The sequence below is a fragment of the Amblyomma americanum genome, chromosome 10 (assembly GCF_052857255.1).
Source record: "Amblyomma americanum isolate KBUSLIRL-KWMA chromosome 10, ASM5285725v1, whole genome shotgun sequence".
In the NCBI taxonomy this organism is placed as follows: Eukaryota; Metazoa; Arthropoda; class Arachnida; order Ixodida; family Ixodidae; genus Amblyomma; species Amblyomma americanum.
Genome location: NC_135506.1, coordinates 107807467 through 107868414, shown reverse-complemented (window position 1 = coordinate 107868414; position 60948 = coordinate 107807467). Strand labels below are relative to the sequence as shown.

General features: G+C 48.6%; 2 protein-coding genes and 1 long non-coding RNA gene across 5 annotated transcripts; all 3 read left to right on the top strand.

Moving 5' to 3' along the window:
- Positions 1 to 5322: 5322 nt before the first annotated feature.
- Positions 5323 to 37073, top strand: LOC144107173 (uncharacterized). 3 transcript variants are annotated; one of them, XM_077640169.1, is made up of 7 exons: positions 5323 to 5443; positions 8484 to 8763; positions 19969 to 20136; positions 22531 to 22680; positions 31781 to 31937; positions 34164 to 34218; positions 36826 to 36900. In XM_077640169.1, the coding sequence occupies exons 2-7, from the start codon at positions 8664 to 8666 to the stop codon at positions 36838 to 36840; spliced, it is 645 nt and encodes a 214-aa protein (XP_077496295.1). In that variant the 5' UTR covers positions 5323 to 5443; positions 8484 to 8663; the 3' UTR covers positions 36841 to 36900. The 3 variants fall into 3 exon arrangements, with proteins under 3 accessions (XP_077496295.1, XP_077496294.1, XP_077496296.1); XM_077640168.1 differs by lacking the exon at positions 5323 to 5443 and adding an exon at positions 15306 to 15488 and having other exon boundaries at positions 8690 to 8763; positions 36826 to 37073; XM_077640170.1 differs by lacking the exons at positions 5323 to 5443; positions 8484 to 8763 and adding an exon at positions 15314 to 15488.
- Positions 37074 to 43452: 6379 nt separating this feature from the next.
- On the top strand, positions 43453 to 48865 carry LOC144107657 (uncharacterized). Its single transcript, XR_013309350.1, has 4 exons — positions 43453 to 43650; positions 44683 to 44794; positions 46127 to 46268; positions 48639 to 48865. It is a non-coding gene; the product is annotated as an uncharacterized LOC144107657 (long non-coding RNA).
- A 6933-nt stretch (positions 48866 to 55798) lies between these two features.
- On the top strand, positions 55799 to 57378 carry LOC144106255 (uncharacterized). Its single transcript, XM_077639014.1, has 4 exons — positions 55799 to 56587; positions 56653 to 56826; positions 56899 to 57058; positions 57119 to 57378. The coding sequence occupies exons 1-3, from the start codon at positions 56334 to 56336 to the stop codon at positions 57011 to 57013; spliced, it is 543 nt and encodes a 180-aa protein (XP_077495140.1). The 5' UTR covers positions 55799 to 56333; the 3' UTR covers positions 57014 to 57058; positions 57119 to 57378.
- Positions 57379 to 60948: the final 3570 nt, after the last annotated feature.

Here is a 60948-nt window from a genome sequence, read left to right as displayed (position 1 = left end):
TTAAAGATCCCCAGGTGGTCTAAATTATATCGGAGTCCTCCACTACGGCACCTCTTCCTTTTTTCATTCACTTCCTCCTTTATCCCTTCTCTTATATTCAGGCGCCGCGGTGGCTGAGTGGTTATGGCGCTCGCCTGCCGGCCCGAAATACGCGGGTTCGATCCCGGCCGCGGCGGTTGAATTTCGATGAAGGCGAAATTCTAGAGGCCCGTGTACTGTGCGATGTCAGTGCACGCTAAAGAACCCCAGGTGGTCGAAATCTCCGGGGCCCTTCACTACGGCGTCCCTCATAGCCTGAGTCGCTTTGGGACGTTAAACCCCTATAAACCCATAAAAAACCTTCTCTTACGGCGCGGTTCAGGTGTCCGCCGATATGTGAGACAGATACTGCGCCATTTCCTTTCCCCAAAAACCAATATCCATTTTCAGTTTTTGTTAATTTTTCATCTGCATAGAAATGCGGCTGCCGCGGCCGCGTTCGTACGCGGGTATTCCCGCTCTCTAGCTGAGCGCCCAACCATTCAGCCATCGAGCCATCACACATGGAGATGTTAGAATGTGTTTAAAAATTTTTTTCAACACATTCGAACATCTCCATGTTGCATGTCGGCGTCTAATGCTGAGACGCCATACAGGTGGCGTTGGAGAGTGCGCGTGCGGGACCTTAGAGCACGTGCTGCTGCCTCCTGTGCCGTGATTCTTCAACACTAGACTGTCTCCGCCAATGAAAGGCTGCCACGTGGATTGCAAAGAGAATTCGCTGTGCCAGGTTGACGTTGGCCGCACTTCGTTAGTTTCTGGAAGAGTTCGACCTCAGTGCACATGACTTGCAAACGTGAGATCACAGGGATTTATCTACGGAACAGACGGCGTCAGTGTTAGTGTTCCTGCCGAAGAATACGTCGTTAACAAGCTTCCCGAGGTGAGTACCCGCCACTGTGGCTTTGTATTTTCGGCGTTCGGCGCATGAGTCAGGCTCCCGGAAACGAACCTCGAATCCGGCGAGCCAGCTTTCGCGATTTATCTCTAGCCAACGCTGCTTCGTGACGCTCTCGGTCGTAAGGATCGCCAGAAGGAGCCCTGCGCCTCCAGTGCACCGCCGAAGACATGGAGCCAGAACCGGGGCAAGTCTTCGACTGAGCTTTGGAGGCGCCCGGCTCCTTCTAGCGATCCCTGCGGTGCGCAGCGCGTTCGCTTTGTCGGTGGACTCCTCAAGCGCACCACGAACGCTCACAAACAGCTTGATAACTGTTTCAGTCGGCGTTCGTGGAGTTATTCGGGCGTGCACAAAGTGAACCCGCCATGCACCTTTTCTATGGGGAGCCTCAATTTAGAGGTGAAATCTAAGCCTCATTCGGCCGTCAGCTTTGCATGCGAAAAGTGGAGCTTTCTGGTTCGAAAATCTCGTGAGCAACGCTTTATAAGCGCATGCGATGAACAGCCTTAAGGGTACGACGCGATAGCGTACATAGTGGGTTAGGCTTACAATTTCAACAACGCTCTCTTATGCTTACCATTCTGAGCATACCTTTGAACTCATTTTTCATTCTTTCAATTGTTTCATATATTTTATCAATGACTCGCTCTAAATTTCCTTAATTAGCAACATCAAGTAGTTGCTTTTAATTCTCAGCGATTTTACTTTTGAACACCTCTTTTTCGCATTTTTTTTCATTTCTTTATTACAATTTCATCAACTCGCCATCACCTATCACACAGCAGTCATCACTCACTAGAACAATAAATTACCATGATACGATTTTTTTCCACGCAGCCCTCGATTATTTCCGACACGGGGTTCTAACTACTATGCCGAGGGCATTTCGACCAAACGAGCTGTATACGCTCTCGCGTAAAAGCACATCACTACGGCGGCCGTGGTAGCGCACAGGCCACATCAGAATCGTATTTCAATGAAATTTGAACCAACGGTTACAGTGATTTTTTCCGCGAGGCGTTGAGGCTGGAAGCGAAGCGTTTCTTTCGACGTGAAGGACTTTTCATGAAATTTGAACCAGCGCCTAAACTAATATGGACCGCGAAACGTTGAGGCCGGCGGCGAAGCGTTCCTTTTCAACGTGAACGAGACTTTTCATGAAATCTGAACCAGGGATTACAGATTTGGTCCGCGAAACGCTGAGACCAGAGGCGAAGCGTTTTTTTTTTCGAAGTGAAGGGCTTTTTATGAAATATGAACCAACGCTCACAGTAATTTCGACCACGAGACGTTGAGGCCAGCGACGAAGCGTTCCTTTTCTACACGAAGGAGGTTTTTCAAGAAATTTGAACAAACGCTTACAGTGATTTGGTCCCCGAGACGTTGAGGCCGGTGGCGAAGCTTTCCTATTCGACGTGAAGGGAACCCTCAGGGCGTGAGCACGTGGAGGCGATATCCCGGCGTCGTTGTGTGGCCCACACTCTGTGACGAGGCGTCCCCCAAACTGTCGCACTAGTGCTTTGCTGATAGCGTTTCAATATGCGTGAGGTCGAGCGCTGAACTGCTAGTCGGAAGTTACGCTAGCCATTGGTCGGGCCTCGAGCCTTCAATTAGCACATGCATTGGTGCCAATGGGAGCGGGTGTCTAGGGCGGGCGACTATGTTATCGCTTTGTCCCATGTAATCAGCGAATAAGTGTCCCCCTTTTGGGGGCAAGATTTCTTAGCAGGAAGAACTCAGCAGCTGGAATAAAATTTTGCACAAAAGGGTTTTACAGGGAAATGCAAGTCTTCACAATAGAGTAGTCAAGGGCTTCCAACCATACTGCACTTTGCCACTGGATTAACGAAAAGAAAAGTACACGGGCATGTAAATTGGTTAGTTGTAAACGGCATAGGATGTGGTTTGCTGCTCGCCCGTCGCTGTGGCCGAATAGTTAGCGCCCTCCGCTACTGAGCCAGAGTATCCCGTTTCGAACACGACCGCGACAGCCGCGTTTCGGCTCAGGTGAAACGCAAAAGGCTCTCGTGTGCTGTGCGATGCCAATGCATGTTAAAGATCTCCAGGTGGTCGAAATTATCCCGGAGCCTTCATCTATTACACCTCTTTTTTTCTTCAATGAAAGCTGTAACACCCCATCCGTAGGTTTTTAGCCGCGTACGCGGGTTTGACATCGAACCCACCTTGAACCACTTGGCAGCTATGACGTCACTACCCGCCGCCGCCGAAACCGAGCGCGCGTATGTTTCTATAGGCCGTCGGCGTTCGTTGTGTTCGTGGGCGTCGGCAACGTTCTAGACTCCTATGATTTTGAGGAAAGAAAGGGCGTATATCTTGCTCCTTGGGTCGGTGGACGTCTCAAACGCGCTTTGATGTACCTGGCGGTGGTGAGAGAGATGTAGGCTTCATGCATTAGCGCTGACAACGTTGTAGCATACAGGCGGCACTGCACGAATTGGCCGCAGCGTTCATTGGGTGACGAGACTCTCGCAGTACACCTTTAATTTAACTTCCACCTACCAGTGTGGCAGGGCGAACACGCTGCCTATCCAGTGTGCGGAGCGCACTCAAGGTAACAGACGCCAAGCCGCGTCTACTTGCCCGATACACCACAGATTTCGCTCTCTAACCAGGTTCAGCAGTAAAGTCGCAGCTAAAATTCTTCTTCCGCTCCCACCTCCCTTTTTTCGTTGACAGCGCTGTGGAGGTGTCTACCAAGAAGAAAACCAGCTACTGCTCCATATGCTTTTCAAAATTCGCAAAATGTCTCTTATTTCTCTCTGTATTTTTCTCTCCCACTTTCTACCCTTCCCTCACGGCGCGGATGACGTATCCACTGGGAAGTCGGACATTTACTGCGCCTTCCATTTCTCAAAACCAATAATCAGGTTCGAAGCAGACCACGGCGGCCGGGTTTCGATGGAAGCGAAACCGTGCGCTGTCCATTGTCAGTGCACGTTAAAGATCCCCAGGCGGTCGAAATTATTCCGGAACCCTCCATTACGGCACCTATTTCATCCTTCTCTTTGTCCCGACCAGCCGCGGTGGCTCAATGGTTAGGGCGCTCGGCAACTGATCCGGAGTTCCCAGGTTCCAACCCGACCACGGTCGCTGTTTTTATGGAGGCAAAACGTTAAGGCGCCTATGTGCAGTGTGATGTCAGTGCATGTTAAAGATCCCCAGGTGGTCGAAATTATTCCGAAGCCCTCCACTTCGGCACGTCTTTCTTCTTATCTTCTTTTACTCCCTCCTTTATCCCTTCCCTTACTGCGCGGTTCAGATGTCCAACGATTTATGAGACAGATACAGCGTCATTTCGTTTCCCCAAAAACCAATTTTCAATTTTATTTGCTGAAATGTTTAGCTCGAACTGTCGGTTCTACGGCTAAAAAGCCACTGGACCACATAACACGGGACTGTAGAGCGCATCCTCCACAGCACATCTTCCACCCCCCGCTCTCATGACTGCTCCCTTATTTGACGCGTGGCTTTCAGCAAAGGCCAGCGATGCCCGAGATACTCAAATCAAGGCCGTGGAATGGGACTATACCGCCCGAGACCCCTAACCAACGCTCTACTCTTTCGACCAATGAAGCTTTTACTCACTCACTCGTGGTTTGGAACATGCCTGTGTGTAATGATTTGGGGTGCGCATAGAACTGCCGTATATTTTTCGCCTCGTGGGGCACTGCGATGGGTGAACTGATGTGCTTAGTTGGGATTCAAGAAGGTGGATGGTAGAAGCTGTGGGCAGGCGGTAGCGCCTGCTTTAAATAGGGAATTCTGTTCAGCTTTGCAGCTGGCTAAACAACGTTAACATGCTCAGTTGCTCCTTGTTTTAGCTCCTCGACAGTCTTGCGGACGATGTTTACACTGCATTCCTTACTGCATCAGTAGGCTTCATCGGAGCGAAGCACTTTTTAGAGAAGTATGTTATTGGTTTGGTGCAGCGATATAGCCCTGCATTTTATCTTGAACCTGCAGCGCCTGCCATATGGTCATAACTACTTGGTGAACAGGTCAGCCCAATCATGGGATTATATATTTTATTTAAAATTTATTGCCATCTGCGAACCGTAGCAAGTACCAAAGAGAAGGACATGGTCCTCTCCACGATTATGAGAGGAAGGATAGGGAGGAGAGAGAGGGTGACAGGCGGCGATTGGAGGAATGCGAAACCAGAAGGTGTCCACCACGCCAGAATGCAGCGCTATATATGGCTAAACCAAAGCTAAAACTGCCTTCGCTCATTGGCGTGCTTATTGGAGCTTAGCTCTCTTTTAATTGCACGGTGGAAAGATACTTCGTCAACGCAGATTCCGGCGTGATCATTGCGGCGTGTCTCCTCGCTGCAGGCTGCGTCTTTCTTCGAGAAGAGACGTGTTTCCTCGGCGTCGAGAACCGACCTGTCCAGAGCATCAAAGGCGAAACTATACGGCGTCCGGCCGTAGCGTGAAAGCAGGTGCCACCGTTCCATCGAAAGTGGCGGCCATCACGCTTGACTCCGTAAGTTCGATTGTGCTGTTATGTGAGATAATTGAAAGCTTTGTAAAGCCATGAGAGGCTTTCTGTAGAGCACAGCAAGAACTGCCTGTAGCATGGCTCCACTGTAGAGTTTGCAGCCTGGTTGCAAAACCTAGTCGAGCTTTGCTAGACGCAGTTATTGTAGTGGACTACTGTCTGCAAAATCTACAGTGTAGTAAGACAAACTTTGAGGGCTCATACAGGGAACCCGGACTCAGTCTCCGGGCACCCTCTGGAGCGGAATCATAGAGCCGAACAGCTTTCGGGGAGGCGAAACGCAAAAGGGCGTCAGTGTGCTTTGCAATGTCAGCGCGCGTAAAAGATCCCCAGATAGTCGAAATTATTCCGGAGCCCTACATGGCACCATTTTCTTCCCTTCTTCTTTCACTCTATCATTGATTCCTTGGCTTACAGCGCTGTTCAGTTGTCCACCAAGGCGTGAGAGATACTGCGCCATTTCATTTAATCATATGCCGAATTTAATTATTACAAATTTTTCTCTTCTTTCTGCTGCTGCCTAATTGAATAATTGAAGAAAAATGAAATGTGGCGTCATGTGGCACCACCGCCGCGGTGGCTCAGTGGTTAGGGCGCTCGACTACTGATCCGGAGTTCCCGGGTTCGAACCCGACCGCGGCGGCTGCGTTTTTATGGAGGAAACACGCTAAGGCGCCCGTGTGCTGTGCGATGTCAGTGCACGTTAAAGATCCCCAGTTGGTCGAAATTATTCCGGAGCCCTCCACTACGGCACCTCTTCTTCCTTTCTTCTTTCACTCCCTCCTTTATCCCTTTCCTTACGGCGCGGTTCAGGTGTCCAACGACATGAGACAGATACTACGCATTTCCTTTCCCCCAAAACCAATTATTATTATTATTATTATATCATGTGGCACGAGGTGCCCGTTTCTTCTCTAAATGCTCTTTGAAGAGAAGTTAGTCATCTCGAGGCTTGTTGTTTTAGTACGCCGGCGCACTTTGCATTGCGAGAGTAGACTTGACTCATGTGAGCAACCCCCACCCGTCATCAGAAACATGTGGCCGGATCGGGACACGCACATGGCATCGTCGCCCCTCCTGCAGCCATGGAGTCCCGGCGCCCTCACCACCACGTAGATTAAAGCGCTAATGAGGTGTCCACTCTCTCACTAATGAGGTGTCCACCCACCCGGGGAGCCAGTTAGGTGTCTTTCCTTTCCTCAAAATAGAGTCGTATGCAATTAAGCTGGTTTCGAGAAAAGGAAAGGCTCATAACTGCCTCAATTTGTAGACGCACGCGACCGCCCGCTCACAGCGCGACTGAGTTGTCCATTGACCCAGGGAGCCAGTTACACTTGTTTCCGCATTTACATGTAAGAAATGCGTAGGTGTCCCCATGAAAATGAAAATTGGTTTTTGGGGAAAAGAATTGCCGCAGTGTCTGTCTCACATATCGGCGGACACCTGAACCGCGCCGTAAGGTAAGGAATAAAGGAGGGACTAGAGAAGAAAGGAAGAGGTGCCGTAGTAGAGGGCTCCGAAATAAGTTCGACCACCTGGGGATCTTTAATGTGCACTGACATCGCGCAGCGCACAGGAGCCTTTGCGTTTCGCCTCCATCGAAACGCGGCCGCTGTGGTCGGGTTCGAACCTGGGTACACCGTGTCAGTAGCCGAGCGCCGTAAACACTGATCACCTAGGCGTGTCCTGAGTACTACGCGTCGCGGGCTTTGAGGCGTGCCGGCCGTCCATATTAAGGGTGCGCACGTAGTGCCGCAGAGCGTTTCGCATTGCTCGGTCGCGTCTAAACGTTTCCTTCCAAGAAATTGTGCCGCGTGGCCTGCGGAATAGCCTGCAGCCAAGAGGGGCGAGACGCGCCATGCGCATTGACCGTATGAGAGGACTCGCTGTCAAATCGAGACGCTGACTACTCTAAGTTGAGGACACCAGTTCACTAGCATGGTTACATCGCGTACCTCGCAGTACAGTAACAATTCTTCCGGGTGGGCAGCTTCAGCATCACTAAAAATACCACGCTTCTCGGCTAAAAAATGAGAGCGGCGCAGAGGTGAGTTCGAGCCATAAGTAACAGGATCTGTGCAGTGTGCCGCGTCTGCTTATTCAGTACTGGTCTGCCTGTGGGAGTGAAGACACATGGGACAGGTTCTCTGCTGCTTGGTAGCCATTGAATATGATGATGAGTGTTGATTTTCGTTCTGCCCATCCACTCGTTTATATATTTTAAGAAGCACGTTTATCGCCTTAAGGCTGTCCCCGCACAGCGATTATTTTGAAGAAATTGTAGCAGGTCTGGTACCACAACATCTCCATGCAATATCAATAAACTCTTTAACAGCCGCGTGCTATGTCGTAGATCATAATTTCTCTCTTCAGGAGAGCAAAGCCGCAGTAATAGTGTGACTTCTCAGTGCACACTTCATCGAGGGAGAAAGAATGTTGGCAGTGAAAAAGAGATGCGACTTGGGCGGCGTAATGAAATGTTTCGGATTAATTGCACCCCCCCCCCCTGTGGCTCGGTGATTAGTGCGTTCAGCTAAGCGCCGTTGTGAAACACTTGCGATTAATGGTTATCGTTCCGATTAATGGTTCTGGTTAAGGAATGGCGCGTCCACCAACCCTTAGAACTTAGGCCCTGGATGCAAAGTGCGCAGGACATGTTTGACTGTGCGCTGCGCCTTCCTTGAGAGAATGTTGCAAAGGATCTGTGTTGGAAAGTTCCCAGTCGATCACAGTGCCGCAACACACACGCTCATGAGCGGAGGTCAGAGCTTATAATACTAGCTTTGAGCGTGTGTGTACCGTGCTTCTGCGCAATTTCAACAGTCGGGAGCACCAAAAGAACGCCATGAGTCGGCCTCGCGTCTTTGTAGAACGGGGTCACAGTTTGGTCGCCTTTGTGCAAATAGACTCCTAAATAATCTAAAGTGGCGTTCGACAGCAGTTTTTTTTTGTTCCGCCATGCAAAGATGATAGCGTCCAAAAATCGTAGGTCTCAGGGTGATCTCCACCGCGTCTTCGTTTTCAGGCGGATTCCTTGGCTGGAAGAAACGCGCTTACACCGCGTCCAACTTGATTGCAATCGTTGCACCCAAGGCGGCACCAATACGCCAAGCCTTAGCAAGAAAGCCGGTCTCACTGCAGAATCGCGGAGGGTTACCCTGTCGCCAAGCCATGATGTGAAAGCAGGTCCGACTGCAGAATCGAAATGGTTGCCTGGTCGCCAAGCCGTGACGTGAAAGCAGATGGAGTCAGCCGCAGGCGCACACCTCCTAAGCCGGAAGAAGCAGGCATGGCCCCTTCAACAGGTAAGTTGAATTGGCAGACTTGGGTGAGATAAGGTGCATGTTTAAGGGAACTTGTGGAATCACCTCACAGGTTAGGTGCAGCAAGAATTCTCTAGTAACCGACAGACCTCTAAGCGCTCGTTTCGCTATTGTTGAAGCAAACGTTAACCTCACAGTACAGCTAGTGTTACGTAGTTCGCAGCAGAACCAGACGATAGGATGGCTGCACAGAATACCGGCAAGCTCTCTCAGGAATGAAAGGTCTGGTTAAGGATAAGTTACCACATCAACGTTATTAGATTGTATTCCGCAGCTACTGTGTACCCTTACGGAAAGGTTACAAACTGGTAGGAACTATGGCAATGCTACTTGTAGACTAGTCTGTGAACATCGAAGTGGGTGCTGATCGTTATTCGAACAGAGTTTATCTTTTGTGACGCGGCGCCGTGGAAGCAGACTCAATGGTCACTTCCAGGTACAGTTTTATACAGTTGAAGACAGAAACGGCAAATGCCCTCAACGGGCAAATGGAGGCCCTCCAGCCAACAGCATCGACCGCCTGTCACGTTGTGGTTTTAATCTCCTTGCACATTCAAGCGTGGCATCTCAAGGCGGCTGGTAGCTGCAAGGAGACTAAGCAAGGATTAACCGCATTAACCACGACATCAATACAGTGGGCTTAGAGGGCCTCCTTTCATGGAGATACGTCGCTTCGTTCTTGAGTTGCGAGCTACTATGTCGTTGCTCAGGCTTGCTCGACCAACGTCTTCAGTCTTGCTGTGCACTCTCATTTCTGCCTTTTGCAAATGCTTGCACACTGCAACCTAGCCGAGCAGCGTTGTAGATTCTGACAGGGACCCTTTTAAACCATGTCTCAGTGCCAAGCTGCACTGTTCCCCAGTCGACTTGCGACTGCCAACTGGGTTTTTTAGTCAGCAGTTACTATTTTTGAGCTTTTAAGACGAACATTTCTGGTTATAAGTCTTCTAGGTGCCGTTAAGGATTCGGTGCTAGTTAAAACTATTCCGGGGACCACCACTACTGTGTCCTTGATGGGCCATGTGTACCGAAAGAGGCGTCGTAGCGGAGCGCTCCGGATATATCTCGAAATACGACATACGACCACCTGGAGCTCTTTAATTTGCACCGACACCGCACAGCGCACGGGCGTCTTTTTATTTTAAAGCGAAAGCTTCACTGGCCCCGAACTTGCGATTTTGACGTGGCCGTGCTCCAACGAGGCACATAAAGTCACAGCGCGCGCCTCACCGCAGATATTTCTCTCTCTCTCGCTACCTAGTCAATATTGCACATGCGCCACTAATTGCACCGAGCCACAAGTGTTCCGCCGCTGCGCAGCGCCGTGTCTTTCCTCAGAATGCAACTTTCAATTTTCAGTTATGCCTTTCTCCTTACACTCCCTCCTTTATCCCTTTCTTTAGGGCGCGGTTCAAATGTCCACCGAAATATGTGAGACGGTTACTGTCCTTCGCGCGCTCGCCATCTGGCATGACGGCACACCGCGCGGCTCGTCGCCGCCGCCGTTTGGTATGACATCACACCGCGTTCGGGCATATTCTCACAGCCGGCCTCCTCTACGCCGTGGCGGCGACGGAGCCGAAAACCGCGGCAGCAATGGAGCGGCGCGGGGTTCTAATCTAAGCAAAAGTTCCCAGGACGTCCAAGCACCTGTTGAATCGATCCCACACATGATGTTATTAGTACTGAGGGGTCCATATAAAAGCATCTGCTCTACTTTTTTTGGACCCTAGTTAGGAAACGACCCCAACAACTGAATCATCAAAGTGGATACTCTCCTGCCGTATGCCGCTATTCTGATAGGGTGTTGACAACACAATTTAGATCAGCAACATTTCACTCTCTTTATTTCAACAGCAGCACTTCTTCCATCGAACCGAAAAAATAGAACACCTCTCCATGGATGCTTTCATACGACCGCACCTCTCTATAGGGAAGTGGTTAACTGGCAGGTGATATAGCACTGCATTTCAGCTAGATCTTGCGTTCTCTGGGCACTTTTGTCTCCGACAGAACATACAGGACCACAGCTGCTAGAGCTGCATGGGTGGAGTATAAAACTCATTGATGGCCAGACTCTCCACCACACCATTAGCCAATGCCAGCTGGGTCCCTCACGTACTGACATTTTTCCCATGAATCGGGCATCAATAGCAGCTGACAACTTAAACCATTCACCTATTCAATGTGAACCAGAACATAACCTTTCTTTGAATTGGTTTCATTGAGTCAATTAAAATGGTCCACACTCCCAACACTGTTGGCATCACATAAAAACTTTAAAGGGACTAGAAACCCAAATATTAAGTCAGCATAGATTATTAGTAGGTCAATGTTCCAAAAAATGTCAGTCAAATTTCACCAGCGTAGAGATTTTTCTTAATGAATGAAATAGTAGAAACAGCATACAGTTTTATTGCTACTGGTGACGATGTTGATGATAACATTGCAATGAACAAACCACTGGCTGAGCTTTGTAGATTGAAAAAAAACGACAAGTATACAGATTGACAAAACTAGTATTTCTCGACCGAGGTTTGCATATTAAAATGTAAAGCGTAAAAGGCATAACAAACAAAGAACAAGACTCCTCCAGTGTAGTCACAAGGGTTGTAGTCTTGGGCCTTATCCCTGCATGGTTAGAGAATGATTCCAATAGTTACATGTTTCTTTCCGGTAAAGCCATTACAGAACAAGTGTAGAGGTGTGCGAATACCGAATAGTACCTCTTGAATCGAATATCGAATAGTAACAAATTTACTCAAACATGTGCTGAAGTGCTTGTAATTTATAAGTTCTCATGCAAAAAAAAGCCGCTGCTGCACGTGGTCCGGCAACAGGTTTTCTTGCCTGGACGTGGCAATGTTGCCAGCTGTACAAAACAGTTTTTCACTTGGAACTTGCGTTGCTGATATTGCCAGGTATTTCTGGCCATTCTGTACAGCTGACCTTAAAATTTCTGCTTGCCTGTTTTCCTCCAGTACGTAAAAGGGTCTTCATCCTTGCTGCAAACTGGCTCTCGAAGATGCCGCTGAAGTTCATCAATGTTGCCTGGTTCACGGTTGTATCTCTTCCCAGATGACATTGCAAGTTTGTCAATATTGTCCCATATGCTGGCACTGCACTGCTTTTGTGGTGTAGATGTTGAGGGCTCCGCACAGTCAGTGGGTGGTGGGATTGGCGAGCTCTGCAGCTCAGCTTATCGTTCCAGAAGCCTTGTTTCTTGTAAAGCTTCAGTACAGAAGTTGTTTTTGAATCATGGGCCGCATGCCGTTGCCATGATGTACTCTTTTTGCTCATTGTGGTTAGGAGATCTTGCCTTCACAGTTTTTTGTATTTTTTTGCGAACAGTGACTTGTCTTCATCCGCTGCAGTACAGTCGTTCAGCACTATGTGCGTTCCGTATTTCTGCCCACTCATGTCTTTTGTTCTGATGCAATTGGCTCAAGGACCTTGACCAGTCCAGCCACTGTTTTCCATTCCTGTGGTGTCAGGTTGGATACCACTGTCTCCGACGTAGCGTGTTCAAGGCAGACTGCTTCTTTAAGCTGAAGGAGACGTGATAGCATGTCATGCTCGCTATTCCGCCTCGTGTCTACATTCTGGACGAGCTCCAGGAGGGGTAGCTCCATCCGCTGCTGCCAGTCCTTTAGTCTTGCTGCAGCTTGGGCACTGTGCTTGTAAGAGCCTACTATTGCACGGCCTTTTTTAAGAATGGCTGGTACTCCTGCAGTTTCTTCATTGGCATACTTGATGACCAACTGCAATGTATGGCCCGAACACTGCACTGAAAGTCCCGGAGAGCTGCGCGGAAATTTGGAGCATTGTCAGACACAACAAAAATAGCTACCTCTTCCAGTGGCAGATCCTATTCACTCGTCGTTGCTTCCAGGAGAGCTAAGATGTGGCATGGAGTGTGACTGTCAATCACGTGCGGGCCAACAGTTTTGACAACAGTTACCAGAAGTCTACTATCGATTACAGGACGCGCACGCAATGAGCAGGAAATGCTAGTGGGACCCTGACTGCCGCACAATACTTCAGGCAATCTGCAGGTGTCGTCACTGTCGCTTGTGGATAACAAATAAAGTAGTTTCAGTTAAAACAAATGGTCACCGAACGTATTTCTGGATAAAGTGATTTAAAATTATGTATTCAAAAAATCAGAGAAAATATGGACAGTTAGCAAGAAGCACCTATGCTGTGATGGCAACCTGGCTACCAAGTGTTTCCCAGGCATATGATGGCATCGGCACTTCTTACAATGTTGCCACACTGCGTAAACGAGCAAGGATACAACCGGTACAAAATTGAGATTATTTAAGATATCTAAAGCACAGCTTGCATTTTATGTAGGGGTGCGCGAATGCAGTCGAGCCCACTTATAACTGCTGGAGTTATAACGAACACTCGTTTATTACGAACAAAGGCAGACCTACTATCAAATCATGTATTAGGGCAATGGCGTTGCATCTCAGATACAGTGAACAAGTGTGGCTGCTCAACTCAGCTACAGCGATTGAGGAGGCACTGTGAACTCGGTCCTGAAGTAGAAAACCTCAGTTTCTCTTTGGAGCACAGAGCGACGAGCACCTCAAAGTCCGCATGACAACACCTGCCCTATTTCTAAAGAAAGAGCGCAACCCCCGGAAAGCAAAAATAAAAGAATAAATTACGGTCTGTATGGAGCGCCAACAATGCTTTTCTTAAGATGCGGCCATCGAAAACGCATGGTTTCAAAGAGGGTGATGAAAAGTGCAGTAAGCTTTGAGTTACCGTCCTTGAATGGCTGAGCATGGAAGAGAGTGACCAGCGGACACCATGTGTCTTTGCGGAGAGTAGCAAGGCTGCAGTGCTTTAAAATCTACATACTCGTGCGACGACTGGGCAATGCATGAGAGTTTAATCAATGAGTACGCCACTAAACATAAATTTGCGACTTGTTTGCCGAGTGGCTTGTAAAAAAAATTTGAGTATCCCGTTCGTTCTCGACAACCGTCGGTGCGCACCATGTGCTACCTTTTCTGACTGTGCCAACCACATTTTTCTGCCAACAAACACGACGAGCCAGACGTGCCTCTTGACATTGGCGTAATTCACATGCTCCAGGTGTTTTGTCGGAGCCCCGACTCCTGTGCATACTAAGAGCAATGATCGCAATTGACTGATAAGGTGCCGAAGTCTCTGTCCGGGTGACTCTGTTCCCCACCATGGAATAAGTTCGCGTGGATAGAACTGCCTGCAGCGTGCATCAGGAGTTGTTTCCGTAAGGCAGACATTGTGATGCAAAAAATGACGGAGGACGCTGTCGAACACCCACAATATGGAGCGCGTGCTTATTTTTGGCAACGCGTCTTTAATACGCAGCTAGCCCAGCCTGATGTCGCCTGGGATGAATTTGCTTTGAAACGGACTATTAGTGTGGTCATAGTTCGCATTTTTCCTAAGGCCACCTCTGTATGAAATTTCCGGCCAAATACCTTGTCCCATTCCATACTGTCCCGTTTCTTTAGCGCTGTGTTTCTTCCTAATGTTCGTTCACCAACTTGCCCTACAATGCACCTTAATACTTTTTTTGCAACTTTGGAATATTATGTTTATTGAATGTTATTCAGTTTTATTGTAAGCATTATTACCAAGTAGTACATGTTTTTGCAGCTGATTAAAGCTTTTATATTCCTCATTAATGCCACATAGAGGTTTTTAAAGTAAGAAATTATGCGCTTAGGGTTCAAAGAAACGAAATAAAGAACACAAAACTTCCTACTGGCAATTTGTTCATGCATGATACGAGAGTAAAAATCATATACATTGTTTATAAAAAACGTTTGAGCGGAAAAAGGAGATAATTTTTCTAAATTTTTTACAGGCTGTTTTGCACTAGTTAGCAAAATTGAAAGGACTATCACAAGACAGGAAAATTTTTTCCAAGCGGATATTAAGAGAAATTGCTTTGGAGAGTTCAGTAAAATGCTACAGATTTTGTGTGAAAAAGCAGAGAGGGTCGAGCGCAAACTCTGCTGCATTTGGCATGGAATGACCCAAATACTGGTGAAGTAGCATAGGAACCTGACACTGAGACTTTTGTTCTCTTGTCAGCTCTGCTAGGATGCTTTGAACTAGTCAGACAGGTTCTATGCAACACGGGGAATGCACACAACCATTGGCCATTTTCGTGTGGTTGAGCTGTTTTTGGTCTTTTTTTCTTAACCTTGGAATAGGCTCCCATATCTTTCTAAAGAAAAAAACGCAGCCATTGGTCGAACATTATTTTATGTGATTAAAGGCAAATAATTGGCTCTCCTTTCTTAGTTTGGAGGCCGTTTTTCGGAACAGGTTAATTCGCCCATTCTACTATATGAATTACAGAGGTCATCTTGGCACCTTTGCGTGTCGCAAGTGTGGTGATTAATTAACTGAAACCCAATGATTGTCCAGTAAGACTTCTGTAGTATAATGTGGGTCCTTACTTGTATGTATTCTCTCATGTGTTGTATGAAATGTGCTTCATGTTGTCCGAGCAGTTTGGCCACAAGGCGTCTGCTACTGGAGCCACAGCACTTGATGCTGGTGGCCCTTATTCCCCTGGCGCCCTGGGAGCAGACGGGGGCCCAAGCCTGTTGTGCAAGCTCTGCAACGTGGCCGATCATCGTCTCTACAAGATTGTTAAATGGTGAAAGAGCCTGCCTCTTTTCAGGGATATCCAGGTGGGGGTCTTTACTGTTTCTCATGAGCACATTATTTTTGCAATTACATAAATTTTCTGAGGAGCCAGCGATGGCGTAGAGGTAGAGCGGCCGCCTCGCGTGCAAGAGGACCGGGGCTCTAATCCAGGTGCCGCACAATTCTCCACCGGGTTTAAAAAAAAAACGTGTGTCGATGGAATTGCATAACGAGGCCTGGGGTGCGGCCTGATCTCGGTGACCAGAACCGATAACGCACTCCCTCAACAGAACAGGACTCCGCCACCCTGGTGTAGTACTTGGCCCCAACCTTCTACGAACAAACCAATTAACCCTCGGCCCTTAGTTCCCAGCGGCTGCGGAGCAACTGACCGCGGTGACGGTCAGACCTGTTACGCAGCGGAGGGTGCTAAGAAATTCTGGCTCCGGAAAGGCCACCATTGGAATCTGAACTTGGCAACGTTTTACGTTAGAACTTTATCTAGTGAGGCAAGCCTAGCAGCGTTGATCGAGGAGCTAGCGGGAACTAAATGGGATGTGATAGGACTTAGCGAAGCTAGGAGGACAGGTGAGGCGTATACAGTACTAAAGGACGGACACATACTGTGCTATCGCGGATTAGAGGATAGATAACAACCAGGTGCTGGATTCCTCATTAATCAAGATACAGCTGGCAGCATAGAGGAGTTCTGTAGTATTAACGAGAGGGTAGCAGCTATTGCAATTAGGCTGAATAAGAGGTACAAGCTGAAAGTGGTGCAGGCCTACGCGCCTGCATCCAGCCGTGATGACCAGACCGTTGAAAGTTTCTATGAGGACGTAGAATCGGCAGTGAATAAAGTAAAATCACAGTACACTGTACTGATTGCCGACTTCAATGCGAAGGTGGGCAAGAAGCAGGCTGACGACCACGCGATAGTTGACTATGGTCTAGGTTCTAGTAATATCAGGGGAGAGTTATTAGTCGAATTCGCCGATAAAAATAATTTACAGATCATGAATGCTTTCTCTCGCAAACGAGAAGAGAGGAAATGGACCGGGAAGAGCCCCAATGTTGAGGCTTAAAAAGAAATCGACTTCATACTCTGCGCTATACCTGGCATCGTTCAGGATGTGGCCGTCCTCGGAAAGATGCGCTGTAGCAACCGCAGAATGGTAAGGTCTCGAATTAGCTTATACGTGAAGAGGGAACGGAAGAAGCTAGTGATGAAAAACTTCATTAACAAGTTAGCCGTAGGAGGGAAAGTACAGGAATTTAGGAAGGCGTTGCAGAATAGATATTCGGCTTTAACTGAGAAAGGCGATCGTGATGTTCATACAATGAACGATAATCTTACAGCCATCATTACGGAGTGCGCAGTATAATTAGGCGGTAGGACAATTCGACAGAATACCGAAAAGCTATCTCAGGTGATGAAAGATCCGATTAAGAAACACCAAAGCATGAGAGAGTCTAACCCTACCGTTAGAATAGAAGGGATAGAGCTATCGAAGTTAATAAATAAGCGCAAGGAAACCGACATAAGGAAGTTTAATATGGAGAAAATAGAGCACGCTCTAAAGAACGGAGGTAGCCTAAATGCGGTGAAGAGGAAACTAGGCATAGGTAAAAACCAGATGTATGCGTTGAGAGACAAGCAGGGCAATGTCATTAGCAATATGGATAAGATAGCCAACGTAGCCGAAGGGTTCTACACTAACCTGTACAGTAGCCAATGTAATCAGAGTGTTAATGAGAAAGACAGTAGTCCACAGCAGTGGGTCATCTCGAAAGTAACGTAAGAGGAAGTAAAGAAAGCCTTAGAAGCAATGCAAAGGGGAAAAGCAGCTGTGGAGGATCAGGTAACAGCAGTTCTCTTGAAGGACGGAGTGGAGATCTTGCTCGAAAAACTAGCCACCCTGCATACGCAATGCCTTATGACCTCGACTGTATGGGAAGCTTGGAAAAATGCAAACATTATCCTAATTCATAAGAAGGGAGACGCCAAGGACTTGAAAAATTACAGACCGATCAGCTTACTGTCCGTTGTCGACAAAGTATTTAGTAAGGTAATCGCTAATAGAGTCAGGGCTACCTTAGACTTTAATCAAGCGAATGATCACACAGGCTTTCGTAAAGGATATTCCACAGTAGATCATATTCACACTATCAGTCAGGTGATAGAGAAATGCGCAGACTATAACCAACCTCTATATATAGCCTTCATTGATTGCGAGAAAGCATTCGACTCAGTGGAAACCTCAGCAGTCATACAGGCATTGCGTAATCAAGGGGTAGAAGAGCCTTATGTCAAAATTCTGGAGGATATATATAGCAACTGCACAGCAAATATATTCCTCCATAAAGTCAGCAATAAATTCTAATAAGGAAGGGCGTCCGGCAAGGGGACACGAACTCGCCATTGCTATTCACCGCCTGTTTACAGGAGGTATTCATAGGCATGAATTGGGAACAGTTGGGAATAAAAGTAAATGGAGATTACCTAAATAATCTTTGGTTCGCTGATGGCATTGCCTTGCTGAGTCACTCAGGAGGTGAACTGCAAATCATGATCAATGAGTTAGACAGGGAGAGCAGAACGCTGGGTCTAAAATTTAACATCCAGAGAACCAAGGTAATGTTCAAAAGTCGAGCAAGGGAACAGCAGTTCACAATTGGCAGCGAGGGCGCCCTCGCCGCGGCATTGCAAATACTTGGGAGTGCGCCGACAAAGCACACCCTCCCCCGGAAGGGACTGGGTGCTCCCGGAGGGGGGGGGGGGGGGGGGACAGGTTGCATAAACACCTGCGCTTTGTGTCAACCACATGCATACCATTCCCCTTCTTCCCAGCGGGAAGGCTTTCTTCACATAAATTCTCGGGATGGCGCTTTTCGCCTGTTTCTCGTTTTGATGCGTAGAAAGCAGATTATGCGGTTTCTAGCGAAAGCAGCCTTTGTATTAAAGTGCACATACCATATAAACGCCTTATAAGGCTCAGCTTGAATATCGTCAGGACATAGCTTGAGCGAATCACGCGTTATTCTTGTGCAAAACATATAAACCACTTAGCAAACAAGTGTTCCTCCTCATTTTAAGATGAAATTATTCCTTTTCACCCAATTTTTCTGTAAGAAGGCTCACTTGTAAAGTGCTTGTATTAACAGACTATGGAATTCTAACAGCAAAGAGAAAACTCTCACAGAAAACAGATCGCTTATAACGAAGAAAAGAGAAGAAAGCAAATACGAGTGTCTCCATCATCGGCCGATTTCGCAAGCAAAATGCAGGGGTCGATATCGAACTTCAAACGCTGATCCCGCAGGGCAGGCTGCACCGCCATTCACTTGAAACGGCGCGAACCGGTCGTTCTCGGTGTAGACGTCAAGAATTTGAAACTAATGGCGGCAAAATTTGTAATTTGGCCGCTATTTCTTTTCTTGGCCTTGTTGTCCGATATATAAACGCGAGGAGATTGAAGCCTACATTCGTCACTTACTGTGGGACTGCCAAGCACTCAAGCCTACAACGATCCGGCACCTGAAGGTAGCGGGTCTTTCACCAAGCAACCCTGCTTCATATATTTCCAGGACGCAGAGACCGTACCATCGCTCTCTACTGGACTTTATCAAATCAGCTAGCCTTTTTCATTAATTTAATCATTACTAAATCGTTCATCACACCTTCCCCCATCACTGATGCCCTTAGACAATAAATCTGGCTTTAAAATATCAGTTTTCTCAGCTGTGAATATGGGCTTTGTTGCCTGGCATACTTTAACGTACGTAGAAAGAGCCAGAGATTCACTTTATACTGAAAACAGTAATTCAGTGGATTTGTCTTCTGTGTCCCCTTTAGAGTTTTAACGTTTACGGCAAATGTATTTAACATTTCTGAACGTTAAACTTTTATCCACCCAAAATGTCCCGTTCCCCCTTCCCCAGTGTGAATTAGCAGGCCACGGTCACCGCGCCGCAGGCCGACCACTCAACCTTTTCTTTATTTAAATTGTTTGTCTCTCTCTCTAAGGACCACTGCCTGAAGCTGAAACAGATTTTTTCCGCAGATTACTCTTTACTGAAGAGCGTTAGAGCGCATGAAATAGATTAAGAAGATAGTTCAACGCACGCTAATACTGCCGCATAAGAATATGAGTACCGAAGAGACATTAGTCACGAACAGGACAGAGCCTACCTTTTGTAACCTAGCCAAGCAATTACATGTTTTGATATAATTTCTTCTGAATCATTATTGTGACTTGTAAATCTCAAAGGAGCGCGTTGCCAGGAATTTTATGCCGGGTTCATAGCGTTGTTTCAGCCTTTGACGAATGGTCAGAAATAAAACCAAATCGAAACAGAACCATTAAATCCTTATGACCCATGGCTCGTGTGGGCAAAGCGACCTCCGCGCCGACCGAACGTTATTTTCCGAGCGAATAATTTCGGGCGAATGATCTGAAGGCTCGTTGCACACGCCGCCATTTTCTTTAACCAACTATACGAGACTTTCTCTTTTATTTGCAGCGTTGTCTCGTTCCTTAAGGAGAGACTTGCGTTTCCACTGCCTCCCGCGACTGAAGCACGTCAAGACTGGAAAACTAGCGACTGCACCTTCAACGACCGCAGCGAGAAAGCAGGTGGACGTGGTGATAACCGGACTATTACGTTCAGCCGCCACACTGAGGATTACCGGTAGGCATGGGATCAAGTTTCGGCGCAATGCCTGCCTTTGCTCTGCGCCACTAAATCGCAGCCGTTGACATTAAAGTGAAATCCCGTTAATGCTAACGTGATTAACGGAAACTTAAGGTTTAGCGTTGTTGATAACCTGTGTATTCGAATCTTGCATAATTCGACGCCTTCGTCTGTTTCTCTCCAGCTTCGGATATTAGCCTTGAGACTGTACCACAGAAATAGAGACAATCTAATGTTACGGGTTTGATCCCGTTGCTGCAGCTCGCTCTGAGATGAAAATGAGATTTTAAATTTGTAGCGAGTCGAAAGTGCCTAGTTGCTGGAACTTGGCAAAGCCGGCAATAAATTATAGCAGACTTTCAGAGCTGTTAGCAGAACGATTATGTACAGTACTCACGGATTGAAATAGGACATTCGGAGCGCGTGGCCGTCGCTTCATGGAGCGCCGCCCGTAGACGCTCATGGAACCAAGGTGGTGCATTGTGGTATGGCGTGAGAGGGAGAACATCTACAAAGCAGAATTGTTCCTTCCAGTAGCCAATCAGCCGGCCTGTGGTTTACCACATGCCTGCGTGGCACTGCAAGGCTAGCGCTCCGAATGTCCTATTTCAATCCGTGAGTACTGTACATTGGAATAGCAATGCGGTGGGATTAGAGTACGTATCGCGGGCGCCACTGCAGCTATGTTGCACAGCAAGAGCTGCAAACAACCTCCGCATTTAACGGTGGCACCAGTGTTTCGAGTTCCAAAGATTAAAATGGAATTTGAATTCATTTTTTCTCTCTCATCTCGTGGCAGTCGGCTGTCAGCTGCCTTGAAAGCACGCCGGTGCAGGCGCCTTGAGATCAAGAAGTATTTTGCAGATTTGTACGTCGTGAATTCCGAGGTCAAAATTCGCGAGTTCTAAGCAGGAAGTTCAGCCCATAGGTGTATTTTTCTTTGTAATTCTTAGGATGCCGAGCCTTCTGTGACATCCTGTTTGGGAGTCTTCTGAATACACGTAGTAGCCGACCTTGGAAAGATCCTTGTGTTTCCTCCAAATAGAACGCAGTAACCCAAGGCTACGCAGCATAAAGCAGCAGGGCCTGTGCAAATCCGGCCCTTACTCCACGCAGTCGGCTATGGTTACCTCGGGGTCCGGTTGGAACACCCTCCCACTGCAGAGCCCCCGGCAGCTTACATTAAACCGGAACTCTCCACTCTGGCTTCTGTTATCCATACCATATCGCATGATACCATACGATACCATAGCACGTCATACCGCATCATACCATACTTCTTTCCCACCTGGAATTATACACGTCCCTTCATTCTCTTTTCTACCTGTTATGAATTTTCTTCGTCCTCTTCCATGACACGTGACTCATGACTTTCTCCTACGTCTGTAGAAGAGTACCTTGTGGAGCTCGCACTTCTGGAAAGCCTCGCAAGTTCGGGAACATTTCGCATTGGTTCAGCTCGCGTTTAGTTTAATGCTTTTCCGTTTTCTTACTTTGTGCTCGGGACAACGCAGTCTGCTAATGCTTTTCCGTTTTCTTACTTTGTGCTCGGGACAACGCAGTCTGCCTCGTGCATTCTATATGCCTGGGTGTCCTGGGCCGGAACCGTGGCCAAACGTTTCGTGGTGGCGTTTATACTGGAACAAAAATTTCAAGCCGTCGAAGCGCTTAATACAGGGCAGTCACGCGTCTCTGATTTTTCACCCATCACCCGCGTTGGACGCAGGGCGCGTTCGGCGTGCCTCGGCGATCGACGGGCGTTGGAAGAACTCCTTTACGTGATCGATTGGCAAAACTAGCTTCATTTAATATGGCTCTATTGCCTACTGCTACGAAGAGGTGTAGGCTATGGTGTCATGGCCACTGTTATGCCGACAACAATAAATCTTGTTAAGAGTCTCTCCTTCTTTTTCCTAAACCCATAGTGTCTAGGGTCCATACCCATAACGCACTGCGGTTTTCTTTGCATGTCTTATGTGCAAGAGTGAGTCCTGGTGATAGCCTACTTCCGGCGGTCTCAGTCGCAGGAACAGTCAGATGGGGCACTGCACGGCGGCAGTAAAGCATAATGCGCCAGCTTTAGCAAAAAACAAACACTATTCTTTGAATGAAATTAATATTGTTTTTCTGCGGCCAAATGGTAAAGCTTCGCGTAATAAACCCGTCGACCAGTATTTAGTGCTCTTGCAAGTAATATTGAGCAAGGTGTATTCCAGGACGGAACTGGCATGAAAAGAATTTGTGACAGTACACATTCAATACCCGCAGTGGAATAATCGTACGGCCAGCTGTACAGCGCAGATTCCAGTGTGATTTGTGCGATATGTCTACCTGTCACAGGTGTTGCCACATCCCAAAAGAAGAGACTTGGCATTTTCTGCATATTCGCAGTCTTCCTCCTTATGGGCAGACAGGGCGAGGCAGCCGCAGCATCAAAGCTGGTGAGCAGCTTTCCGTCCAATTTGGCCGCCCAGTCACCAAGCCGTATCCTGGAAGCAGGCAAATCACCGACGTGGCTGTCCAGTGTGGTCGACGGTCTGGGTGAGTGAGCATGGCCTCGTGTGGTTAGTCTGAGTGCAATGAGCTGCACAGTTGGCAGTTGTATGTAATGCAACTTCAGCAGAAGAAACAGGGGCTGAAAGAAGGGAACATTGAGGGTGTGCTTTTCTTATATCCTACTCGCCGCTACGGCTTATATTATATGACGTTCGCTGCAGATCTCGAGTTCATGGTTTTGTTGCCATCTCCGAAAGCCAGATGGAGACGCTTGTTCAGTAGGGCACATTGATTCAGGCACCCAAAACAGGTTTCTAAAAAAAACGCGCAGTGACCCCACGTCTTACTGGCCTGATAAAATAAAAAGCGTTAATATCACTAAAGACGTCTGGCTTCAAGGCTGTCTGGAACTTAAAATGGCCGCGGTGGTGTTCTACGAAGGTGTTCGCCGTGCAGAAGCGAAGGAAAGCAAGTATCAGCCATGGTGACTCATTCAGTCGGCCGCTGAGCCCGATGATGCGGTATCAAATGCAAGCCGCGGTTCGGTGAAGGTGATAGGTATAAAACTGCCGTGCGCTCTGCGATGCCAGTGCAGGAAGAACACAAGGCAGTCGAATCTAATCCGGAGTCATCCGCTGCACCATCTATTTTTCCCTTCTTTTTTTCTATCCCTCCTCCATACCGTCCGTCACGGTGCAGTTCAGGTGTCTACCGAGTGCGATGCCGTTACTGCTTCCTTAATTTCGGCATCGCCAAATATTTGTTACTGTCGCAGTGGCCGTATTTCGATGCAGGCGAAACACAGAAGGCACCCGTTTGGTTTGCGATTTCATTGCACGTTAAAGATCCTCAGGCAGGCGAAACCTAAGCACCACAGGTAATCGGCTGAGTATTGGAAATGACTGGTTTCACTCTGGTCCTACGTTGGACTGGCCTTTGCCAATATATTTCCAATATTGGGCCGATCAGTTGTGCTGCCGGGGAATTATTCGTAAACAAAGACAGGAAGAGTTTGAATGGACACAGAAGTTCCACAGGACTGGCAGTGTTCACGACAGGAATTTGTACTAAAAGACCAAAGTAAATGTTTGTGATGACCCCCATAATGCGCAGGTCCACACGGGACGGAGAGGCAAAGAGACACCGTATGGCTCAGTTTAAACAAACAGGTATATTCAATAATTACACATGATTAAGGTTATACATCAGAGGCGGGGGCGTCCGAGCTTACGTGCCGACGACTTCATGGGGGCGATGGAGTGGCTCCGGAGTTGGGCTCGAGCGGTTGCTGGCAGAAGCTGCACGCCGTCGGGCTTCGGCGCTGAAGGCCCTCTTGGCGAACGATGTCGTCCTGAGCGTTCTTCTTCCGTTTCTTCGAGGATGGTTCACAAACCCTTCCTCTAGTGTCGTTCGGCTTGGAAGATGAACAGGAGGCGAGCTTGTAGATGATGACAGCAGAGCATAATTTTACAACAGAACAAACTTTGCACTACTTTACTCATCGACCGGGCAGGTTAGTGCCTAAGTAGCATCACATTACATGCTAAGCATGGAGCCCCAGCTCAGACTGAACTGCATCCGTTTACATGCGCTTTTAAGCACTTGATTAACAAAGGGCTAAGGGCGGTCATTTCCAGTGGCCCGCCCAAAGCATCAATTCTCCAATCCAAAATAACATGCGAGATGGGGACCACCCCTTGGGCTGGGCTTAGCCTCGACCCCAGTCTGTTAACAATACAAACAAAATAAACAACAAAAACGCCACCACTCTCTCTCAAGTGAGAGTATACACAGGCTCTCTCTTCGGAGCTAATTCACTAGCGCCTGTCTTTCCACATTCTTGGCGAGTACTGCCTGTCCGCCATGACAGGTGTCCGTCGCGGCCCTTCTGGGAAGCTGTGGGTGCCTTCCCGGCAATAGCCCACGACAAAGGGGGGGGAGGGAAAGAATGTCGATTTCGCGGTATCGCATAGCGTCGGCTGTAATACGGCGCGCTCTGGCCCGCTGACAGCTCCCTTGTCCTGGAATGTAACCGGAAATTGGGGAGGATAAAGCCTGTTTCCCCGGGGCGGCGGCGGGTCCGGTTTTTCTGGTCGTCACTCAAAGAGCATGGCTGGGTAATTGATGATGCCGCTGTCACGGGTCTCCGTCTACGCCGCGCCGTCGAACGTGGATCCTCGTAGCACACACGGAATGTCACACTCGCTCACCCTCCAGAAGAATGTTCTCCGAACATTTGAGTCCACGCAGCTCCCCTTGTCTTTCTGAATCGCCTCGCACAGTGCGTCCGACAAAACACTTTTCGCTGCACTCAACACCACTGCACAACACCATATGCCTCCGCTGTCAATACTGGCGTCTCCAGGGGCAGCACTGATCTTCTTTTACAGATAAACATGAAACTCAGCACCCAAGCCTCTCCTTTCTAGTCCAAACTGGACGAAAATAAATTTACCACAGTTACAAAGGAGCTCCCACTTCTAGCACGAACACGGCACAGACAAAAATATAGATAACGAAAGGAAGTAGGGCAGGTTCAGCATGCGCTCCGCATGCTCTCCTGTGAAGGTGTTACTTAATGACAGAAAGGTTTTACTACCAACTCCGATAACTTAACACATAAGCACATAGCAATGTTATGAGCTGTGGCATTACACAATTCTTACCAGTTCAAAACTCCGCTCTGTTTACGCCATTAGTCCGACTTAGCTTTCCGATTTCGCAGCGGATATCGGCCTTCATGAGTCATACTAAGTAAGTCTGTACCCCTTTGTCTGCTTTGGGACTCGCGAGGGCTCGTGGCAGGAGCCTCTCCTGGCGTTATCTGCGCGGCAACCTCGCGCGCTTCTTCTTCTAGCAATGCATGAAGTAAATCCGGTGGCATTCCGGCCGTCACCTCTGGCGCCTGCCGAACAGATGCAGGAGAGGGCGTTTCTTCCGAACTATCTGCGCGCTCCGCTTCGCTTCTGTCCCCATCAAAATCCGCGCTTTCCCTTTCCTCATTTCGTGAATACTGAACCGGTGCCGACTTGAGGCGATTTGCGTGTATCCTTATCAAACGCCGGTTCACGTCTCGGACTCTGAAGTTTACCGGAGAAAGCTTCTCGACAACCTCGCACGGTCCTCTCCACTTCGTCTGGAACTTACGAGCTAGCCCAATCTGCCTTTGGCAGTTTTCAATGTACACGCTGTCCCCCACATCAAACGGCGCGTCTCTAGCACTGCGATCGTGCACCTCCTTCCTACGCTTCGCCGCTTTCTTTAAGGACTCCTTTGCGATGTCCCTCGCCACTTGCAAGCGCGATTCTAGCTCAACCTTATAGTCGTCCAGTGAAGCGTATGGGACACGACGGGGGCCCTCTGGCACTTCACTAGGCTGGTCCGGGTCTCGGCCGTAGAGAAGAAAGAATGTCGATTCGCCCGTGCTCTCGTGTGCTGCGGAATTGTAGGCAAACATTGCATACGGGAGCCACAAGTCCCAGTCCCGCTGGTCGCGCGAAACAAAATGCGACAGGAACCCGGCCACGGTTTGGTTCAGTCGCTCCACCGCGCCGTTGCAAGCCGGATGGTACGGTGTTGTCTGCTTCTTAGCGATCTTAAGCAGCTCGCAAACTCTCCTCATTAGCTGCGACACGAAGTTCGTTCCCCGATCTGTCAAGAGTTGCCTCGGGGGTCCATGTCGGAGCACGATCTGTTCGACAAATGCTCTTGCAACCGTGTCTGCCTTCTGATCTGGGAGTGCTACCGCTTCCGCGTATTTTGAAAGGTGGTCGACAAATACTAAAATGTACTTGTTTCCGGAAGTGGTCGTGGGCAATGGGCCCATTATGTCCATACCTGTCCGCTCGAAGGGAGCCGAAACCTCAGGGAACGGCTGAATTGGAGCTGGTCTTCGTCCCTTGGGTGTTTTTCTTTCGAGACAGGAATGACACTTCGCACAGTAGTCTCTAACATCCTGTCGCATGCCACTCCAAAAGTACAAACGCTCCACACGCCTGCGTGTCTTCGCTACGCCAAAATGACCGGCGCATGGCGCATCGTGAAACGCGCGAAGAACCCTTTCTGTCCACGACCGAGGTATGACGACTCTCTCCCAAGCGGTTTTCTCTGGTCTCCCTTTCCTGGTTGGCCTCGTGCGCCGACACAGGGTGCCGTCTTTGCCAATGAAATAACCTAGCTGTTCGGGGTGAGACGGTGCGCCCTCTAAGCTTTCGATTATTCGCTTCAGGTCAGGATCTTTGCACTGCTCTGTGCGTAATTCGGCGGGGTCGACTACGGGGACAAACTCATCTATAGCTGCCACGGCAGCTGTGCGGCTGAGTGCATCAGCATTCAGATGTGTCTTTCCTGACTTGTGCTCAACTTCAAAGCAGTATTCCTGCAGGTGTAGATTCCATCTAGCGAGTCGCGAGCTAGGGTCCCTGACACTCATCACCCATTTCAGAGGATGGCAGTCTGTGACTAGCTTGAATTTGCGGCCGTAAAGGTAGCATCTGAAGTGCTTTACTGCCCAGACAACGGCGAGGCACTCCCTTTCCGTAGCTCCGTACTTTTGCTCTGTGGGGCTCAACTGTCGGCTAGCAAAAGCAACGGGATGTTCTTTGCCCTCGATAACCTGAGATAGCACGGCACCAACTGCGAACTTTGACGCATCTGTGGCCATAACGAAGGGCAAACTAAAATCCGGGTGGCGTAACAGCGGTGCACTCATCACCTTCCTTTTCAGGGCCCCAAAAGCATTCTCCGCGTTTTCGTCCCAACGAAAGGCGACATTTTTGGCTGTTAAGGCGGTGAGCGGCTTAGCGAGCTTGGCGAACTCCTCTATGTGCCTTCGGTAGTAACCGATCAGGCCGAGAAACTGCCGGACCTGGCGGACGCTAGTCGGGGATGGAAAATCCGAGGCACACCTTAGTTTCTCAGGGTCCGGTCGCACGCCGTCAGCTGAAACAACGTGCCCGAGGTATTTCACCTCGTTTTTGAGGAATTGGCACTTAGAGGGCTTCAGTTTGAGACCCGCTGCTCTTAGTCGCACCAAAACCTGCTCAATATCGCGCAAATGGTTATCAAAACTGCCACTGTATATGATAATGTCATCCATATACACGAAGCACAGCCTCCCCAGAAGACCTGCCAGGATAACATCAGCGGTTCTCTGCCAGACAGCAGGGCTGTTGGCCAGACCGATCGGCATTCTTTTCCATTCATAGTGCCCTGAGGGCGTGTTGAATGCCGTTTTCTCGGCATCTGCCGGATCCATTGCTATCTGCCAGAATCCCGCCGCCATGTCCACTACCGTGAAGTACCTGGCAGAGCCCAGCTGAGAAAGCGTCTCCTGTATATTGGGGATGGGGTATGGATCGATGCGAGTTACGGCATTTAGTTTGCGGTAGTCCACTACCAATCGATACGAGCCATCTGGCTTTTCCACCAATAGTGCTGGTGCTCCCCAGGGTGACTTTGAGTGTTCGACAATGCCGCGATCAATCAGGTCCTGCACCTGCCGCTCCATCTCCTCACGTTGGGAGTAAGGAATCCTGTACGCACGCTGGTAAACGGGCGATGAAGTGCCGGTTTCTATCCTGTGCTTTATAACGCCACAGCGGCCCAAATCCAGGTTGGACGCGGCGAATACCTCCGAGTAGTCGTTCAGCAAACCAGCCAGAGCCTCCCTCTCCCTGGATTTTACGTGAGAAAGATCGAACGACACCTTTGGAGCAGCCGAAGGACTAGCATGCTCTACAGTTGCGAGTACCGTATCGGTGGGCTCACGTTGCTCTATCGCAGAGGTGAAGAAAGCCAATGTTTTGTTCTTGGGAAGGCTCAGTGGCTGCTGGCTACAGTTAACCACCCGTAGGGGCACTCTGTGGGCGTCATTAACTGTCACGAGGCACGCGGCTGCCTTCAGGCCATTGCTGAGAGAGTCGACCGGCTCAAGCACTCCCACGGCGCCGCTCTCTACATCTGAAGGCACAAACGCGTACAAAATGTGCTCCGACCAAGGAAGGACGACCGCCTCCTCGACCAGCCGGACGGCAACCCACGAATATACCTTCTCCAATGATCCCACTGTTTGACGGGTGTCAATATCGGTAATGCGAATCTCAGCCCCTCTCCTGTTCAAAAACGGAACTTTTGAGCCGCCCGCATTAACCTCTTCCTCAGAGAATGAGACTACTACCTTCCCTTTTCTCAAAAAATCCTGCCCTAATATACCTGACACTCCGTTTGGCAGAGACACCGTGTCCGGGCATACGTAGCAGGGGTGCTCCAATGCAATTCCGCCGAGAGAGAAGTGTAACCGGTAGAGTCCACTTATGCCAAGAGGATCCCCCGTTATGCCTACAAATTTGGTTGCCATACCACCAGACGCTTCCAACACCTCGCGGTCCCCCTTCCTTCGAAGCGTGTTAAAACTGCTCTCCTTAAGCAATGTCACCTTTGACCCCGTATCTATCAACAATTCCATGCAACAACCATTTAACTTGCAACGCACAACAGGGCATGCCTCGTCGGCCACACAAACTACCACCACCTCATCATCTACTGCTTCCTCCCCACGCTCCTCAGGCTGGGGAGGGCTAACTAGTTTTTTGACTCGGTATCTGGAGCCCCGCTGTAGGCTTGCTTAGGGCGTGTCTCGCCTGCTTCTCTTTGTGGCTCCCCACGGCGCACGTTTTGGCAGAACCTGGCGATGTGTCCGCGACCCTGGCAAGCGAAGCATACGATTTCTTCAAAATCTCGCATACCGCGCCTGTAGCTTTGTGGCGGTCTCCGGTTTCCAGCGAATGGGCGCTGTTGAGCGCGCGCTTCAACCTGGCGTTCTACCTGCTGAGTTAGCAGCTGTTCCAAGCGATCTAACCGCTCTGTCAAGAGAGCAACCTCAGGCTTGAGCACCGCTCTCTCTATGACGCGTACTCTCGCTGCGGCTGTCGTTAACGCCTCATTTTGTTCCTCATCCAATGCGGCCTCCACGGCTTGGTCGAAATTGCTCGGCTTGCGCGAGAGCACGAACCGGCGCACGGGGTCTTGCAGACCAGCCACGAACAAAGCGGTCATTTCCTCTTTAAGTATATCCTCCGCGTATTTCTTCTTAAGCTGGTCTCCTTCCTCCTCCCTGCTTAACGTATCGCGCGCTAAGCGCTGAAGCCGCGACGCAAACGTTCGCACGTCCTCCTCTACCATCTGTCCGGCGTCACGGAACCTCTGTACTCGCACGTGACGTGGTTCAGTGTCAAAATGCTCAAACGCGAGCTTCTTAAATTCCGCAAATGATTTTGTGGATTTTACTTTTTCGTCTCGCCATGCAAAATCATGAGCAGCTCCTGCCATCTTACACCTCGCCATTCCCAGCATTTGAGCATCGGACCATCCCCCCATTTTCCCAATCTCTTCTAGCATGGAAAAGAAATCGCAGATTGGAACCCCTGTCTTATCTCCCGTAAACGTCGGAATGACGCTTCCTAATGCCAGCATGCTTGCTCCGAGCGACGGCTGTGGAGTGGGAGCTCCCTCAGATACAGTCATTTTTTTTTTTAAGCCCTCCAGTGCCTCAAGCCTCTCAAATGGGGGTAAAAGTCCCACAATCAGTCCCGTGATTCCCTTTTGATTACAATTTTGAAGTCATGAATGTCACAGCATTCAGAGGACATTTGCTTTTGAGACCCCACTTCTGACACCAGTGTGATGACCCCCATAATGCGCAGGTCCACACGGGACGGAGAGGCAAAGAGACACCGTATGGCTCAGTTTAAACAAACAGGTATATTCAATAATTACACATGATTAAGGTTATACATCAGAGGCTGGGGCGTCCGAGCTTACGTGCCGACGACTTCATGGGGGCGATGGAGTGGCTCCGGAGTTGGGCTCGAGCGGTTGCTGGCAGAAGCTGCACGCCGTCGGGCTTCGGCGCTGAAGGCCCTCTTGGCGAACGATGTCGTCCTGAGCGTTCTTCTTCCGTTTCTTCGAGGATGGTTCACAAACCCTTCCTCTAGTGTCGTTCGGCTTGGAAGATGAACAGGAGGCGAGCTTGTAGATGATGACAGCAGAGCATAATTTTACAACAGAACAAACTTTGCACTACTTTACTCATCGACCGGACAGGTTAGTGCCTAAGTAGCATCACATTACATGCTAAGCATGGAGCCCCAGCTCAGACTGAACTGCATCCGTTTACATGCGCTTTTAAGCACTTGATTAACAAAGGGCTAAGGGCGGTCATTTCCAGTGGCCCGCCCAAAGCATCAATTCTCCAATCCAAAATAACATGCGAGATGGGGACCACCCCTTGGGCTGGGCTTAGCCTCGACCCCAGAGTCTGTTAACAATACAAACAAAATAAACAACAAAAACGCCACCACTCTCTCTCAAGTGAGAGTATACACAGGCTCTCTCTTCGGAGCTAATTCACTAGCGCCTGTCTTTCCACATTCTTGGCGAGTACTGCCTGTCCGCCATGACAGGTGTCCGTCGCGGCCCTTCTGGGAAGCTGTGGGTGCCTTCCCGGCGATAGCCCACGACAAAGGGGGGGGAGGGAAAGAATGTCGACTTCGCGGTATCGCATAGCGTCGGCTGTAATACGGCGCGCTCTGGCCCGCTGACAGCTCCCTTGTCCTGGAATGTAACCGGAAATTGGGGAGGATAAAGCCTGTTTCCCCGGGGCGGCGGCGGGTCCGGTTTTTCTGGTCGTCACTCAAAGAGCATGGCTGGGTAATTGATGATGCCGCTGTCACGGGTCTCCGTCTACGCCGCGCCGTCGAACGTGGATCCTCGTAGCACACACGGAATGTCACATGTTTCATTTGGTTTTGACTCAATAGCAATAACGCACCATGAGGCCAAAATGCTTCGGCGGTCTTAAAATTCTCCAACTAGATAAAGGGCACACACCTCATAAGACGGAAGCATTCTCTTTGACTGGAGTGGATTGACATAAAAAATCCGGAGGTCAAGCTACATCTGGTAAAAGCATCAAAAGCCGCCAACATATAATGGCGTTTTGCGCCATCTCTTTGCTATGGCGTCGCTTGTGGCGTCATCCTTTACTTCACCACGCTTTTGCACGTCGCACATTGGTTTAAGCGAGTTAAGCCCCAGCTAATTTTTTTTCGACCTGCTATATGAGGCATCCTTTTATTCTTGCCAGGCCTGCTTGCTCGAGCAGAATCCTGCGTTTCCTTTCCTGTCACGGGAAAAGTTCACAGTGCCTGCAGGACCTCACCCAACGTCCGAAGCCCCAAGGCCGAAGCGTGGAAGCCGGTGGTGCATGGCCAGCCTCCGGAATTATTGGATTGCGTGCCTCGGTGAGTCACGATATACCTCGGTTCATAGTTAGCTTTAACGGTAAAGTGCCGAACTACTGCGGTAGAATCTGAGTACTAATTCCCGTAATTCGAATTGGCGTTTTACACGAAGTCACTTTTTGGCATTACCAGTCTTGCTGGAAGAGGAAAGTGCAACTGTGGATATTTCGCGGGTCGTTATTGAGTTCACTTTCCCCTGTCGGCCAATCAAATAATGCGTCCTGTCATATAGTTGAGCATCCGCATCGTGTGCAGACGCTTCAGGTGTTCCTGTTACGTAATCGTCGGAAACCGGGTTACTGATACGAACAACTCCGTCCGTCCAAGGGCAGAAACACCTAAAACAGTCCTCACGCGAAGTCAGATTTCAGTCAGATATACTGAACAGTGATGTCGCTCCCCGTGAATGAACTTAACGCTTAGTCACGCTGTGTACTACACAGTTTTGTACGAAGCGATCTTGGAGTTGTTTCTGAGAGTGGGCTGCACTAAGCAGTGATTCGTTTCAGATCAATTTTGCATCCGTCATCTTCGCAAATGAGCTGGATTTTGTCTTATAGGGAACGCAGAAAACAAAAACTTCGGGCCTTCTTACCCACATTCTTAAAGCAGAAGTGCATTCCAAAGTGAGAATCGCGCGCACACAAGTAACGCACAAGTACTTGCTTTTGGGAGGTAAGACGCCTAAATGCGGGAAATGATTCATGTCCGTTTACACTGTCAATTTCTGGAAACGCATCACCATACTTGTTTATTCAAAATTTACGAATAACCTGGGAGGGCGGGTCGAGGCTGATCCTTCGTGCCACCCGCAAAGTTCTCGTGTGAGTAAAGGAATTCACGGTTCTGTTTGTTTGTTACCTGAACGAAACAATTCTAACGACGATTACGATATTCAATGCGAAATTTGAGCGCAGCTCTGTCGGTGTTTCGATTTTGCAGTGTATTCGGCGGAGAGAGAGAGAGAGAGAAAAAAACTTTATTTGGGTGCTTTCAAGAGCTTGGCGTCTCGAGGCCTCCGTCGTCTTCACTGCGCTGGCGACTTGAGGCCTCTTCTTAAGCAAGGTTGGGCCCCTATTCCAGGGCTCCACTAAGCTCAGCTACCTAACTTGCGTGCTGCACTAAAGCCCTTTTGGACGTGAGCTCGCAGCTCGTGAGCCGACTCTCCCATTGCTCCGCACTCGGGTTATTGCGTTGGCGGAATGTTTGGTTGCGTTTACATTCCCATGTGATGTGGTAGAGTGTGAGTGTGGCCCCGCGCCAGGGGCAGGTATCTCTGTACTGCGTCGGGTACATTTTGTTTAGGATGTATAAATTTGGGATGAAGTTTGCTTGCAGTCTGCGAGAAAACGTTGCTTCCTCTTTCGTCAGGGCTTTATGCGGTGGGGGTATTTAGCTCTCGTCCCCCTGTGTAGGTTTAGGATGTCTGTATATCCTCTCTCACACGCGTGTGGGCGATACTCCGGTGCATGCGACTGCCCCCCGACTTAAGGATCATAGTGTTTACATCGGCGTGCTCAGCAAACGTGAAGACGAAATCCAAACATCCGAGGATGTTTCCTTGCCTTAGAAGGATGTTTCCCTTCCGGAAACATTCCGGAAACATCTCTTTTACGACACAAGATACGCCATCTACCACATGAATTTTGCACTATTATTGCGGTTTACAGCTACCTTTGCTCCATCGAAGAATGTTATATACAACGCTCTCCGACTCAACCGTAAGCTTTAACCCAACTCTCACCCTAGTCTTTCTGAGCGGGAGGCTCACATTCTTCGACAGATACAACTCGACACACTTGTCACAACTGCACGACTTTACCTGTACAAATTCCGTCGCGATCCTTCATATAACAACTGCTCTTCCCCTTATGCCAACCTCTCCAGCTGTTTATTCTCCCGTCCGGTTTCTCTGCAATCGTATTTATTTCGAACCCCCTTACACGCACTGTCGGGAGCTGGCTGGACTGGCTTGAAGCTGAAGGTGAACACGAACAGCGTTTTCTCGTGCAGCAGGCCATCGTCGTCTTAGGGGTCTAAGTGTTGTGCCTAAATAAAGTCTCACATTAAAGTCTCACATTACTGCCACTAATATCGTATAACATTTCGCCCTCCTCTACGGGTGATGTCCCTATGATATACCACTTCACCCCATTTTTGATTATCAGATGGCACTGACATCTTTATTATCATTGAAAGTTTCTATCTTTTTTTTTTCTTTTTCAGGGACATGCCTGGAGCACTCGGCTTATGCTCGATTACCATGGAGGCACTTGGTCAGGTAAGCTTGGCTTCCCTGTTTGTCCAACATGCAGGTGTCCAAGAAGTTCTCGAGACACTAAAATAAAGACGACGGTCAATTTTCTGGCTGATTAGAGACGGGGCCACGTATTTAGGGATGCAAGGTGCTGTTGACGGCGGGGCAGTGCAGACCATCCCCTTCGGTTTGTAGCTGCATGTTTAGGCTGGAAAGGAATTAATTGCTTTTCTGAAACATTTTGACCCACACGTGTCCCATTCCACAAAGGTGTGTCAGCTGATGAAAAATCCGACTAGGACGTGCTGGTTGGTGGCCCCTCATTCGTGCTGGAGGCTGTGAGGCGGTTATGGCCTCTGTTCCGTGTCCAGTAGCTACGTCGATAGTCCCACGGGGGCCTACCATGTAGTGTGTTGTGAATCCCCAGGAGGACTGTCAGGGCACTCTCCGTGGCCATGTGAGTGGGCTGCGGCCCACAATGCCCCTTGTCAGTGTATGGTAGCAGGTGTGGAGGGGTGTTTGAATGGGTACTGGCCGACGTGGCTTCAAAGGGCGACCAAAATGTCCAAAACGACTATGCCGCATGCACTCCCTTTTGGTGAAAAGAGCGCGGCACCCAGCCGCTTCGTGTTTGTTTCCGATATCGAAGTGGAATCTTCGAGGGGGCTTCCGGCCAGACAAACGAAGTCTGGGCTGTGGAGAATTTGCAACCGACTCGCATTCCATGTCAGAGTCAAAGAGTTTATTCAGGCAACGTGTGGTACATTTGCCTAGGGCGCAGACCAAAAGGCAAATGGATGCCTGACAAAGAGTCTGTGCCCTTCTTGCTCCCAATCGAGAGCACAAGACATTCAGCATATAAAATAAACACTAAACGAGGAATTACAGAGTGGATTGGTTAACATTGAAACTTGAGTTATTTCATATTGAACATTTATGTACAACAGTAGGGCAAAAACTGCGAGAAACGACAGAATAAAAACAAAAATAGTGGTCATGCCTGCAGTGACAACAGATACATAGTGATGCTATTTTTGAAAGCTTTCAATGATTGACTTTCCTGGATAATGCTTACAGCAGGATGGTGATCATTTAAAAAACTGGATTTGTACGTATTTTTTCCTTATTATAACATATGTTTTGGGTGTTGTAGGATTGTGTTTTCGTTAGATACTGATGACAAAAAGCGGTTGGGGATGTCGCGGATGAACACCATGAAAAGCTTCCTGCCTGTGTGCAAATACTTGGGACTGCGCCGATGCTCCCCCGCCCCCCACCCCCCCCCCCTCCCACAGGGGATTCAGGCGGCAGCACGGCAACAGGGGGCAGCTTGCTGGAACAGCAGCACCTTGGTCGCACCCACTTCCATCACCCCCCCCCCCCTCAGCGACCGGTAAGGCTGACCATACTGTAGCCAGTTAGTTGCCTGTCAGCGATAGTTTGGTTAACCAGCTTGCTACTCAAGACAATTCACCAGCTTTCCGATGTACGCCAACATGGTAATATTACGCTGCAAAACCCGTACTTTCACCCCGGAAGGCCTATTTTCGAACATTTTTGAAAATATTTCGTGGTCGTGTGTGAGTGCATGTTTCTCCCTTCCGCCCTGTGTTAATCTGCGCAAAGTTTTCGTGAATATGTCGCTACACCAACAGGCCCAACATTTTGCTCTACGTATCTTCCCGGAAACACGTGGCATTAATATCAACACTGGCGGAATTGAATACATTTTCAACAAGAAGGAAAACTGGAAGAGTAAAACCCTGCACATACGTTGGCTACGCGAACAGAAGCATGACAATCAATTAGCAAGAACCCTGTGGTGGTTTTGCATTTGTTGAAGCCCCTGTCAGCCCAACCACTCTTCTTAAGATGTGATTTAATGCCTACCAACAAGGTACATTAGTCTAAACTGCCTCAAGTATTCCACACAAAAGGCTTTAAAGAAGTCAATATTATATCTCCTCAATATCGCTTTAGAACTTACGCACACAAAGCAAGAAGCGTAAGAACTAATTATTGAAAACAGGATCTTACTTATCAAGCAATAAAGTTGCGTTGCCATCACGAGCGCTATTTTGACCTTACGCTGCCATTTAAGCCACTCGAATTACAGTATACACGTCTTAATGGCCACTGAACATTTTATACATACAACAGACACTCATATGTATTATCAGACCTCATAACTTTGTTGTCAGGTTTCTTCCATGTTAACTATTTCAAATTATTTCCACTTCGAGATTTCCGATCAGTTTTCTGACCAGTGCGTTGTCGCGATCATGTTTGTTTCAAAGCGTAAGTTGTATTAATCTACAGCCTGCACTGAGTATTCGCATGTGTCGACGTTTTATGTCTTAAGTTGAATATATTGCCGCCAGGTGTCCCCGGGCGGCGCCTTGAAATATTGAAGTTGAATATTAAAGTTGAAAAATTTTCCCTGCTATTAATTTTCAAAGGTGAGACAAGGCCTCGACAGATTCATGCCTTTTATTATTTATTTATTTACAGAATACCTGCATCACCTCCAAGGCATTATCGCATTCTATTTTTTTTAATTAAAATGAAGTGTACTGAATTGAACTACCTATTCATTTTGTGGCATTCTCATTTGACGTCCTCTCAATGCAGCCGGTCTTGGAGTAAAGATTGTCATCCCAGCCGGTCTTGGAGAGGAGACACGTGTTTCCACTTATTCCTGCGGAGAAAGCACCCACAGGCCGGTTCCACCCCCGAAGCCGCAACGGGGAAGCAGGTGGAGCCATCGGTGCTGATTGTGCTGCAACTGAGGGCTGAGCCCTCCGGTTAGTCCCGAGTACTTGGCTCATGGTATCAACCGTCCCTGCGCCAGTAAAGCACCAATTCATTAATTCGTATGCCAAAACCAAGTGTATTGAGGAAGCTCCCTTAACGCGAACCCCGCTCAGTTCGAATTTTCGGTCCCTTTCGAGAACGAATGACCGAGATTCGACTATAATGGAATCGTGTTAGCGTGAAATCGGTTGTTTCGAACTTTCGGTTGTTTCGAATTGGCACTTTCATTTTCTCAACACCAAGTGTACAGAGAATGCTCTCCTTAATTCAGACTTGGCGCAGTTGTAATACTGTAAAGCAAAAGCCTTTAATGGCTCATAATCGCGGTGACCGTCCGTCCGGTCAGGTGACCTCCTCTCGGTGACCGTCCGTCCGTTACATCGCCACCTAGGTCACGTTACCTAGGTCAGGTGGCGCCACAATCGCGCAAGATTCTCTTTTCCTCTAACCTGAAATGAATGCAAGCGCGTCAAATTTAAATTAGTGGAATATAATCAATATAGACCCAAAATAATCCCAGTATATTAGTACCACTATAGTCCCAATATAATCTGTCCCTGCTCCCCAGGAACAACCAAGGCGGCTTCAGCGTTAGCGAGAAAGCAGGTGGCCGTGGCGTGGACACCCTCTGCCCCACCAGTGACTTCAAGGCATCACTGTCCCCTTCTGGTCGGCTGAGCCTGTGGATAATTTTTGCGATGAAGGGAAGGGTTGGGGTACTTGGCACACCATTTTATCTGTCTCCTGCACAATCTATGTCCCTGATCCCCAGGAACATCGTAGGCGGCGGAAACCTTAGCGAAAAAGCAGGTCGCCGCGGCGTGGACACCCTCTGCCCGACCGGCGGCCTAAAGGCGTCACTGTCACCTTCTGGTCGGGTGAGCCTGTGGATACTTTTTGTGTTGAATGGAGGGATTGAGGTAGTTGGCACACAATTTTATATGTCTCCTATATAATCTATGTCTCCATTCCCTAGGAAAATCCTAGGCGGCAGCAGCCTTAAGAAGAAAGCAGGTGGCCTCGGTCTGGACACCCTCTGCCCGACCGGCGGCCTAAAGGCGCCACTGTCTTCTTCTGGTCGGGTGAGCCTGTGGATACTTTTTCTTATGAAGGGAAGGGTTGGGGTAGTTGGTACACCATTTTATTTGTCCCCTGTATAATCTATGTTCCTGTTACCCAGGAACATCCTAGGCGGTGGCAGCCTTAGCAAGATAGCAGGTGGGCGCGGCGTGGGTACCCTCTGCCCGATCTCCAATACGATTTCATGTTTGCTCAAGTAGCGCACCACGACTCTGCCGGACTAACCTCTGTGCAGATTAGAATGCAATCCACGCTTCGGTGGCGCCATAACATGTACTACATTTCGTTGTTCCTCAGATTTTCTGAAATATGTCTAATTCAGACACCACATTGGCTCCAACAAGGTTTTTCGGAAGTCCGCCAACAACTGCAGGTAAATTACATGCGTAAATTACAGATAAACCACATGTCTGTGTGCGTGGGCGTGCATGTATACGTGGACAAGGCGTAGTTGACATCACTGGTGTAAAAACGAGGCAGCTGTGAGATAACGTGATATTGCTTTGGCTTGCAAAAAATACAACGCAGTGCAAATTCTTCGTGCCAACAGCACGCTGCAGTTGCATTTAAAGCTGAAAGTACCTAGTCTGGAACAAAGTTTCTGCTGCGTTCTGTAATCTGCTGTGTTGCTACGGACGATTCAGGAAGTGTGGTAGTTTATAGTTTAAACAAAAGTAAAGCAAAATGCAAGAGAAATGTGTGTGTAGACCACTGAGACTGCTATCTAGGTGGCAGTAAGCGAATCACATTCCAACTAAACATAGCCGTAACTTAGGTTGTGAGAGAAATTGACACTTGCATTCAACATCTGTAAGCTTTAAGTGTAGCTTCGATGCGGCGGTAGATGCAAAATCGGCGACAATTACAAAATATTCTTCGGCGCTGTAAAGCGGCACCCCGTCAAGGCGGGAGCAAAGAGAACTGTTCGGGCAGAAATTTTCTAACGCATGAGAATATTTGCCAAACACGTTTTCCTCTCACCAAAGATATGGGGCTCAAGTCAGTGAGAAGAGTGCGTCGCATATGCTGAATGAACGCCTAGCTATAAAAGAGTAAAGAGCGCTCTTGATTTGAAGTCGTGCCGAAAAAAGGAGATATATCCGCATAAGTCATGTGATTCAGGATGTTGTTACTCTTCCTTCGCGATCTTTTTTATTTACATCGGGAATTTTGTGTTTGCCGTTTGGGCTCTCCTGAACAACCATCTTCCTAACGTCTCAATGTGTACGTTTTCCACTGCAGCATTACTGCAAAGGAAATGAACTTCCTTTTTTCTACTCAGGTCGTTGATTAGTTACGATCAATAGGATTTTGTATATCATGTTCAATGTGCTCCCTGTCACCGGCTTCTTCGAGTAATGATACTGTATAATAGACAGGGATGTACGTCCCCCGAATGCTTTTAATGGCTCAGCGGCCTATACTAATTACCAGCCGATACGAAGAGGGAGTGCTTTTGATTTCTCCAGACAAAGGGCTAGCCACGGATACATCTCACAATAAAAAAAAGTTCGTAGAAGGGTTAATGAAAAATGTGCAGTGAGTATACAGTCTGGCATGTCTGACAAAATATATGAAAAACTTCATGGATACAGTACATAGATATGCAAGGCAGACTTCTAGGGAAGCTGATGGTGCCCGCCAAAGACGGCGGAGCATATACGGAAAAAGCTGACCATTATATCTAAAAATCTTGTTTTAATACCGATATTGCTCAATACATCGCGTTTCCAAGCAGTGCAAGAAAACACTGCCCTTTCCAAGCCTGCTCGAGGTAGAAATTCCAAAGTTCTGAGCACCTGAACAAAACCAAGATCGTCCCTTGCATGATAACTTCTTTGTGAGTTTCTTGCGAGAAACGGGTGTCTCCGTTACGGCGCCAACGCTTAGGGTTGTCCATGTTCCGCCAGGAGGCACCATTTTCTTTCCTGGCTTCATGTCGGGCAGGAAGCTCCTAAATTCCGTTCCAAACCAAGACTTCTATGCCTGGCCAAGCAGCCGAAACTGCGGCATTTAGAAATAATATAGGCGGAGTTTTATATGGCTCTGACTGAAAATGGCACGGTTGTCAACGCCATAATCGGCTAAAAAGATAATCGAGGCATAATGAAGGAATCTGAAAATATTTAGGCTGTCATATGGATGTTTTTATTGCAGGTGTCGTCGAAAAGAAATTTGGGTTTCCTCTGTGGCTATGCACAGCGAGCCAACAGCCGGACATTCGTTCAAGCCGCAGCGTGAATGCAGGTGGGGCCGACGAGCAGCTTGTCGCCTCAACAAGAACCACCCGGCTGCAAATGGGAAGCACGTGCCGGCCGCTCCTGAGAACGTCCGAGCAGGCCTCTAGGTAATTTGAGCGACGAGTTGTACGCACGACCTCTTCTAAGGTTGGGTGCACCGAGGAGACCCGGCAGGTCTCAGTGTTCTTTCACGGGATGGCAAGGTCTCCGATCTTTAACATGGCAATATTCTTTGGTGATGGCCCTTGCCGTGCGAGTAATATATGAGTACATGTTTCGGTATATGCGTGGCCCCGACCGAGCGCACTTTACATTTCGCCGCATCATTCGTCTATCTGCTATATACATGAGACTTCCATTCATTCCAGTATGCTCAGCTTCGAGAGGAAAGCCCTGCGCTTCGAATACCTCATCGAGGGAAGAACACGTCGAGCCTGGACGTGAGGCTTCACTCCAGCGACAGCAGCGAGGAAGCAGGTGGCGCTTTGGACGACGCCACACCGACTACACCGGCCGACCGCTGCGCTGAGAGCCACCGGTAGGCATGGGTTCAATGTCCTGCGCGTGGAATGTGTAGCCTGTCTACCCTACTAAAACAGAGACGCTACAAAAAGGGCGGAATCTCGGTAATTCGCTTAATTCGAATTAGAGTTGATTCGAACTGCACGTTTGGTTTGCGAGTATCTCCTGTTTTGGTGCTCTTCGTAATTCGAATACCTTTACCTTAGACTTAGACCAATACCTTTCCCTTAGGCCACCGCGGTGGCTGAGTGGTTATGGCGCTCGGCTGCTGGCCCGAAAGACGCGGGTTCAATCCCTGGCGCGGCGGTCGAATTTCGATGGAGGCGATATTCTACGGGCCCGTGTACTGTGCGATGTCAGTGCACGTTAAAGAACCCCAGGCGGTCGAAATTTCCGGAGCACTTAACTACTTGATTTAGAGAAAACCTAGCGCAAAAACATGCAACCACAAAGACAGAACAGAAGAGACCCAAGCGCTATTTTTTTTTTAACTCACAACTGGCGTTTTATTGAAGCAGGAAGCAGTTTATATACGGTGAAGCTTCAAGGGGAGAGAAGGGTGACAAGGAGGAGAAGGTGAACAAAGAGAACATCGCTTCGCAAAAAACAGGCAGGCAGCCAAAAAATCATACAAGAAAAAGAAAAAGTTACATGATAACTGAATCTAAAAATTCATACTCTGAATCAAAAAGAGATAAAGAAGGGGTACTGATGCACCTACTGCCATATTTCTTGATGTAGAAAGCCTCCAGACTAACACGCGCCGTCTTATCTGTGCTCTTGCCAAGAATCTTCGTCTCATTCAAAATCGCCTCGCACCCGTCGCAGCTCATTACGTGCGCAACCAACTACGGCGTCTTTCATAGCCTCAGTCGCTTTGGTACGTGAAACCCGCATAGACCAAACCAAACCGAATGATGGACACTCTAGTGGGCTCCAAAAGAGAAAAAAAAAAACGAACTACAGAACGGCTGCCACTACGTAACGCGAGATTCAGCGAGAGTCTGCTTACGCGACTGCTACTACTACAATACGCCGCTGAGCCACGTGAATTGATCTTTAATAGCAGTCGCTGTATAACTGTATTTGCAACCTATATTTGCAAGGTTCGATCCCGTGGCTTCACGCAACTGTTATGAGCAAATGCTTTTCTATGCAGAAATATTGGAAGCGAGATGTAATTCTTGCAAAAACGGAGCCCGCGAGAAACGAAGACAATTATAACCCTGTATTTGGCGCATGAAAGCGCCGCTTAAGGTAGATTCACATGACGGACCATTGCCAGAGGAGAAATGGGACATCACGTAACAACTGGACCGCAGTCTCATATTGCGTAGCCTGAATTCAGGTTTATGGGAAATAAAACGGAACAACGAGGCACATACATGACTACCTTTTAAAACTTGATGCGCCAAATGTATACAACCGTCTTGTTGAAACTTAAGCGTACCACTCCGCTACATCATGTATGATACGGAAGTAGTAGATTCGATGAGTCAGAATTTGTTGTGTACGGAATGATAAAAATTCAGTGCGTAAAGGGGTCACTATCTCTGACTCAGCCTCCGGCTGCTTGGTACATGAAGACAGTGTATACGACAATCCCGCCTAGAATGGTGGATTATGGCGTTAAAATAAATCCCGGTGCCCAGAACTACTGTGCACAGGTATTCTGGTAAATGGGTTATATCATTTATACCTTTCCCATGCTTGGCCAGGCATCGCTCCTTTGATGCGAGGACAGGAGTTCAGGATCATTTGTTCGAAAAGTGTAACGCCATCGCCAATGAACAGAATGAACGCCGACAGCCTATACTAATAATTATAGAAACAGGCGAGCGCTCGGTTTCTGGGCTGGCGGGTGAGTGATGTCATAGCTGTCACGTGGTCTCCCCTCGGTTCAGTCAAAGTCGCGCACACGGCGCACATGGCGAAGAAGCTGCATAGGGAAGTAGTAAAGCTTTTGCTTTAAAAATAGTAATAAGGTTGTACAAACGTTTTATGTATTCATGTCACATGTAGACATTTTATTAACAGCTAAGATTAGCACAGTTTTCCCTTCTTATTGATCGAGTTGCCCGCTTTTCCAGCTTTCTTTTTTCTTGTTCTCGACTAGCCTTTGAGTAAGTACCAGATTTGTACTGCACATTTTTATCTACGTCATAAAGGCAGTGACTGCCATTCGTGCAACAGCGATCGGTACAGGTCCTAGGAAGCTTTTTTGAAATATCACTACGTTGTGCCTCGAGACAGACCAGATCTCTTAATCAGTGTCGACTTGGATAATATAGAACAACCAGCAAAAGTGTGTCCGTAACATCAGAAGCACTAGCATGCAAATGTATGTTTGAAATGTACTGCACAAAACAAGACATCGGAAATGTTTATCGCTGTCATTTCTGCGCTTTCTTATCTGATATGTGTCACCATTACAAACAACTTTGTTACTACGTGCAGCACTTTAGCCCGTGGGATTCGTGATAGTCGCAAGGTGAGTCTAAGGATTTGCCAAACTCTTGTGTCCCGTCCTTTTCTCTTTGCGCGGCGAAAGATCATTCCACTTGTATGTTCATTTCGTCGTCTCGCAGGTAAGCGGCGCTGGTGGAGTCCGGCCTAACCTCTTCAACGACGTCAAGCCACTCAGCGCATCCGAGACAGAGGAGCTCCTCGTCATAAGGGAAAGCTGCTCCAGGATAACGCAGCCCGGTTGGTTCGAGACTTCGGGGCTTTCGCACTGGCCAACGAGCGATAAACACTAGGCTCGTACACTACGAACAGCCCTGGCGACCGACAAAGGAAGGTATGTCTGCAAGTGGCCGTCACAGAAGTGCGCGTACGGTATAATTAGTTCTCGTCGACCCTTCGCATGGGTGTCCACCGATATATGCGAGACAGTTATACGCCATATCCTTTCCTCAAACCTGGTTCGGGTGTCCACCTACATGTGTGAGACAGTTACAGCTCCATTTCCTTCGTCAATTTTGTTGGGGCAGTGGGGTACATTGTGGGGAGGAGGAGGAGGAGGAGGAGGAGGAGGGATTTTTCGCTCACGGCCGACGCCGACGACCCCGGCTTTTCTGCGACGCGAGCTCTTTAACGTTGTCGCGTTAAAGCTTTAATGCGTCGCTTGTCCACATATAAATAAGAAGGCGAGACATCAGCATCTTATTTTATTGCGAACGACTTGATCTCCGCGCAGAGCTGACGCTGTAAAAAGCGGTTGGTTGCTGTACTCGGATGCAACTCAAGAATAAGGCGGCCAGTGCCCCTCAAAGGAGCCCTTCCAGCCAGTGGCATCGATCAATCCTCCCCCTTGAATGATTCTCTACCTCTCCCTCTTAACATGTGCCCTTGAACCCGTTAGCGGGAAATCCTAGGGGGCGGCATATGAATGGAGGATAATTACGGCTTCAGAATGAGAATCTGTCTTTATTTGATAATATTTTACATACGTGCAGTATATCAAACAGAAGGAGGTCCCGAAGTTAAAGAGTGTTAATCGGATTAACCGCGACTTCATGAAAATGGGCCGGCGCCATTAGCTGGAGGGCCTCCTTTGAAGGGCATCTGTCCCTTCGATCTTAAATTGTTGCTGGCTAATGCGATACCACAATCCCCCCACCTCCCCACCTCGCTCTCTGCTTATACCAAACGAAAACAGAATGCCTACCATTATGAGCGCCCAGCAATGTCACTGCAAAATTCTTCCAGCGCAAAAACGTCAACGCATGTGTTTACTGCTCGCTCCCGGCGAGGTACATATATGTTTTTGCTATGTGGATCGTAGGTACGTTTGTAACTGATAACTGGCTCACTTGTCCTTTTTCTTCAGACACATGGAAGGCGGTTCCCGCCGGCCAGCCGTAGCACGGAAGCAGGAAGGTTCTTTGCGCATGCCCACCACACCAGCATGCTTCAGGCAGTCACTGCCTTCTATCTGTCTGGTAAGCGTGTGGTTTCTCGATAAATAGAAGCGAAGGTGTGGGGTAGTTGCTAGTTCATTCATCTGCCTGCTGTCGCGTAAGACGAAACCATAAGAATAATTGTTTTGGTGCTTCCGTGCTGTCTTCCTCGTTTGCGGTCACCCATTTCTGCAACAAGGCTTGTTAAAGAGTGTCTACTCGTCCTGTAATCTCCGTGTTACGCATTAGCAACGCTTCATATGCTCCCTGGTTTGACTGAGCTCGTGAGTCGCAAGGGATTCCCATTTTTCTAATCACGAGCGAGAAGCAAGAAAAGGAGGGTCAAAAGTTTCCTCATTCGCCCATACTTAGTCTCATAAGCAGTTTGCAGTGCAGTTGATAATGCGGCAATGGCTGAGCCAATGGGCATGGTGCGCGCTCCATTAATATTTTCCTCCGTACCTGAATGCTCCTGACTGCTCCGAATGGTGGCTCTATCTCTAAGGAGGAATGAGTAAATTATTCAACTCCTCTGTCTTCGTAGTAAGTGACCCCTGTTTTCTCTTAAGTTTCCTTTTTTAAGCTAAAGCTTCACTACGCTAGGTAAAGCCGATTTCGCCGCAGTGTGTTGCACCGCCTGTCACCAGCTATAAAACCGGCTTGAACAAAGCACCGGCTATAATGAGTCACCGGCTACAAGAAAATACCACTGATTGCTTCACGTGACCATTACGTGTTTTTCTGCTCCATAGCCCAGGAACACATATTACCCATCTGAAGTAAAAAAAACAAGAATACATGACTAGCTACAGCTTGCTTCGAACGCATATTATCTTTGTCTATAAGCAAGTGCTCATATGACATCCGCGACGCTATGGTAAAGTGCACTTCTTGAGAGATATCTAGCTGGGCTCCATCGATAACCCTGGTAATCAACGTTATTGCTACTTCACCCCCGCCTAAACGGAGAACGAACTGTGGCAAGGCCCCTTGTGGATCTGAACAAACGAAGATCGCGCCGAACCAGAGTAATGTCTCTATAAGCGACGCTTTCCTGGGGGTTATGGTGGCTGTATCCCCATGCGGGCGCTTCCGTATAGGTTAATTGACCTTTTTCCGCCGGGAGACGAAATTTTGTTTTCTGAGCACATCGAAGGCTTTAAATACGGACAGGAAGCTTCTACGTTTCTGCCGAAAACAAAGCTTCTATGCCTGGCCAGGCACCCGAAAGTGCAGTATTTATTGGCGGCGTTTTATCTGCGTCTGTCTGAAAATGGTACAGTTGTCAACCCCATAATCGGCTATGCAGATTGTCGAGTCATAATAATTGAATCTGAACACATCTAGAGCATCATATTACTATTTTCATTGCAGATGTTATCGAGAAGAAACTTGCGTTTCCGTTGTGGCCCGGAACTACCGAAAACTCGTTCAAGCCGCAGAGTGAAAGCGGGAGAAGCCAAACAGCAGGCTTCGCTGCCACGTCAAGAACCCTTAGGCTACAACTGCGAAGCAGGTGCTGTTGCCGGACAAAGTCTGGCCGAGACTCTATGTAATTCGAGCAACCTGTTTTACGCACGCCCTCTTAAAAGATTGGGTGCGCCGAGGAGATACCGTATGTTTGGGTGTTCTGTGACGGCGATGGCAGATTCTTTGACCTTTGAGGTGGTAGTATTTGAGGTTAAGCTTTGGTGAATAGCGCGTTACATGTGGTCAGTACTGCAAAGTGTCACGCGTACTCCAGTTCCTTGTTTTGCGTCGTGCAAGGCAGTGAGAGTTTTATTGACGGATGCCATGACTGATGAGGACAGGTAAGTAGAGAAGAAAGCGCGCCATCCATGTTGATTTGAAGGAAGTGGGTCGGTAGACAGCGGCTCATAGTAGGGAACACAGAAGTAAGATACACAGGAGCGGCGGCCCTTACGCACCCCTATGCTATCTGCAGGTGCGAATTTGCTACACAAACGGCCAGGTGGCGTCTGTCCGTCCGGGCACTAAGCGTTGCGCTGTACTGTCTCCCACCGCTGCTCCTCCCTCGCCAATGCGACTTTTTGCACACTGCGCACTTTCCCCGTTTCGCTGTCCTCCTTGCAGACATAGCCACATCGACACACCACACCTCGTCATTGCAGCGAAACGAAATGCTAGGTGACGCGGTCCTGGCAGACTCCTTAAGTACTTAGCGGAGGCTTGCGTGGTGTATTAATGTTTTGTCGGCGGCAAACCGAGTGTTCAAGATCTTCGCGGGCACCACATTTGTGGCACTGAGGGCTGCCGGATCCCCGAAGTTTATGAAAAAAAATTTTGCGCGCAAGAAAAGTGCAAGTGAATTCGCTGCAGGTGATTGCAGTCACGCCTATGTAAGCCTCGTGGCATGCGAAAGTCGCAAGTGGGGTCAGTCAGAAGTACTGGGTCTGTATTGAGGCTCCGAATCACATCACAGAGAGCGTTGCACCTGTTAGGATTCGATTCAGCAGCCACAAGTCTGGCGCCATGACTGCGAGAAATGCGAGTTGGGATAGCAGCAGGGTTTTATCACCATGCGCCGCTTTCGCTGTGGTGGCAGCGTGGATGCCTCCGAACCCAAGTTGCACCGGTGCCAGCATTTTGCAAGCGCCAATGCTAAATGCGAGGGCCATCTATCTTGTGCTTGGCCAGGCTTTCTCTGATGCAGAAAAATTCATCCCCTTCACAGTGAAAAGCGGTGGAGGACTCCTATGCTGCGCTTATGAATTGACGCGATAGCATACGCGGTTTGCTGCGTCATGTGTTGCTTAGGCGACGCTTCAGTGTTTTTAAGTTGTTTAAGTTAATCAGTTGATCAATTACGCACTCTAAATTTTCTTAACTGGCATCATGAAGCATTGGATTTTGCTTTCTGGTCATTTTGACACTTTTGAACCCGCTTTTTCTAGTTCTTTTCATTTCTTCATTTCCTTAATTAAAAAAGATTTCCTTAACTCATCATTGCCTGTCGCACTCCAATCAATCGTCAATCACTAGAACCACAAATTATCATGATACAATTTTTTACACAGCTCCCAATTATTTCCGACACACGGTGCGTGTCAGAAAACCCATATGCTACCACGCAAAAAAAGTTAAACTCCTTCCTCAGGCCGGGGAATCGAACCCAGAACTTTGAGGTCGCTAGGAGGGAACGCCAGCCATTGGACAAAAATCCGCATGGTCGAGTGTTTCTAATCAGTAGGTGTGTCATTACAAAGAAGGAAAACATTTTGTAAATAAAGGATATAAAGTGAACAACGGATGCTTCGCATTCAAGACCGGTAAATAGTCTGAAGTGCCCTCCGTAATTTATATCCTGACCCTTGCATCTTGAGGCAACATCGGCTTGCGCACAACGTGACCTCCAAGATGACCGCCTCTTGCCGAGGAAGCAATCTCAGGGGACATGTTTCGGTCTGTGCGCGGTCCTGACTAGCGAACTTTACATTCTGGCATGAATGGTTACCTTTTGTGCTTTCCTTGTAGTTTTAGGGACCGTTATAAAATATTAAGATTAATTTGACTTTCCCCACAAGGTGGTTTGGTGTTCGTGATATGGCCAATAAAGTACCTGTCTAGCTTTCCAAGCTTACAGAGGCGTAGTTTGCAGCTTCGGACTCTGAAATTCGAGAACTGTTATTACTACTTTTCTGATGAGAAGCATCAGCCATTTATGGTTTAATTCGAATGTTTTTTAAGGTCCGACGGCCTTCTAATTCGTCAAAGTTCTATTGTGTTTGGTATGCTCGTGGACTGTGCAGTTTATCTTCTGCATTCGACACTATATTTTGTTTGTTTGCAGGAACTTTCTTAAAAATCGGTCACTTCCTAGCGTTTGATTTCCTCCCCATTTTTATTTATTTACTTTTTTCCTCAGATTCGCTGGGAGGTAGCAGCCACACGGTAACGATCGCTCGTATTAGTCCGGCAATCGGCAACCGTGAGGAGACCCTGGACACACTGCGCTACGCCGACCGGGCTAGGATGGCCAAGAACAAGCCGGAGGCGAACATCGATCCAACCCAGGCAGAAATCACGAAACTCTGCCAGCAGGTGGGCTCCTCTTTGCAATGCAAGTATAGGTCACAGTACAGCAAACAGGATCCGTGGTACTTGGATGGTATTGCATCGATGGCCACTCAGTACCTTTGCAATTGCCATATTTGCAGGAACGTAACGAGAGTTTTTTTTCCTTAGTCCGTCGGTTTGGGAATTAACACATCTTGCGTTATATTCAAAACCAAGATACGAACATAGTGTTTTTTTTTCGGCTACTTCTATGATAGCTACAGCGAGCTTCGCCACTTGATTCGCGAACTGCTAGAAGACAGCTTAACTTGGGGTGTCTATTGGTGTGCATGGGCAAAGGCGAACGTGGCTCGGCCCGATGAGAAAGAGAAGGCACTAGAAGAGACGAGTGCCGTAGAGAAAAGAAAAAAATGGGCACTGGGAGCAGACAGCACGAAGCGTGAAGCAGCGGTGGCTATGCAGCGATGGCGGCTGCTACTGCATGGGTGTCTGCATGCATCAACGTGTCGAAGGCCTTGCTGCATTCCTTGTGTCGCACGCATTACTGCGTGATATGTTGTTTGGCCAATAATATTAGCGCACCTGCTGCTTTCCTATTTTTGTCTGCCGTTTTCATTTTTGCAGAGCCCTCGGCTGTAGCTGTTTTGAACAGGCTGAGGTCGGGTTGTACAGTTAAGCCTCGATTTAACGAAGTTGGTCGAATCAGCAGTTTGCTTTGTGACACTGAAATTTCGCTGGATAGAAATTCGTATTTAGAGTGCCAACAATCCTTCAGAGCATGTTGTAAATTCCTCACGGAGAAAAAAAAATTCATTTGTTGTGAAAACGGTAATTTCTTTCTGCTCTTCCTTCGCCGTCAACAACAGTTTTTCCCGTCGCTCGTACGCCCGATAGGATTGCATGTGATCATATTGTGAGCTCGCGAGCCACCTCAGCATGTCTACCACGCTGAGACAGATGACGGGGACCACTAGACTGTCTTGGGTTTCACTTTGCTGTCGTCATCCTCATGTGATTGCTCGAGAACTGCCGACTCGACACATTCCGCCGCCACCATGCCAGCTGCCCCAATCCCTCCTGTTTTTTGGCGTACTTTATTTTGGGACTTGTGCTGTAATTTATTGTAGCAGACTTTCACTATAAAGCCAGTCACTATTAATTTAATTTGATTGGTTTTTTTAGCGGTCACGCATGTGTATACTCTTTTATGCATGCACGTTAAGAAAGAAAGGGCAGAGTTGAAAAATTGGGAGGTTTCTCGTAAAAAGCCAAATATTCAAGATTGAGAGTGCCTGCCTTAAAGAATTCAAAATATTCACATTGCAATTACTCAGTGTACTGTGCGATGTCAGTGCTCGTTAAAGGTCCCCACGTGGTCCAAATGATTCCGGAGCCCTCCACTACGGCACCTCTTTCTCCCTTCTTTCATTCCCTCCTCTATCCCTTTCCTTGTGGTGCACTTCGGGTGTCCACTGAGATATGTGAGACAGTTGCTGCACCATTTCCTGTCCTGAAAACCAATTTTAATTTTCAATTACTTCGCCTTTCCTTCCTCCCCGCGGCGACCAAGGCCTGTCAGCAGATGAAGAGGATCACCGCCGCCGTGGACAAGCTCACCGCTCGAGGCCAGGGCATCTCCCAGCAAGCCGCGCTGCGTCTATATAATGCCGCAGCTTTGGGGGCGGTGCTCTATGCGCTGCCGCTCGTCACGGTGCGCAAGCCGTGCTGGAAGAAACTCGAGCGTCAGCACCGCAAGTCCCTGCGCGTGTGCCTAGGCCTGCCCAAAAACTCGCAGTGCGCCGCAACGTTGGCCGAGGCAGGAGCGTGGCCACTTGAGGTCCAAGCAGCGCGCAGGCCATTTAATCACATCGACCGGCTTCACCGCGCACCGGACGGCGGCTCGCTGCTGCAGCGTATGCGCTCGCACCCGCGCTCACGAATGGGCGCGGCGCTGCTGGAGTATGAGCAATTGACACAAGGCCCACCCCCCTACGGCTCCTGCGCGCCCTGGCCTGCTGCCTCGGAGGTACAGCGAGAGATCGTCGGCATTGCGGGAAAGCGGAGCACACCACTCTGTGCTGTGCAGCAGCTGGCCAGAGCCGTCATACACGAGGAGCTCCAGGACCATCTCCTCGTGTACACCGACGCCTCAGTGGCCCGCGACAGCTGCTCCCTTGCTGCGGCGGCCACCATCCCCGCCCTGCAACTGCACAGCCAGCAACACGCAGCCTTCCTGGGCTCCTCCACCACGGCGGAGTTGATGGGGATCCGGCTCGGGCTGGACCTGCTGCTCACCCTCGGTACTCCGCCGCCCAGGAGTGCTCTGCTGTGCGACTCCCGCGCCGCCCTCAGCCGCCTGCAATCTAACGGCCGCGGTACCCCACTAGTGCGGGAAATTCTCTCGCGCATCGAGCGCCTGGCGCAGAGAGGTTGTGCCGTGCGTGCACAGTGGGTGCCCGGTCACTGCGGCATCGCCGGCAACGAAGAAGCTGACGACCTCGCGACCGCTGCACACCAACTACCTGCCAGCGATCTGCCCCTTGCGCTGGAGGACGTGCGTGCGGCCATCCACGACCACCTCCGAAAGCAGCACCCCGACCCACGCATCGCGGGAGGTGAGCGCATCGACAGTGTCACCGGCTGTCGCGCACTTACAAGGTCACAACGTGCAATGATCCTCCGCGCGCGCATTGGCTGCGTGTGGCCTGGGGAACGACGGGTGCGTCACGGAATCGCGACGAGTGATGTGTGTGACGGATGCGCTGCAGTGGAAACAATAGAACACCTGCTCCTTCGCTGTGCCGCGTTCGCCGATGCTCGTCGCCATATGCTCGCGGCCTATAGGGCGCAATGCATACTACCAGACTCCGTCAAGACGCTATTGTGGCCGCAGGGCAGTGCGCGCACTCGTGAGTGAACTTTGGTGAGCCGCTGTGCATTCATCGAACACACGGGCTTCACGTCCCGTCTGTTCTGCGTCAGGTAGTTACACGCAGTGACCGAACGCTCCGCGGGTTCTACCTTGAAGGATTAATAACTGGACGCCCCACTCCAGTTGTAACCAGCACAGTGCTGTGCGCGTGTGTGATTTAATTCCTCTAAATGAACTAATCACGCGCACAACCTGGACACATTTCTTATTGTGTAAATAGTTTGTACATATTACTTCTCCCCCTATCCTCTCTTCCTGTCCCCTCACCTCTCTCATTTCATTTCTCCATTCTGCCTGCTATTCTTAATTTCCGCTGCCCCAGCTCAGGTGCTTCAGTATCGATGGCAGATGCCGGGGCTAGCAAGAAATCTTTTCCTTCCTTTATACTATTATTTTTAATAAAACCACTACCACCACCACCATTTTCAATTACTACTACTTACTTTATATTCACTTCAAAGAATATTCGCACAAGCCTAATTGTAACAATCTCGCAAAGGGCTCAGCCACCTAGCAGTGTATCTAGGGGTTGACATTTCGTTTTAAGCCGAAATAAAACGATAGGTGTGGGCTGATTTTAGTTTTCAAAATTCAGTTTCAACCTAATTCTGAATTCTTTGCATCCAAGGCACAGATAGCTGCTGTTGAATGCAAGTGCAATCAGTCAAAGCTGAAATTAAGTAAGCAGGAAGCCAGGGGCAAGAAACAACGATGGTGTTGTTGAATAAGCAGCGCAGCTGTGTGACTTGAGGTACTGCTCTGCTAGTTTACACGCCTGTGGCGACCGGGAAGCAGCAACCTCTCACCGCATGCAGGCTAAGCACTATTTGTTCACTATCATCACCTGCTTAGAGCATGCAGGACAATGACACGGAACCGTGCACGGGCGTCATGAAAAGGTAAGCTCTGGCTACCACCAAAAATTAGGTGGCAGTTCAATCACTGCCATCAACAAAGAGACCACGTGATGCCCCGCCCTTGCGCTCAGCCCAGCGCGACAACCCAGTGTTAATAAGTCAACCTAGATCTTAGAAATTAATTTCAACTTTCGTTTTTGTCTGGGCGCTATCATGTATAACTTGACTTACTCTTTTAATGAAGGCAGCAAACTCTTCTACAAGCACAGCCTGTGGTAATAACGTTTGCACGCTAATTAGTGGTAAATAAATTGTTCTTGATGACAAGAACACAGACTTCAATTGGCTTTTGACCACAGAGTATTGCCGCGTAACAATACCAGAAAAAGTCAGTATTTGATACCTGGAAATAATATTCGCCGAAGAAAACCGAAACCTCGGATCTGAAATAAAAACCGTTTAAAGTTCGCCAAATTTTCAAAATAAAAACCGAGAAGTCCAAGCCCTAAGTATACAATATTTACACGTATAAAATGGGACCAGTAATATAACGCAAGGGCGAAGTTTGACGCTGTGAAAATGATCGGCAGATGTACATTTCTTTTCTAGTTATTGTTCTCCCTCATCAGGATGGTCGCAGCTGCCTGCCATTTATTGTCAAAAACGCACCCCATTGATTTTCTATGGCAGTCCTAACTGCTCGGTGCAAGTGCAGAACAAACTTTCAAGCAGGTCAAACAGAACAAACGTCTAGACGTGCCGTGAGTCACCGAAGTAGAGTGATATCAGGCAGGCAAAACAAGCAGCTGCGGCCGTGTGCTGGTCCATGCGATGACGTTACGCGTTAAAATAAAAAGCTGACCCCCAAATCGTAATGCGAATATTAGCAACAATATGCGTCATTGACAGTTCTCACCGATATTCGCGTTAAAGAGCGGGAACCGGGTGGCCATTTTTTTTATAATTCATATCTAATTACATGCGAATAAAAGCGCCTGTCATGAATAAAAAAGCAAAGGGCCACAGGCCCCAGTGTCGCAGTGTGCGGTTAAAATTGTATTTAACGCTTCGCGGAAGGCCCCTCGACTTAAAGGCAGCATAACGGTCTAGCATCCACGTGTCTAGTGTCAAGAAAGAGAATGAAGGTTCTTCTCAGCGCCATCGTTGCACTGACTGTACCGCTGTTGTAAATTTCCTGCTAGAATCTCACCGACTGCCATGCTATGTCTTACAACATTTTATTTCTTCTCAATTATTACATTTTGGCTTAATAATTCTGTTCCATGCAGTTCCTCTCTTCATTATTATTATTATTATTATTATTATTATTATTATTATTATTATTATTATTATTATTATTATTATTATTATTATTATTATTATTATTATTATTAATTTTGAAGTCAAAACTTTCATCCCTTTCCTGTTCATGAGGAAGAATCCTCCGGTGAGGCTTTCCCGCGTGCTTTTCTTTTTAATTACCTGAATACAGGTGAATAGTCGCCCGATTCTTGGCCGATCCCTCAGTGTGTGCCATCTTTTGATAGGCTAACAGTAACAACAACAACGACTGTACTGCAAAGCGCCTTTATAGGTGAGTCGAATACAAAGACACTTCCTACAAAACGGTGGAATCGTGTTAACCGCTGGAAATGTCATATACCCCGTAGGATTCCTCTTATGCTGGACGAAACGTGGACTATCCAGTGGCGTTTGCGAGATTCCCTTTGATTGACACAGACAGCCTAGGCAGCAGAACGACAAATGAGTTTGCCATGAGTGTAGGAAAGAACCTCTGTTCGAGCCCAGGTCTTCTCTTACTGCTCAAGTATGCGAACAATGATGAATTTCTCTATTCAATAACGCCGAAGTGGTAAAATAATTCTCGCACAAAGAAAACTTAAACCCTTGAAACCGTTTGATGGATATTTTTTTTTTGTAAATTCTGATGAAAGGATAGAGAAATGTTGGAAAACTCAATACTTGAGTCAATTTGGCCTCCGTGTGGCTCAGTGGTTATGGCACTCGTCTGCTGACCCGAAAGACGCGGATTAGATACCGCCCGCGGCGGTCGAATTTCGATGGAGGCGCAATTCTAGAGGCCCGTGTACTGCGCGATGTCAGTGCACGTTAAGGATTCCCACGGGGTCGAAATTTCCTGAGCCCTTCACTACGGCGTTCCTCACAGCCTGAGTGGCTATGGCATGTTACACCCCATAAACCAAAACCAAGTTTAGCCAATATCATAATCCAGCTGCTGCTGTCGATTAGGACATAGATTGAAATTTTGCTCAAAATTCAACAAGGTTCAGCCAGATTTCTGTACAAGGCTGCTGATTTATATAAGGCACTCCAGCCGAAGTCTCGAGGTCCGCCTCCCTCTCCCCCCCCCCCCCCCCATTTCATTTTTCTTACGTTGCTCATTCTCCACATCAGTCTTCGTTCTTTTTCGTAGCGATGGCTCGGTGGGTATGGCTTTCTTCTGCAGAACCCACAAGCACGGGTTCAAATCCCAGCCGCGGAGGCCGCGTTTAGATGGAGGCGAAGAGCAAACGGCACCTGTGTGCTGGCGATGTTAGTGCGTTATTCCGCACACCTCCACTACGGCACCTGTTTTCTCTGTCCCTTCTTTCACTCGCTCCTACCTCCCTTCCATCTCGGCACGGTTGAGGTGTCTAACGAGATGTTGGCAGTTACTGCGTCATAAACATCCATATATAGAGTTCCAGAAGAATAATCTATCCGTCTTTCTAGGTTCAACATTTCCCTTTAGTGTCCTTTTAACACGGAGTGATGCAAGAAAAAATACCCCGAAGCTTTAACTCGCCGGCCATTTTTAGGATCGCAGACAAGAGCGACGAAAACGTGGTCTAAGCAACTGCCTGCAGGCGTGCCAGACGAGACGCGCGCGTGTCTGAAACAAGATCTTGATATCACTTCATCGTAAGCCAACACCCCTGCGTCGCCCAAGAATGAAGAAAACGCGTATCGTCATGGGAAAAGCGGCGAGCACTGTCCGCGCATGAAAGATGCGGCAGCGAAATGCGCTGTCACGGCTTCGGGTCCGCACGTGTGGCAGCGCTCGAAGACCATCGGAACGAAGTGCAGTTGAGTTATCTGGAAGGTTTAGTTAGAAGGCCCTTGGGGCTGCGTAGGAAAAGCTTGGTCACTTATCGCCGCTGTAACCCCAGCGACAGAGATTCCCTTAGAGAAGCTTCTACCAGCGTCGCTAGAGGGCGCGCAACGGCGGGCAGTTTCGCGGTTAGAAACGCGTCAGCTCTCCTCGGAGGCTGTCGTTTTGTCTTCTACGCTGTTTTTTTCGTTGGTGGTGGTGGTGGTGCTTGAGTCTTCGCCATTCCCGGAGGCGCCTGGAAGTCGTGCCCATGACCGACCGACAAGCGCCGAAAGAATTATCTCCGAGCCAGGCCTTCGGCATCCAAGGTAGGAGCGGGGCTGTAGCCTCGCGGCGAGGGCGACCTGTGTCCATGAAACCGGCTCTTGGCTACGCGCCAACGTTCAAAATTGTCTCCCATAAGCATTGGAAAAGAGCGTGTCACTAACACGCATCGCGTACAGGTTTCATGGACCGTCGCCGTCGGGTTTTCTTCGGTGACGGAAGCGCGGCGGGCTGTATTATTTGCGGCGTGCAGCAGATTTAGGCTTAGCTGACACTAGGCAGGGATGCGGTAGAGCCCGCTGCCGTTAGCGTCATGGAAGAGTCACCCGTTCCGAACGCCGTTGCGTCTCGGCCACTATGTCGTGTCAAGGAATGCCCGGGCGCGCAAGTGCTCTTGAGCGACATGTGGTTTGTGGCAGCATACGGCGCTCGGAAATTCTCGCCACCCTCGTCCAGCAACTCCGAAGAACGGACGCTGCCTGCGGTCTGCGGCACGTCGTGTTTCCGCTGCAGCCAAGGTCAGTGGAAAGCATTCATTGTCGTATTTCACAGATCCGTCTTGGACATCATCCGTCTCTGCGCTTCAAATACTATGACGCCATGCCTGCCAGGTGAGTACCCCACTTTCCCGTTGGCGTTTCTTTGCCAGTCATCCTTTCTTTTCTTCTCTTTTCAGATGCGCGCTCTCCGCTTCTCGCACGCGTGCATACTCGCAGGAGGCCCCTCGGTGTGGGGTTTCGAGCTGGCACCTGGGCCGTTGTGACAGCTGCTTACGGTGCAAGTTTGTCCACGTTCCCTGCCTCTTGGTGCTCTGCGCGAGGCTATTCCTCACAAGCCCTGCAGCTGCCCGGTTCGTATACATCGGACGCTTCTAGAGTGTGTGCACTATACTTACGCGCGGGTTCCCCTTTCATCTCGACAGGTACGCGCTGACTCGGGCTTTCCAGTGCTTCACGCAGTCAGCACGGAAGACTCTGCAAGCTGTGTTCCAGGCTGACATGAGTGGGCCTGGCGTCTCAGCCACGAGTGGGGCATGATATTCCCCAGCCTGCGGACTGTTGTGTTTGCCGGACGTCTTCCGAGTAAGGACCAGAATTCCAGACACCGAGTCTTTTGCTACAGCTCCGCTTTTGTCTTCGCAGATGCGGGAACTTCGGCTGTGCAGTACTCGACACATCACTCGAACGTGCTCGTGGTCACCGCACAAGGTACTCGGTTCAGTGGATGTCTTCCCAGCTAAGCTCCGACCCCGGCGTGAAGGCGTCGTGCCAGATGCCTACCAGTTCCACATGCTTTCAAGCCAAATTCCTTGTGCTGTCCCAAAGGCGCCGGCGACTTCCTCTATGCGCTGACCTGCTGGCATCAGCAAGATGACCTAAATTTCAAAAATAAAAGCATACACCTTTGCACTCTTGCCATGTGTTTCCTTACGCCACTTCTGTGCGCGCTGGCGTCAACTGGTTTGAGCACTTTTTTGGCTGACGCAACTGCCGCCTTTGTAGTTCAATCAATATTGCTTAACTGACGTCTGTAGGTGCCATGGAAAAAATGGGTATTTCTTGCAGGTTTTTATTTCTAACGATAAATTGCGCTAGTTACATTATCATGCAATACATCAAAACCAGCTACATAAAAACTTCCTGCTAGCAGTGCATTTAGGTGTAAATATACAGTAATGTGAACTTTTATTTGTCCTAAAAGAACCTTCCGTGAAGAATGAAGTATATTTACGACGATGTGCTTATAACACGAGAAGAAAAAATATTCTGTAAACTAACAGGCCAACGTTCCTTGCTTCCTTTGCGCCTTTTCAGCGTCCGAACCAAAATCCCATCATCAGAAGCCCTACTATTCGATGCATCGAAAATATCTGCTGCCGTTGCAGTAGAATGGTGTGCAGCGTGGTTTTTGCGAGCGCGCACCGTCGCAGCGCTGGCAGCGTCCTACGCCGTAGCCTCCGCTTCAAGGGCATTTCAAAAGCTCGCGCCTCACGGTAAAAATTGCAGTCTACGCCAAAAATGAAACTAATCCCTGAAGTGCACACTAGATGGCGCAGCATCACTGTAGCGGCTTCGGTGCTTGATTGATCAGTTCCGCAATCATGAAGAGGACAGCGCTCTCGGCGCGGGCATGTTGGGTCCCACTCTCCCGTAGAACGCAAAGCGGCGGCGCACCGTTTCGAAGAGAAAACTGCGGCTGCCGCATGAAAGTCAGAAAATCTGGTATCGCACCAAGTTAGAGTGGTACCACAGACTGTTTAAACAGTGAATCTGAGTTACTTGATCGAAGGTATGCCATCTTTCGCACCCAATCTGCCGAGAAAGTCGGCGCTTTCATGTTGGTGCGTTTGTGTTTGTTGGTTCTCTTGTATCTCTTTCCTTTTTGGCGCAGTGTTCTTTCATAACATCAACCTTACAACGTGCGTAGCATACTCCAGTGCGATCTCTGGACACGGATACTCTACATTTTCAATTACTTTTTCAACAATCAAGAGAATTTATTTCGAGTTGCAGTTGCATATTCGCCAGACAGCTATTGAAGGCTTCTGGTTCGCCATGAAATCAATGTCAGAAGGTGCATTTTACGGTTGATAATTTCAATAATCATCTCGATGCAAAGTTAAGCTGTGCATTATACCTCCGTCGCTAAAAGTAATTGTTCTGGAAAGCAAGCGTTTCGCACGCGTTGGTCCAGCCGTCTCGTTTGACCTGCGATTGCCAATTTTTTGGGCGCGCGCTATAACCACGCCGTCAGAAGTCGCATTTTTTTGTCTACCAGACCAGAAGCACTTGCGCTGATGACGCAGTTAAAGGAAGCTGAAAAGCTAGCTTTAAAACTTGGCGAACCACATCAAAATTTTCCGAGCGGCTTCTTCACAACCTGCATGATCACAGTTACATTTCCCAATAAGGCAGCTGTGTTGTTTAGGCGCTCGTGCGGTTAAGCGAGTACGTGAAGCTCTTGTCGCACGTTTTGTTCAGTGTATTATTAGTTTTATATTAACGCCACGAAGGTATTATAACCTCTACCCTCTTTCTATTTCTTTGCGCCAGCTCACTACGAATATCCTTGCGCCAAAGCTATCTTTAGTGCGTCAGTATAAGCAAACATGCCGTGGCTGCGTTACGCGAACGAAAGGCGGCTTTTTTCCCAAGTAGTGGTTTTTTATTCCTCCTTTTCGTATCGCTTTTAAAGAAACGACAACTGGAGAAAAAAAAATCTTTTCATTGCCGTCACCAGCCACACTAGTAGACGGCCCTGAAGTTGTAGACAACTCGGAAAGGCTGGGAGTTTTTCTTTTCACGCCTATCGAATTACCTGCACCTCTGCGTCGACGGTGCATGCTCTACTTCAGTTCTTGCACCGACACGTATAAATTTTCAGCCTCCCGTTATGCGCGATTTCTTCACCTAATTTTGGCTGTGTGCTTTCCGAAGCCGACCGACGGATTAGGCGATGTTTTTGCCCACGTATACCTCTTGTGGCGTGCAGGTGTCACTAGACTGCCCGCTGGCGCAAAGGAGGGTCAACATCCCCTGCCGTGGAGTCCGATGCGGGCACGTCTTGTGCTTTGACGTGTACTCCTACCTCGGCTGCAACGAGGCCACTCTGGAGCCGTCCTGGTGCTGCCCTGTGTGCCGTGAGAAGGTCTTCGTCCAGGACATCCGCGTGGACGTATTCACGCTGTACATTCTGGATAGGGCCGGCGCCCGGTTCAACGCCGTGGAAATTAGAGCCGACGGAAGCTGCGAGCTGTTTACTTCGGGCGACTACCGTAAAGTTAGCGGATGAGAGGACAGCTCGGCGAAAGCAGAGGCCGCCCCGTGACATAACCTCGACGTGCCAAACACTAGCAGCTTATCCGAGTACTTTGCGGCTCCACCTTCATTCTTCAGACCACAGCTTGTTCAAGCACTATAGACACTCAATTTTATTGCGTGTTTCTTTGAAATAATCCATGTATTCAAATGACATTAGAATACCTGGATCACCTCATGGCTTTCACCTACACCCGCTAAATATCATATGATTGAATTTCTTATTTCATGCTGGTTCGGTTTCATCAACCGGCCGATGGCTGTGACGTGAAGTTGATGTTTAGGTCACGTGAAGCACCAAAATATGGCAATATAACAGCTGATACACCGTTTGTTGTAATTCCAGCTATTGAAGCAGGCGTGTTTAAGTGCTCTAGTGAGTTAAAATTTGGTATCAGCGTTTATTTTGCCTTTTTTCGTGCATCACATGACCTAACGATAAACTACAGGTCACAGCCATCGTTTGGTTGATGAAACGTAAACTGCGTCGAAGAAATTCAAATCAAAATTATTTAGCGGTCGTAGGCGAATACCACGGGGTACTCTGTACATACCAACGTTTGGCGCCGTTTGAAAGAAGAAAGCACGCCAGCAAAAATTAGGTGTCGATAGGCTTTTAACTTCAGGGACCATCTCTTCCCCTGGCGAAAGGACGTAGTGGCCTCGTTTAGCTAGCTGAATTAAGATGCGAATAAACCGTTTGCAAACCGCAGTTGGTCACCATATTGCTGTAGCTGAGGAAAAGAGACCGCATTTACATTTTCTAACCTTTGGACAGCATCGCTTGTAGCTATTTTCTATGCTGCTTTAATTCTAAGCGTGAGTGTTGTTCAGTTGCGATACTAATAGGCTGCTTTTGTAGCGATGTTTAGGTAAGTAAAATGAGGGCAAATAAATATTTCTGCACGGTATTCACGTCACTGTACTTCTAGCTTCTGACCACATTTTGATGCTCTGGGCCTATTGACATGATGTTTACGGTCTTTTGTTGATGACCAGGTACGTCTAAATAATCACCTAGCGAGGGTGGTTTTATGGTGCAAGAAATGAAAGATGTGCATTAATTTTGAAAAAAAAAACCGTTTTTATGAAAATTACACTCAAGAAAATACCTCTTCACTTTGTGTACGGTACTAATAACATATCATTATTAG

What these genes read in the sequence shown, in the direction of transcription:
- LOC144107173 (XM_077640168.1), top strand. Translation starts at nt 15,346, where the DNA reads ATGCTGGTGGCCCTTATTCCCCTGGCGCCCTGGGAGCAGACGGGGGCC. An exon ending in CGCCACACTGAGGATTACCG is followed by an intron (nt 20,137 to 22,530) that starts GTAGGCATGGGA and finishes GCATATTCGCAG; the next exon opens with TCTTCCTCCTTATGGGCAGA. An exon ending in TTATTGGATTGCGTGCCTCG is followed by an intron (nt 31,938 to 34,163) that starts GTGAGTCACGAT and finishes TTTCTTTTTCAG; the next exon opens with GGACATGCCTGGAGCACTCG.
- LOC144106255 (XM_077639014.1), top strand. Translation starts at nt 56,334, where the DNA reads ATGTCGTGTCAAGGAATGCCCGGGCGCGCAAGTGCTCTTGAGCGACAT. An exon ending in TATGACGCCATGCCTGCCAG is followed by an intron (nt 56,588 to 56,652) that starts GTGAGTACCCCA and finishes TTCTCTTTTCAG; the next exon opens with ATGCGCGCTCTCCGCTTCTC. An exon ending in ACAAGCCCTGCAGCTGCCCG is followed by an intron (nt 56,827 to 56,898) that starts GTTCGTATACAT and finishes TCATCTCGACAG; the next exon opens with GTACGCGCTGACTCGGGCTT.